This window comes from Schistocerca nitens, chromosome 10 (genome assembly GCF_023898315.1).
Source record: "Schistocerca nitens isolate TAMUIC-IGC-003100 chromosome 10, iqSchNite1.1, whole genome shotgun sequence".
Lineage (NCBI taxonomy): Eukaryota > Metazoa > Arthropoda > Insecta > Orthoptera > Acrididae > Schistocerca > Schistocerca nitens.
In genome coordinates, this window is record NC_064623.1 from 158,692,490 (window position 1) to 158,764,578 (window position 72,089).

Sequence of the window (72,089 nt, forward strand, 5' to 3'; positions counted from 1 at the left end):
CGGTTGCTGATGCAGGTGGTCTATAGAAGCATCCGACTATCATATCTGACCCACCTTTGATACTTAACTTAACCCAGATTATTTCACATTCGCATTCGCTAATAACTTCACTGGATATTATTGAATTCTTTACTGCTATAAATACTCCTCCACCATTGGCGTTTATCCTATCCTTGCGGTATATATTCCATTCCGTGTCTAGGATTTCGTTACTGTTCACTTCCGGTTTTAACCAACTTTCCGTTCCTAATACTATATGCGCACTATTTCCTTCAATAAGCGATACTAATTCAGGAACCTTGCCCTGGATACTCCTGCAGTTTACCAATATTACGTTAACTTTTCCTGTTTTTGGTCTCTGAGGACGGACGTTCTTTATCAACGATGCTGATGTTCTCTCTGGTAAGCCGTCAGGTATTTTATCGTTTCGCCCAAGGGGGGGTCCCTCTAACCTAAAAAACCCGCGTGTGCACGCCACACGTACTCTGCTACCCTAGTAGCTGCTTCCGGTGTGTAGTGCACGCCTGACCTGTCTAGGGGGGCCGTACAGTTCTCCACCCAATAACGGAGGTCGATGAATTTGCAACCATTATAGTCGCAGAGTCGTCTGAGCCTCTGGTTTAGACCCTCCACACGGCTCCAAACCAGAGGACCGCGATCGACTCTGGGCACTATGCTGCAGATATTAAGCTCAGCTTGCACTCCGCGTGCGATGCTGGTTGTCTACAACCCGACCTTTAACAAAGTCGGAAACGTGATGGTACGCATTTCTCCTCCTTACACGAGGCATAACGACAACGTTTCACCAGGCAATGCCGGTCAACTGCTGTTTGTGTATGAGAAATCGGTTGGAAACTTTCCTCGTGTCAGCACGTTGTAGGTGTCAGCACCGGCGGCAATCTTGTGTGAATGGTCTGAAAAGCTAATCATTTGCATATCACAGCATCTTCTTCCTATCGGTTAAATTTCGCGTCTGTAGCACGTCATCTTCGTGGTGTAGCAATTTTAATGGCCAGTAGTGTATTTTACGTATCTAGATCCGAAGCCAGTAAAATAACTACGATGATAAGTTATTTGCCTTACGCCCAGACAAAAGGGTAGTTCAAACAGCGTGGCATTTTATGGGATGGCAATTCAAGAGACTGTAAAACTGTACGTCGTACACGTAGGGGCAGAAGCAGTTCTGTAAGTAAGCCGCACATGATTGGTATCCGTATCAGGTGCATAAAAAGCAATCTGGATAGGTTTGTCAGGTGCACAACGAACGGTGCTTGACCTGTATCCGTAAATACCTTCACGGCCACAAGGATACCGCAAAGAAAACACCGGGCACTGTGCCGTAAATCCTGTCCAACTACGGGAAATGCTGTGTTCTTCATTACGGCCGCGGAGTGGAGCTGGTTAAGGTTCGGCGCGTGGGGATACTGACGCACGCACGGCCTTCACGCCCGTTCCTCTGGCTTGATGGCACCCTTCCAGGCCCTTGTACTTTGCGCTGGTATTTTTATTTCCGCATGCCTATCACTAACATCTTTTACGACCTATTCTTTCTGTGACTCCGTCAGATGCGATACACAGCTTCATCAAGAGAGAGCGGCGCACACCAAGAAGTATCAGCGTGGCATTTCGCACATCGTATCGACAGTCACAGTTGGAAATGAGTAGCGTTACAACGTTTCGCAACATTCAGATTCCGTAGTAGCATTATAAGAAGACTTTGTCAGAGGGCTGGAAGACATAAGTCGAAACAAGGCCGCCGGCCGCTGTGGCCGAGCCGTTCTAGGCGCTTCAGTCTGGAACCGCGCGATCGCTACGGTCGCAGGTTCGAATCCTGCCTCGGGCATGGATGTGTGTGATGTCCTTAGGTTAGTTAGGTTTAAGTAATTCTAAGTTCTAGGGTAGTGATGACCTCACATGTTGTCCCATAGTGCTCAGAGCCATTTGAACCATTTCTTCCAAACAAGGCCCCGGGAACAGACAACATTCCCTTAGAGCTACAGATGGCCTTGGGAGAGCCAACCACAACAAAACTCTTCCATTTGGTGTGTATGACACACGCGAAATACCCTCTCACTTCAACCAGATTATAATAATTCCAATTCAAAAGACAGCAGGTGCTGATAGGGGTGAATTTTACCGAGCTATGAGTTTATTAAGTCACGGATGCAAAATACTTACACGAATTCTTCAGAGCAACATGGAAAAACTGATAGAAGCCGACCTCGGGGAATATCAATTTGGATTTAGGAGAAATGAAGGACCCCGCGAGGCAATACTGGCCGTAGGACTTGTCATAGAGGATAGGTTAAGAAAAGGCGAACCTACGTTTATAGCATTTGTAGACTTTTGACAAAATTGGCTGGAATACTCTCTTGCAAGTTCTAAAGGTGGCAAGGGTAGAATACAGGAAACGAAAGGGTGTTTACAATTTGTACAGAAATCAGCTGGCGGTTGTAAGAATCGAGGTGCAGGAAAGGACTGAGACAGGGTTATAGCTTATCCCAGATATTATTCGATTTGCACATTGAGTGACCATTGCAGGAAACGAAAGAAATATTTGAAGTAGGAATTAAAGTCCAGGGAGAAGAAATAGAAGCATTATAATTCTGCCACAGATAGCATAGGACTTGGAACAGCAACAGAACGAAATGTACAATGTCTGGAAAGGAGGATAAAAGATGAAGATCAACGGAAGCAAAATGAGGATAATTCAATTTAGTCGAATTAAATGAGGTGTTGATGAGGGAATTAGATTAGGAAGTGAGACACTTGCAGTAGTAAATCAGTTTTACTATTTGGGAAGCAAAATAACTGATGATGGTCGAAGTAGAGGGGACATAAAATGTAGACTGGCAATAGCAAGAAAAGCACTAATGAAGAAAAGAAATTTGTCAACGTCGAGTATAGATTCAGGGCTGAGGAAGTCTTCCATGAAAGTATTTTTCTGGAGTGTAGGCATGTATCGAAGTGAAACGTGGACTATGAACAGCTTAGGTTTAAATAAAATAGAAGCTTTCGATATGTGGTTCTACAGAAGTCTTCCATGAAAGTATTTTTCTGGAGTGTAGGCATGTATGGAAGTGAAACGTGGACTATGAACAGCTTAGGTTTAAATAAAATAGAAGCTTTCGATATGTGGTTCTACAGAAGACTGCTGAATGTTAGATGGGTCAATGACGTAACAGATGCCGGAGTGCTGAATTGGGGAGACAAGAAATTTGTGGCACAACTTGAGCAAAAGATGGGATCGGTTGATAGGGCACATTATGGGACATCAAGGTGTACAGTATTAATTCTCTGCGGCTTGACACAGTAAAGTCGTTTAAATATCTGGGCGTCACGTTGCAAAGTGATATGAGGTGGAACAACCATGTTAGAACTGTCGTAGGGAGAATTTTAGGAAAGGGTGGTTCACCTATAAAGGAGACCGCATATAGGACGCTGGTGCGACCTATTGTTGAGTACTGCTCGAGTGTTTGGGATCCGTACCACATCCGATTGAAGGAAGACAGCGAAGCAATTCAGAGACAGACTGCTAGATTTGTTTCCAGTAGGTCTGAAAAACACGGAAGTATTACAGAGATGCTTCGGAAATTCAAATGGGAATCCCCGGAGGGAAGGCGACGTTCTTTTCGAGAAACACTATTAAGAAAATTTAGAGAACCGGCATTTGAAGCTGACTGCCGAACGACTCTACTGCCGCCAACATACATTACACGTAAGGACCACGGAGATAAAATACGAAAAAATTAGGGCTCAAACGGAGGCATATAGATAGTCGTTTTTTCCTCGCTCTACTTGCGACTGGAATAGGAAAGGAAATGGGAATTAGTGGTACAGGCTACCCTCCGCCACGCACCATACGGTGGCTTGCAGAGTATGTATGTAGATGTAGATGAAGATCACCTGTCTAGCACTGAAGTGTGTAAATATCGTAGGGGGAGAGATGAATACAGTAAGCAGACGCAGCAAGATGTAGATTGCAGTAGCTACTTGGAGATGAAAAGTAGCAGGGAGGGCTGCATCAAAACAGTCTTTGCCCTGAAGACGAAAACAACAACATATTGAAGAAACAACATACGAGGTTTGATAAAAAATACGATGATTTATTAGAAACGAAGTAATAAACATACAAAAATTTTGATTCAATCTTCTTCTAAATACTGCCCTTGGCTAGGAATGCACTTAACGTAACGTTGAGTCCATGGCTGGAAACATTTATGGAAGGCTTCTTTTGGAAGGGCGTTCGGCTGCTCTGTCGTGGACCTCCCGGTGTGAGGAATGGTATCGAAACGTCTCCCTTTAAGAACGGTTTTAATTTTTAGGAAGAGCTAGACATCGCATGGCGCTAAATCTGGTGAGTAAGGCTGCTTTTGATAGACGACAACAATTTTTCCGGCCAAAAACTCGCGAATCAAACGGGAGATTTGGCACGACGCATTTTACTGATGCAGAAGGAAGACTTTTTCCCATTTTTCTCTTCTCTTTCGTCGCACATTGTGTCGCAAACGTTGCAGTACGCCCTTGTAAAATTCGGCGTTTACACTTCTTCCCCTTGGAACGAACTTTGATCGTACTATGCCCTCAATTTCGAAAAAAAAAAAAAAAAACTCAATGGCTGGCTCTGAGCACTATGGGACTCAACTGCTGTGGTCATAAGTCCCCTAGAACTTAGAACTACTTAAACCTAACTAACCTAAGGACAGCACACAAGACCCAGCCATCACGAGGCAGAGAAAATCCCTGACCCCGCACGGGAATCGAACCCGGGAACCTGGGCGTGGGAAGCGAGAACGCTACCGCACGACCACGAGATGCGGGCAAAAACTCAATGAGTATGACTTTTTAGAAGGAGGAGATCCCTGGTTTTCTGTTGGAGACTCTGAAGTTTCGTCTCAGACTCATACCCACAAACTCAAGTTTCATCTCCAGTACAGTTTTGGGCATGAAGACCGGATCTGACTGAAAACAATCCTTCATCTCTGCAAACCGACACACGATTAGCCCTCTATTCATCACTCAAAAGCCTGGGAAGGAATTTTGCACTAAATGTTTCATTTGCCAACTGTCGGTTAAAATGCTTTGCAGAGTCCTGTACAAGATAATAATGTCTTCGGTAAGCTCTCTAATAGAACACGTCCTTACTTGTTAGTCAGCGTTCAGAGACACTGGAGAGGTTATCTTTACCGTTTTGCCACTCATCATGGATTTCGAACATCGTGTGAACATTAAGTTGACGCCGCCTGTCTCAACGGATCAAGATAGCGGAAAAACTGCTGTAGCGTCAGCGGCTGCTGCTAAAAAAATTCATTCACCGTATTTTTTGTGTTGTGTCTAGACAAGACAGTCGAGACACAAGGCGAGGAAGCCGAAAGGGCACGCGTCAGCTCACGCAGGCTAGTTTAGGTCTGAAACAGGAGACGTAATGAATGCTACAAAGAAAAGTACGTAGCTGCTGAAATACTTAACATTAATTCATCCTTGTGGTACATCGCTCTTGACGCTACAAGTGAGACTCTTAAGATACATGCAATGTTACAAATGGCGCCTTGCTAGGTCGTAGCCATGGACTTAGCTGAAGGCTATTCTAACTGTCTCTCTGCAAATGAGAGAAAGGCTTCGTCAGTGTAGTCGCTAGCAAAGTCGTCGTACAACTGGGGCGAGTGCTAGTCAGTCTCTCGAGACCTGCCGTGTGGTGGCGCTCGGTCTGCGATCCTGACAGTGGCGACACGCGGGTCCGACATGTACTAATGGAACGCGGCCGATTTAAGCTACCACCTAGCAAGTGTGGTGTCTGGCGGTGACACCACATTTAGAGCGCACCTCGTATATGAGGGAAACAGTTTGTCTAATGGTTTAGATCCCCTGTTGCCCCAGTTAAAAGTGACCATGAAGAAAAGGAAACTACATATTTTCACAGCACAGTATTTGCTTTTCAGTCACTTTTAACAGACGATCTGTAGATTGTTGTTTAAAAACGTATATCGTCTATCTACGTCCAAATGTTTGAGTATTGTATAAAAATATGAAATAAATTGGTCAAGAACCTTTCCAGATTTTTGGAAACAAATTTTCAGTTGTATGATTTATTACAGAATATAGATTATGATGCATTAATTTAACATAACAAAGTAATTTTTTCTTCTTCTTTCGTTTCACCCGACTTTAGGGAGAGTTAAATCAATCCGTTTCTTATGCTTTGTGTCTTTCCATCAGCGCCTTCCGGTTAGCACAATATTGTGTCATTCTTTCTGATTTTGTTTTTCTTTTCTCTTCGGGAATTTGGATGATTTGTTTGGATTTCATTTTGACTTGGAACCTCTCCTTGTCTTTCGACCTTTTTAATTAATTTTTTTTTATTGTAGTTTCTTTCCATGAACCACGGACCTTGTCATTGGTGGGCAGGCTTGCGTGCCTGAGCGATACAGATAGCTGTACTATAGGTGCAACCACAACGGATGGGTATCAGCTGAGAGGCCAGACACACGTGTGGTTCCTGAAGACGGGCAGCAGCCTATTCAGTAGTTACAGGGGCAATGGTCTGGATGATTGACTGAGCTGGTCTTGTAACATTAACCAAATTGGCCTTGCTCTGCTCGAACTGCGAACGGCTGAAAGCAAGGGGAAACTACCGCCGTAATTTTTCCCGAGAGCATGCAGCTTTACTTTATGGTGAAATGATGATGGTGTCCTCTTGGGTAAAATATTCTGGATGTAAAATAGTCCCATATTCGGATACGTGCATGAGGCCTGGAGACACTGGAAGGTTTCAGTTAGATTATATGATGGTGAGACAGAGATTTAGGAATCAGGTTTTAAATTGTAAGACATTTCCAGGGGAAACTGTAGATTAAAACTGAAGGAAGTGCAAAAAGGTGGGAATTTAAGTAGATGGGACCTGCATAAATTGAAACAACAAGAGGTTGTGGAGTTTTAGGGAGAGAATTAGTGAACGGTTGACAAGAATGGGGGAAAGAAATACAGCAGAAGAAGAATGGGTAGCTTTGAGAGATGAAATAGTGAAGGCAGGAGAGGATAAAGTTGGTAAAGAGACGAGGGTTAGTAGAAATCCTTGTGGTAACAAAAGTGATATTGAATTTAATTGATGAAAGGGGAAAATATAAGAAAGCAGTAAATGAATCAGACAGAAAGGAATACAAACATCTCAAAAACGAGATCGACAGGATGTGCAAAATGGCTAAGCACGGATAGATACAGGACAAATGTAAGGATGTAGAGGCTTATCTCACTAGGCGTAAGATAGGTACTGCCTACAGGAAAATTAAAGAGACCTTTGGAGAAAAGAGAGCCACTTGCATGAATATCAAGAGCTCAGATGGGAAACCAGTTCTAAGCAAAGAAGGGAAAGCAGAAAGGTGGAAGGAGTATATAGAGCGATGTACTTGAGAGCAATATCATGAAAATGATAGAGGAAGTAGATGAAGAGTTCGACAAAGCACTGAAAGACCTAAGTTGAGGCAAAGCCTCGGGAGAAGACAGTATTCTATTACAACTACTTACCACCTTGAGAGAGCCAGCTCTGACAGAACTCTACCATACGGTGAGGAAGATGTATGAGACAGGCGAAATACCCTCGGACTTCAAGAAAAATATACCAATTCCAATCCCAAAGGAAGCAAGTGTTGACAGGTGTGAAAATTACCGAAATATCAGTTTAATAAGTCACGGCTGCTAAACACTAACACGAATCTCTACAGATGAATGGAAAAACTGGTAGAAGTCGGTCTCGGGGTAGTTCAGTTTGGAACCGCAGAAATGTTGGAACAGGTGAGGCAGTACTGACCCTACGACATATCTTAGAAGACAGATTAGGCAAAGGCAAACCTACGTTTTTAGCATTTGTAGACGTAAAGAAAGCTTTTGACTATGTTGACTGGAATACTCTATTTAAAATTCTGAAGGTGGCAGGGGTAAAATACAGAGAGCGACAGGCTATTAGAATGTGTACAGAAACCAGATAGCAGTTATAAGAGTCGAGGGGAACGAAAGAGAAGCGGTGGTTGAGAAGGGAGTGAGGTTTGTAGCCTATCACCGATGTCATTCAATCTGTAAACTGAGCGAGCAGTAAAGGAAACTTGGAGAAGAAATTGTGACTCTGTCAGAGACAGCAAAGGACCTGGAAGAGCAGCTGAACGGAACGGACAGTGTCTTGAAAGGAGGATATAAGACGAACATCAACAAAATCAAAACGAGGATAATGGAATGTAGTCGATTTAAATCAGGTGATGCTGGGGGAATCAGATTAGGGAATGAGACACTTAAAGTGTTAAATGAGTTTTGCTTTTTGGGGAGCAAAATAACTGATGATGGTCGAAGTAGAGAGGGTATAAAATGAATTCTGGCAGTGGCAAGGAAAGCGTTTCTGAAGAAGAGAAGTTTGTTAGTATCGAGTATAGATTTAAGTGTCAGTAAGTTTTTTCTGAAAGTATTTGTATGGAGTGTAGCCATGTATGGAAGTGAAACGTGGACGATAAGTAGTTTAGACCAGAAATGCGTAGAAGCTTTCGAAATGTGGTGCCACAGAAGAATGCTGAAGATTAGATGGGTAGATCACGTAACTGACGAGGCGGTACTGAATAGAATTGGGGAGAAGAGGAATTTGTGGCACAACTTGACTAGAAGAAGGAATCGATTCCTAGGACGCGTTCTGAGGCATCAAGGGATCACCAATTTAGTACTGGAGAGAAGCGCGGAGAGTAAAAATCGTAGAGGGAGACCAAGGGATGAATACAGTAAACAGATTCAGGAGGATGTAGGTTACAGTAGTTACTCGGAGATCAAAAAGCTTTCACAGGATAGAGTAGCATGGAGAGCTGCATCAAACTAGTCTCAGGACTGAAGACGACAACAACACAACAACAGTTTCATCTATTGACAATTTGTAGTGTAAGTGGTCAAGATTTTTGTTAATCTATTTGGGTTCACACTGAGAATGTATCCATAAAAATCAATTATTCTTTTCTATGTAATTTGATGATTTTAGCAAAACGTTAGTGACTTGAACTGTACTTGGTTATTACGACAGTGGAGAATATCCGACGGCCAGGAAGACTAATTTTCGATTCAGAGACCTCCGTCAGTCTTCTTCTCATTCATTTGGTTTTCGATTCGATTTGATTTGTAATGGAATGCCAGGACATTGCAGAAGCAAGAGTGAATTTTTTGTAAATAACGCAATTATTCCAGAAGGAGATATTCACTGTGGAGCGGAGTGTGCGCTGATATGAAACTCCCTGGCAGATTAAAACTGTGTGCTGGACCGAGACTCGAACTCGAGACCGTTGCCTTTCGTGAGCTCTACCATCTGAGCTATCCAAGCACGACTCACGTCCCTCCTCACAGCTTCAGTTCTGCCAGTATGTCGTGTCCTACCTTCCAGACTTCACAGAAGCTTTCCTGCGAACCTTCCAGAAGTAGCACTCCTGGAAGAAAGGATATTGCGGAGACATGGCTTAGCCACAGCCTGCGGATTTTCACTCTTATACTATCTCCTGTACTTATATGTGATCGCTCTAAGCTTGTTGACACCAGTGCCTACCAATTTAAATTGTATATTACGGGACTGAGGATGGTCACTCAGTGACCGAAAATCGATTTTGCGGTTAATAAAACAAAAAAAATACGACCAAGGCTGTCTCTCCTTCCAAAAACATTCCCAACTGTCTTTCACACCCACTCTTCTCATCAGGTGCAAGGAAGAACAGAGATTACCAAGGCAAAGAACTTAATTATTTACAACTTCGTTAAAGATGTTATTTAAATCAATTTACATGTTTACGTTAACTTAGTTGAGCAGTGGTAAAAATTGCTGTTTTGAAGAGCGCGCCGCAGCGCGTAGTGTAAAGTAGTTGCCCTCCGTTTCTGGCGGTGGCGCCGCTGTGGCAATCGCAGCTTTGGTGTCTCCCTCTGGTGGGAAAGGGGAAAGGTTGCCTGTTCACGTGCATTTAAGGGGCGCTATGAGCTCTGCAGTCGGTCAGTTGGTCAGCCGGGTCAGTTTGGGGTAGTCAGGGTCTGTCTGTCGTCCGGAGTGCTAGGCCGCCAGTCTGCTCGAGTTTGTTTAGGCATTGGTCATTGGGGGTTGGATCGATCGTTTGGTCGGTCTCGCACTGAGACACAATATGACTTGTCCGTCTTGAGCGTCGGCGCATGCGAGGTCGCCACGTGAGTCCAGTGGGCCACGCCGTATAGCGAGGGGCAGTGGCTTCGCGGCCGACACGAGAACAACAGGAGTCAACTCACGACATCGGTCTGGCCGATGCGAGCTGCGACGCCGTGAGACGGGAGATCGGCGCGCCTTCATGCGTCCGTTGAAGCGGCTGGCAGCGGACGGTTCGGGAGAGCGTGCTACGCCAGGTCTTCGCCAGACATCGCAGTTTATTAGAAGTTTACTGATTCGTGATATGTTGTTTCATTTACTTGTTAAATTCTGTTTGGTTTCTTGGGCAGTCTCTCGTCCCCAGCTTGATCGTCTGTCTCTCGTCCGCATTTGTTAGGCAGTTAGTGTCTGTCTGTCTGTGTGTCGGTCTGCCGTACGTTAATAGCTGCCTCTGTCATGTTTGTCGGATTCAGTGTTAGCGAATTTATTGCTTGAAATGTAATGGCCGAATTCCTGAAATATGTTTCTATCTTGCCTATCATCTTGACAGGCGGTATAAGTGTAATGTAGAGCATGTTTGGCCAACCTTGTATATTTTATGTAAGATTGCATTTCATGGGCTTTTATTTGAATGGTCATTTTAGTATATAAAGTGGCCACACTTCCACCGTAAGACTTTTTTTTTTTTTTTAAAGTCAAGTTGCACCTTTGGTGGCAAGTTACTCTTTTAATGTTAGTGTTTTGTACCATTTCCATCCCTCCTACGGGGTGCATAGTTTATGTGTTTGTGTGAGTTTTTAAAATTTTTAGTTTAAAGTAATAATCTCGTGTGTTGCAGATTTGCACCAGTGTAGTCTTTCAGAGGTTGTTGTGAGCGGTCGTGACTACGGCCGTGTCAAAAGGGAATGGCAAGGTTCTCAGCCCAAAAGCTCATACAGTCAAAAATTTGTTCTTTCTGCCTCTGAATAAATTGTAACTTGATATGTAGAGGGTGCTTTCTGATTATAATTTTAAATCTGTTTAAAAAAAAAAGAAAAAATGAAGAAGAGACTTTTAGGAATAAAATTTCCATTTGTTGAAAGAAATTTGATTTGTTTTCATCAGTTATCCACTGGCAACTACTTCCACGCTCACATAGTGTGATTAAATGGTTAATGTTCTTGATGAATCGCTAGTAAATGAAGTAAATTCTTATGAAAAGGTTTTGAAAGTAAATTCACGGTTCATTAGTGAAAATAAGGTAAGATATTTTCGTGTTGTAATTGAAACTATCATAAACAAATAAAAATATCAACAAAAGTGCATGGAATTATGAAGTGTAGTAAGCATAGTTTCATCTGACCTTTTTCGCTTTCAAATGTGCATATCGATACCCATCGATGTCGGCAGATTTGAAATGCGTGTCAGGCTCGATGAAATCACAAGTGACAGTGGTACAAAATTACTTTCCGTCACACACAACGATGTAGCTTGCGGAATACAGAATGATGTAGGTGCTGTGAATTAGGTTTTTCTCCCGTTCTTACGTAGGACTGAGTAAGACGCTAGAGAGGATTCAAGGAATGGATTCTCCTTCTCATCCGGTTCCACACGTAGGACCGGTCAGGACAACCGCAGCAGGTGTTCCACACATCCTCCAAGTCTTGCACGCACCCATAGGTGCTGTAATTTAGGAGTACCTCGTTGTACCTGAGTATCGAGAAACGCCCAGCTGTTCCGGTGTCACGTGACCAGCAAATTCCATCGCGCCGCCAGTGTTTTATCCGGACCGCCTGCAGGTTTCCATATACAGAAGCGGAGCAGACAAATAAACGACCCAGGCTGACAAACTGCCCGGCACCACAAGGTCGACACTCCGCCAACATTCTACCGCTCTCTTCATTGTAGACGGCAGATAACGAGGCCATTCATCAGCCACGAGGTGGAAACGAGCGGCTCCGAGCAAAGACGTGTAGCGAGTATTCCGCGAGTGTGCACTTCATTAGTATTTATAGCATAAATGCAGTAGGGCGTGGTCGAAGTGCCGACGATACACTAACATTCATTTCATTAGCGTTTAATTACCTGTCGAGAGACTGAGCAGTGTGGTGGCCGAGCCAGTACTCGAATAAAAATTAAAACACCTGCTGTCGTCTCTTTTGCAATTAATTTATTTATGCGGTCAGCCTAGATGTTCCATTACACCATCTTGAAGCCCCTGTGTAAAAAAAACAATGACAACATACTAAAGTTCACATACAAACTAGTAAATATTCGGTATAAAAGTTGAGAGGTCAATAATATTCAAGGGAATAAGTTACAAAAATTTATGAATATTTGCTACGGAAATGGAATGTGCTATTGATGTGCAGTTTTCAGAGAATGCATTGGTGGTAAGGGTCTCGTACCGTTAACCAAACCTAGATTGGAATAATACTTAGAAAGTATAGTTCTTGTGGAATCATACACTTTTTTTACATGAAACAATGACTGGTGACATTAACAAACTAAAAGGAAGGTAAATTAGCATGTCAGTGGTGTTTGTAGCAGGATTCAAGGGCGACTCGTTTGCGAGGTGTTCTATTTTGAAAAGTTTCCACACCGACGTTTATGCGATTCAACCTCCTTAGTTGGAAGGTACGACGTTATTATATTTCCTTGTAGTATTCCTTGAGCGACTGCGACTTGTTAGTTACTGTGGTGTCACCGCCAGACACCACACTTGCTAGGTGGTAGCCTTTAAATCGGCCGCGGTCCGCTAGTATACGTCGGACCCGCGTGTCGCCACTGTCAGTGATTGCAGACCGAGCGCCGCCACACGGCAGATCCAGAGAGACGTCCTAGCACTCGCCCCAGTTGTACAGCCGACTTTGCTAGTGATGGTTCACTGACAATTACGCTCTCATTAGCCGAGACGATAGTTAGCATAGCCTTCAGCTACGTCATTTGCTACGACCTAGCAAGGCGCCATTGTCAATTCCTATTTATATTGTGATGCATGTACAGTCAGACCAATGTTCACCAATTATGGATTAAAGTTAAGTATTCCTGAAGCTACGTACTTTTCTTGATAGTATAATTACTTTACCTGTTCCAGACCTCACGCCAGCCTGCGTGAGCTTAAACGCGTGCCTCTCGGTTTCCTCCAAACCCCGTGAATTGGCTCCTGCCAATTCACAACAGTTACTATGTGCAGTCCGAGTAGTAGGTCATGAGTTGACGATAAGGTTTACCGGTGCAGAAAAAGCTTACATGTTCTGGTGTATGGAGAGTTTAGGGAGAATGCAGTTCGTTCTTGTACGGTGTATGCGGAAAGATATCCCAACAGACGTCAACCATCTCGGGTATTATTTATCAACCTCTTCAACCAGTTACTTGAAAGAGCTGGTGTAGCACGTAGAGAACGTAACAGAGGGAAACCTTTATTTTACAGATCAATTTCGAACACTGTGTGACCATCTTCAGAGCAAATTATTCGAACCTTGTAGGACCATATCATAATAACACAAAATTTTTTGTGAGGTGCAACATGTACAGAGGAGCCTTTGTTGTAAGCGTAGCAATTGGATCGGCAACTGCTAAGGTTAGAATGTTTCTAATGGCTCTGAGCACTACGGGACTTAACATCTGTGGTCATCAGTCCCCTAGAACTACTTAAACCTAAGTAAACTAAGGACATCACACACATCCATGCCCGAGGCAGGATTCGAACGTGCGACCGTAGGAGTCGCGCGGTTCCGGACTGAAGCGCCTAGAACAGCTCGGCCACCGCGGTCGGCTAAGGTTAGAAGATAGGCTCTTCTGTGAACTTAAAAATTATTGTATGCAGTAAAAGTAAAGATATCTGTTGGAAGTAATCGTCACAGTACATGTTACACCGCATAGAAAATGTTGTATTACTATGATATGGGCCTACTAGGTTCAGATAATCTGTTGAGCTACAGACTCATATGTAGATGGTTAAAAGAGTACCTGCATGTTGCAGACAGTAAACTGTGTGTAGTAAAGTCAACATATCGGCTGTCGCGTAACCCTTTCCATGCACACAGACCAGATGAGATACTTCTGATCCACCTTCGCGTAGGACACTGCCCCACGGGGAACAGCTTTTTGGTCTGGCGAGAGGACCCTTCAATTCGTGGCGCTTGAGGAGTACACAACACGGTAAACCACATCTTAATAGTCTGTGCTTTACATTCAGAAAAGAGAGAAACAGCTCACTTACCTACAAATGTACACGGTATTTAACTAACACTCAAACGCATATGTTTCCAAGATAGGAATTGTTCTCGAAAGAACCGATACCATTGATGACCGTGCAGCTTCTCTAGAAGAAATGATAATTAGTTGAAACCCTCAGCTACCGACAGGTGTTATTGATATACCTCGATTGGGACAGCTGAAAATGTATGCCTCGACCGGGGCTCGAAACCGGGATCTCCTGCTTCCATGGCAGACGTTCTATCCAAATGAGCCACCGAGGACACAGATAAATAGCGCGACTGCAGGGACTTTTGCACGCTTCCCTGCAGTCCTCGGTTGCTCGGATGGATAGAGCGTCTGCCATGTAAGCAGGAGATCCCGGGTTCGAGTCCCGGTCGAGGCACACATTTTCAGCTGTCCCAATCGAGGTACGTCACAACACCTGTCGGCAGCTGAGGGTTTCAATTAATTATCATTTAAGCATATGTTTCGTTTATTACAGATTTGCGAAATGCCTAACTTATTCCCGACACTTTTATGGGTAATTTTTACTGTATTATAAGGACGGGTGACACATCCATGTTTTGGTATGTGGAAATGAATCACGTATTACTGCATATCTACTTCAGTTTACCTGTTGTATTTCAAACGGCAGTTTTAGACCACGTAATCCTTTTAACCATATCTTACTGGATGTGAACTAGTGAGATTGTGTGACTGATCAAATGCGATATTGGGAGAGAGCGTGTGCAGTTTTATATCAGATTGCTTCATACTTGTTTTACCACATTTTCGAAGTTTTCACCATGTTTGTTCCTCCCAATTTTCGAAAGAGCGATGATAACCTCGCCATTTAGAGCCCCCTAGACCAGCCAACAAACACACACACACAAACGCCAAGAGAATGTGAGTTACAAGGAATATCAGTACTGCCTGTGAAAATCAAAAGAACATCAAGAAGAATAAGGGGCGTCCGAACCCAAAATCAGGTACAAACAGCAGCGTGAGACCAACAGTAGTTCCCCGTTAGGTAGAGCCCCGAGCAACGAGTACGCACATCACAGGTCGCAGCGCAAGAAGAAGACGACGTGGTCGATCGTCGAAATATTGGGAATACAATGGAATAACTCGCCCCAATATCCGAAGACCCAATGGATCAACACAAGTATGCATACATCATTGGAGACCATGACCACTACTACATACAGTCTGTTTCTTCTCAGAAAGACAGCATCTACCAGCAGGACAATGCAACGTGTTAGACGACTCGCAGTGTACGAGTGTAGTTGCAACAGCACCAGGATGAGTTTAGTGTACTGCCCTGGCCACCAAACTCATCGGATTGAAACCCAATTGGGTATCTGGTGGCCCACCTTGATAAGTCTGTTCGTCTTACGGATCCTCAACTATGAAACCAACCAGCAGAACAACGCAATGTGTCATACAACTCGCAGTGTACAAGTGTGTTTGAAACAGCACCAGGATGAGTTTAGTGTACTGCCCTGGCCACCAAACACATCGGATTGAAACCCTACTGGCAATCTGCTTGACCACCTTGATAGGCCTGTTCGTCTCATGGATACTCAACTATGAAACGTAGCAGCAGGACAATGCAACGTGTCATACGACTCGCAGTTTACAAGTGTGTTTGAAACAGCACCAGGATCAGTTTAGCGAACGGCCCTGGCCACCAAACTCATTGGATTGAAACCCAATTGGGAATCTGCTGGACCACCTTGATAAGTCTGATTGTATTACGGATCCTCAACTATAAAACCTACCAGCAGAACAGTGCAACGTATCATACAACTAGCAGTGTACGAGTGTAGTTGCAACAGCACCAGGATGAGTTTAGTGTACTTCCCAGGCCACCAAACTCCTCGGATTGAAACTCAATTGGGAATTTCTCAACCACCTTGATATGTCTGTTCATCTTACGCATCCCAAAGTATGAAACCTACCAGCAGAACAGTGCAACGTGTCATACAACTCGCATTGTACGAGTGTAGTAACAACAGCACCATGATGAGTTTAGTGTACTGCGATGGCCATCAAACTCCTCGGATTGAAACCCAATTGGGAATCTGCTGGACCACCTTGATAAAGTCTGTTCGTCTGACGCATCTTAAACTATGAAACCTACCAGCAGAACAGTGCAATGTGTCATACAACTCGCAGTGTACGAGTGTAGTTGCAACAGCACCAGGATGAGTTTAGTGTACTTCCCTGGCCACCAAACTCCTCGGATTGAAACCCAATTGGGAATCTGCTGGACCACCTTGATAAAAGAATGAAATTTTCACTCTGCAGCGGAGTGTGCGCTGATATGAAACTTCCTGGCAGATTAAAACTGTGTGCCCGGCCGAGACTCGAACTCGGGACCTTTGTCTCCGCTATATCCCTTCTTTCAGGAGTGCTTGTTCTGCAAGGTTCGCAGGAGAGCTTCTGTAAAGTTTGGAAGGTAGGAGACGAGGTACTGGCAGAAGTAAGGCTGTGAGTACCGGGCGTGAGTCGTGCTTCGGTAGCTCAGATGGTAGAGCACTTGCCCGCGAAAGGCAAAGGTCCCGAGTTCGAGTCTCGGCCGGGCACACAATTTTAATATGCCAGGAAGTTTCATATCAGCGCACACTCCGCTGCAGAGTGAAAATCTCATTCTGGAAACATCCCCCAGGCTGTGGCTAAGCCATGTCTCCGCTATATCCTTTCTTTCAGGAGTGTTAGTTCTGCAAGGTTCGCCGGAGAGCTTCTGTAAAGTTTGGAAGGTAGGAGACGAGATACTGGCAGAAGTAAGGCTGTGAGTACCGGGCGTGAGTCGTGCTGCGGTAGCTCAGATTGTAGAGCACTTGCCCGCGAAAGGCGAAGGTCCCGAGTTCGCGTCTCGGCCAGTCACACAGTTTTAAACTGCCAGGAAGTTTCACCTTGATAAAGTCAATTTGTCTTACGGATCGTCAACTATGAAAACTACCAGCAGAAACAGTGCAACGTGTCATACGGCTCGCAGTGGACGAGTGTAGTTGCAACAGCACCAGGATGAGTTTATTGTATTTCCCTGGCCACCAAACTCCTCGGATTGAGCCGGCCGAAGTGGCCGTGCGGTGTAAGGCGCTGCATTCTGGAACCGCAAGACCGCTACGGTCGCAGGTTCGAATGCTGCCTCAGGCATGGATGTTTGTGATGTCCTTAGGTTAGTTAGGTTTAACTAGTTCTAAGTCCTAGGGGACTAATGACCTCAGAAGTTGAGTCCCATAGTGCTCAGAGCCATTTGAACTCCAAAGATCTTCGGATTCAAACCAAATTGTGAAGCTGCTGGACCACCTTGATAAGTCTGTTCGTCTTACGGATCCTCAACTATGAAAACTACCAGCATCATACAACTCGCAGTGTACGAGTGTAGTTGCAACAGCACCAGGATGAGTTTAGTGTACTGCCCTGGCCTCCAAACTCCTCGGATTGAAACCCAATTCGGAATCTGCTGCACCACCTTGATATGTCTGTTCGTCTTACACATCCTAAACTACGAAACCTACCAGAAGAACAGTGCAATATGTCATACAACTCGCAGTGTACGAGTGTAGTTGCAACAGCACCAGGATGAGTTTAGTGTACTTCCCGAGCCACCAAACGCCTCGGGTTGAAACTCAATTGGGAATTGCTAAACCACCTTGATAAATCTGTTCATCTTACCTATCCCCAACTATGAAAACTACCAGCAGAACAATGCAATGTGTCATACAACTCACAGTGTAGGAGTGTAGTTGCAACAGCACCATGATGAGTTTAGTGTACTTCCCTGGCCACCAGACTCTTCGGATTGAAACCCAATTGTGAAGCTGCTGGACCACCTTGATAAATCTGTTCGTCTTACGGATCCTGAACTATGAAAACTACCAGTAGAACAGTGCAACGTATCATACAACTCGCAGTGTACGAGTGTAGTTGCAACAGCACCAGGATGAGTTTAGTGTACTTCCCTGGCCACCAGACTCCTCGGATTGAAGCCAAATTGTGAAGCTGCTGGACCACCTTGATAAATCTGTTTGACTTACGGATCCTGAACTATGAAAACTACCAGCAGAACAGTGCAACGTATCATACAACTCGCAGTGTACGAGTGTAGTTGCAACAGCACCAGGATGAGTTTAGTGTACTTCCCTGGCCACCAGACTCCTCGGATTGAAACCAAATTGGGAATCTGCTGCACCACCTTGATAAGTCTGTTCGTCTTACACATCCTAAACTACGAAACCTACCAGAAGAACAGTGCAACGTATCATACAACTCGCAGTGTACGAGTGTAGTTGCAACAGCACCAGGATGAGTTTAGTGTACTTCCAAAGTCACCAAACTCCTTTGGTTGAAACTCAATTGGGAATTGCTAAACTTCCTTGATAAATCTGTTCATCTTACCTATCCTCAACTATGAAAGCTACCAGCAGAACTGTGTAATGTGTCATACAACTCGCAGTGTACGAGTGTAGTTGTAACAGCACCATGATGAGTTTAGTGTACTTCCCTGGCCACCAGACTCCTCGGATTGAAACCCAATTGTGAAGCTGCTGGACCACCTTGATAAATCTGTTCGTCTTACGGATCCTGAACTATGAAAACTACCAGCAGAACAGTGCAACGTATCATACAACTCTCAGTGTACGAGTGTAGTTGCAACAGCACCAGGATGAGTTTAGTGTACTTCCCTGGCCACCAGACTCCTCGGATTGAAGCCAAATTGTGAAGCTGCTGGACCACCTTGATAAATCTGTTCGTCTTACTGATCCTGAACTATGAAAACTACCAGCAGAACAGTGCAACGTATCATACAACTGGAAGTGTACGAGTGTAGTTGCAACAGCACCAGGATGAGTTTAGTGTACTTCCCTGGCCACCAGACTCCTCGGATTGAAACCCAATTGGGAATCTGCTGCACCACCTTGATATGTCTGTTCATCTTACACATCCTAAACTACGAAACCTACCAGAAGAACAGTGCAATATGTCGTACAACTCGCAGTGTACGAGTGTAGTTGCAACAGCACCAGGATGAGTTTAGTGTACTGCCTTGGCTACCAAACTCATCGGATTGAAACCCAATTGGAAATCTGCTGGACCACCTCGATAGGTGTGTTCGTCTCACGGGCCCTCAGCTATGAAAACTACCAGCAGAACAGTGCAACGGATCATACAACTCGCAGCGTACGAGTGTAGTTGCAACAGCACCAGGATGTGTTTAGTGTACTTCCGTGGCCACCAAACTCCTCGGATTGAAACCCAATTGGGAATCTGCTGGACCACCTTGATAAAGTCTGCTCGTCTTACGGATCCTCAACTATGAAACCTACCAGCACAAAAAGTGCAGCGTGTCATATAACTCGCAGTGTACGAGTGTAGTTGCAACAGCACTAGGATGAGTTTAGTGTACTGCCCTGGCCACCAAATTCCTCGGATAGAAATCCAATTCGGAATCGTCGGGACCACCTTGATAATTCTGTCGTTTTATGGATCCTCAACTATGAACCTAGCAGCAGGACAATGCAACGTGTCATACGACAAGTTTAGCGTACTGCCCTGGCCACCAAACTCTACGGATTAAAACCCAACTGGGAATCTGCTAGACCACCTCGATAGGTGTGTTCGTCTCACGGGTCCTAAGTTATGAAACCTATCCCATCTGGACGTGGCGCTGCAGTCAGTATGTCTCCACATCTCTGCTGGTATCTTTCAGAGTCTCGTAACAGTCCGCGCGGCAGAAGGCGTTTATTCAGGTATCTGACAGGTGGCCACGTTAATGTGACTGGACAGGACAGTTATGTATGTCACATCGCGTCATGCCGGATATAGTGATTAGTAAACACAAGGTCAGTGTAGCGAGGCTCAATACCATATCAACCAAAACCACTAAAAATAAACATAATTCGGACCTCGAACGGAAAGGTTTAGGTGTTCCTTTTTCCCGCGCGCCATTTGAGAGTGGATTCGTAGAGAAGTAGTATGAAAATGGTTCGATGAACCCTCTGCCAGGCACTTAAGTGTGAATCGCAGAGGAACCATGTAGATGTAGATGTAGATGTAGACATATTACCGTCTTAAGCGTTACAATCGTGCGACTTACAGTGGCAGAGTGTTGAAACCAGCGTTAACCAAATGGAAAAGCCCACCGAGTGAAATGTATGACGTGTAATACATCAGTCGATATTGGAAAGAGAATAAAAGTTGTGGAGGCACCACTTTACAGTGTGCGCTCCTATTATCTACTGTACTTACTTACTCAACATTTTAAATTGGAAATCATTTCGCCGGCCGAAGTGGCCGTGCGGTTAAAGGCGCTGCAGTCTGGAACCGCAGGACCGCTACGGTCGCAGGTTCGAATCCTGCCTCGGGCATGGATGTTTGTCATGTCCTTAGGTTAGTTAGGTTTAACTAGTTCTAAGTTCTAGGGGACTAATGACCTCAGCAGTTGGGTCCCATAATGCTCAGAGCCATTTGGAAATCATTTCAAAAAATGGCTCTGAGCACTATGGGACTTAACATCTGAGGTGATCAGTCCCCTAGAACTTAAAACTACTTAAACCTAACTAACCTAAGGACGTCACACACATCCATGCCCGAGGCAGGATTCGAACCTGCGACCGTAGCGGCCACGCGCTTCCACACTGAAGCGTCTAGAACCGCTCGTCCACACCGGCCAGCGGAAATCATTACACACTTGCACAGTAATGAGAAGGAAAGCACTTATGAGAACCCTTTTAATATTCATTCGTTGTGTAACTAGGGTTCGTTGTGCAAGGGTGTCTCTGGTAGGGACCACATGTTTGTTCGGCTGCAGCTGCTGCGTTCGATCTAGGTCTGGTCACGCTTCGTGGCTGCGTCGGTAGGTGCCCGTCGGTTTATTAGTGCTATTAAGCAGTTTGTCGGCCGGCCTGGTAGCTGACATTCAGCACACCGCACTTATAATTTTAGCGCTTAAGTAATACACATTAATTGGTTTCGGTAATGCTGGCCATGTTACATAGCGCGTGACGCTATCAAGCTCCGAAAAGCAGTGGCTAGGGAACATGTTGTGTTGCCTTAAGAGCCAACACCGTGTTACTAGAGGAGGTCGAAATGCACGCGTTTTAGCTCACGCAGCTGGCGTGAGGAGGGAAGTACTGACGTCAGGTCTGGAACATGACAAGGAATTAGAATCGAGAAAGCGGACGTAATTAGTTTGATACTTGACTTTAATCCATTAATGGTGAACGTCGCTCTTGACGGTACATGAGTCACAATATTATCTGTTCAGAAAGCATAGTAACTGAATATGGCGCCTTGCTACGTCGTAGCAAATGACGTAGCTGAAGGCTATGCTAAACTGTCGTCCCTGCTAATGAGAGCGTATGTAGACACTGAACCATCGCTAGCAAAGTCAGCTGTAGAACTGGGGCGAGTGCTAGGGACTCTCTCTAGACTAGACCTGCCGTGTGGCGGCGCTCGGTCTGCAATCACTGATAGTGGCGACACGCGGGTCCGACGTATACTAACGGACCGCGGCCGATTTAAAGAGGCTACCACCTAGCAAGTGTGGTGTCTGGCGGTGACACCACAGAACACATTTCTTTATTATTTCCGTTTCAAACCAGTTACAGTGCGTGAAAAGAACTTTCGTGAACGCGACCGAATATATTCCAGAAAACAACCAAATTCAGTAAAGTAGTTTAAAGCAACATTTCCAACAAAACATCACAGCGCAAGGGAAAGGATTACTTTTTCGAAACCCTATAACTGTTTCCCATTGCGAACCATAAGTTTGAAATGTGGCTCAAAGGTGCTTGCAACCTTCTTTTGTATTAGTGAAAAAGCGTGTCGACACAAGCGAAAAGAATGCCAAGCATCAGAAGTTTGTGTGTCGTGTAAGATGGGTTAACGATGAAACTTCCTGGCAGATTAAAACTGTGTGCCGGACCGAGACTCGAACTCGGGACCTTTGCCTTTCGCGCGCAAGTGCTCTACCAACTGAGCTACCTAACCACGACTCACGCCCCGTCCTCACAGCTTTACTTCCGCCAGTACCTCGTCTCCTCCCTTCAAAACTTTACAGAAGCTCTCCTGCGAACCTTGCAGGACTAGCACTCCTGAAAGAAAGGATATTGCGGAGACATGGCTTAGCCACAGCCTGGGGGATGTTTCGAGAATGAGAGCACTTTCCCGCGGAAGGCAAAGGTCCCGAGTTCGAGTCTCGGTCCGGCACACAGTTTTAATCTGTCAGGAAATTTTCATCTCGATGAAATTTGAGTGCGATTCGAAGCGTCAAAGGGTACTTATGGATTTTCAGCCCTCCTGTTCCCAAAACTTCTTTGGCGTGATGGTAGGGGAGCTGTAACAATCATACATGTCTGAATAAACAGGCAAAGTGTCCCTTAAGACGACCCCTTGACAGCACCCACCCATTTTTTTGAGAATTTTAGAAACACGTACTGGCAAGGAGACCCTCCACACTGTAAATCACGGATTTTGATGCGCTTGAAATATGTTGTAGAGTCATCTACCTGTGTAGCTGGCTATCCCGTTTCTTAGCGACGGGACTTGCTTTTTGAGTAAATCGATTTTGAAGTTCATTTCGCGCTTTCTATATCCGTAACATTACACACATTCCGAGCAAATCAGCGTAGCGCAGCGGTGAGGGTTGACGACTACCGCGCTTGAGGTACCGTGTTTGAATCCCGCAAGTGTTTTTCTTCTTTTCTTTTCAATATCGACCAAATTTTTCAATTTTATTTCAAAGAATATCAACAAACAGTGTAAGGTGTGCGAAGTTATACAGAAGATATAACCAGTTATTAATTTTTTCCAGTTCTTTTTTTGAGAAAAAACGGCGGAAACAATGTTGTAGACCTAATATTATCTCTCTCCGTTTTTTTTTCCCTTGTAGTTGCAAGTTGGCGGGAAGTGCCGTAGGAAAGTTAGTTTTGTATTACGCACGCTTCGCGTTTTGACTGTAATTGTTTATAAGAAGTATAAACGTCTGGAAAATATGAAATATCGAATAAATGTGTTGATATTGAATACGAACACCTGCGACTTTTATTATTTATATTAATACCCGTCATTAGCAGCACCCACAATCTTTCTGCACTAATCAGTGATATTACAACCTTCAAGACTGCTGTGCTGACAAAATGAAGAAAATGAAATGCACTTGAAAAACCAAGATAAGTGAACGTAATTCCTTTCAAATTTCGTATTGAAAACGATATAGAAATTTCCTGTTCTTTACTTGTTTAAAGGCAACGGCCTTACCGCAGTGGCTACACCGGTTCCCGTGATATCACCGAAGTTAAGCGCTGTCGGGCGTGGTCGGCGCTTGGATGGGTGACCATCCAGTCCGTCATGCGCTGTTGCCATTTTTCGGGGTGCACTCAGCGTCGTGATACCAATTGATGAGCTACTCGACCGAATAGAAGCGGCTTCGGTCAAGAATACCATCATAACGACCGGGAGTGCGGTGTGCTGACCCGACGCCCCTCCTATCCTCATCCTCCGCTGAGGATGACACGGCGGTCGGATAGTCCCGATGAGCCACTTGTCGCCTGTAGACGAAGTGGTTTTTACTTGTTAAAACCGCGCGACTGCTACGGTCGCAGGTTCGAATCCTGCCTCGGGAATGGATGTGTTTGATGTCCTTAGGTTAGTTGGGTTGAAGATGTTCTAAGTTCTACGGGACCGGTGACCTCAGCTGTTAAGTCCCTGGTGCCTGGAGCCATTTGGACCATTTGAACTGGTTTAAGAAGTTCAAGAGAGTTGACGGATCTAGTTTGTTGTAAAAGCAAGGTTTGCGAAGACATTTGATCATTTGATAATCAGTATTTATTATAAAAGTAGGAGTACGATGTCCGTGCCGCCACAACTCAGAAGCTATTCTTGTTAGAATCAATGGCGTATATGGTGTGGTAGCCGTAGTCCCTATCCACGAAAACGGTTCCCGTTTTAACCTGAAGGGCATACTTTTCAAGACATAAGGGCTGGGATGTTTCGCCCTCTAGAAATTTCTAGAATATACCGCAACATTCGAGACTGTTCTAGAACATTCTACAACATTTGAGAATATTCGAGAACATTCCACAACATTCAAGAATGTTCCTGAATGTACCACAATGATCCGGAATGCTACGGAACAGTCTCGAACACTCGGAACATCCCCGATCACTCTCGAATGTTGTGGAGTGTTCTGGAACATAGTGGACCATTCGAAGATTTTCGGTATGTTCTGGAATTCGCCACTGACGGAGGTATACAAAGAAGGACTCGCCATGGGTTGGAACGTCAGTTTCTTATAAATGACGAAAGGAGGAACCTAAAAAATAGTGCAGTGAGTGAGTAAAAACAAACACTGAAGTGTGAGTAGTCAAAGTGATACAGTGGCTGAATATAGCTAGAAAATAGTGAAAAGTGTGTGAAATGTTCGTAGTCTATTTGTTAAAAAGAAGTGGATTTGATTAATATTTTAGACAATAGGCAGAGGCAAAAGGGGAGAAGATCTTGCCAGTTCTGAAGCAAAACGGTGAAAAAAAGGCGAGAAAACAAAATAGATGAAGAGCGCTAAGCACTTCCAACGAACGACAATGAGTGCCGAGAGAAGCAGAGAAACAGAAGGACGAAATGAACAGCTTGAAGAATCAAGAATTGTGTTTTACAATCTTATAATAAAAGACTACGATTCAAGCCAGCCGTGAGAATATCACCCTACGAGAATCACGGACGAGGACAAGTAAACAGTACAGCCTAACAAATGAAGCATTCCATTACGGCCCGACGAAAGAATATAAAAAACACAAACACGCCGTAAACGAAAAAATGGATCACATCTGCCAATTGTGCAACCCGAAAAAATTCATTAGAGAAACACCAGGACTCTGATGTAGGAATGGAAAAATTCGACTACCACCAATGGAAGCTCCTCCGCAGGGATTTTTACATTACATGACCGGGAAATCTCTACAATAAAAACACTTTCTTCAAAATATAACAGTGTAAAACGCCTGTTTCCAAATTGCTTCCCATGATGTCACTCCGAGCAACAATAACAGAGATAAAATGGATTATGTTTTCAGTAAAACTATCTTACCTTTTATACTTTAAAGTTTATCCTTTTAATCCAAGAACCACACAATTTCAAGCCACCTCCCTGAGCGAAGCCAGATAGCCAGCTAGTATTTAACATACTGAGAGGTGATAGCATAGAGCGAGGATCATACGAATAGGTAAGGAATCTAATCTGCGGTCTTTTTAATTGTAGCTAGTATACATTCGTTATCACAGGAGCTCTTGCTCCGATCTGACGGGCGGACGTCCTCTAACAAACATGTGTCCTAGAATAGCTCGATGCTCCCACGAGATAATCAGATAATAGCGACCGGTTCGCTTATTAACACGGTGAGCGGCTACCTGGCACTTGGGAAGTTAGCACGTTTAATTAGCAGTTTCCTCCGGTGCTAAACACTTGCTGGTCCTAAAAAACATAAAAAGCAAAGGTCGTTGGCGGAAACGTGACGGTGTCACTACAGGCAGCGTCGATAGATCTTACTTACCGGTGAAACAAACTTCCTGGCGGTTATTGTACACAAACCTGAGCGCGTTACTCGATTGCACTCACAAGAAGTCCATATTTCAGTACCGTAGCTCTGTCTTGACATGGGAGATTTATATGGGGAGCGTTACAGTAGGGTAAAACCTTAGAGGTACAAGTGTTTCAAGAGAAGTGTGGACGGAGATTTATCGTGAGTGGAAAATAATAATAATAATAATAATAATAACAATGGAGGCCCGGGAAAAGAATAGGCCTCCGGTATGTTCTGCCAGTCGTAAAAAGCGACGAAAAGAACAAACCACTAATAGGGCTAACCCCCCTTCTAGTTTGATTAGTTGCTTCAGGACAGAACTAATGAAGCCTCGGACAAGCGCTGTCATTGTCGGGGACGGCGCTTGAACCCTATGCCCATCCACAATGGTAACGACACTGCTAGCCACACAGCAAATGATTTAAATCCAAGTAGAGGTGTTTCGCAGGATATGCTTACTGCAACCACCCTAGAAGGATGAGATGGTCAGATGAAGCTAATCGACACCTCATGTTCTGTTATTACCAATCAACAAACTTAGGAACCAACACAACTGGATACAGATCACAAGTATACACAACGTTTATTACCAGATACCCAGAATTAAAATTTTTAACAGAACAACAGCTAGCTGATCAGATCCGTGTAATAATCAAAAATAACAGGATTGCCCGTGAGAATTAGAAAACATCAAAAAACAAGTACAACAAATACTGGAACAAAGTAATATGCAATCAGAAGAAGAAGAAAATACAGTAATGGACTCAAACATCCCAGAGCAAACAAACAAAGAACAACACGCATCAATTAAACAATCAGAGGAAAACGAAATCTTAAGACAGCCACCAGAACAAGCTCAAATAGAACACGAAGTGACACACATGTTAGATATAGAAGAAAAATTTCAGCTGACATATATAGAATACAAAGACACAAATACAGACATTAGACCATTCTTGCATAGACCACCAAATAACCCACAAGTCGAAACAACAATAACAGCTATCAACACAATCATACACAACAAAATAAATGAAAATACAACTATGGACGAGTTACAATTACTGGTTTATATAGGCGCACTCACTACACTAAATATATACACTGGGCAGAGATCAGAACCAACCAACATACAGAAGAAACGCACAAACCAGCATGGCAACACAGGCTACAGATTAGAATACAAAAACTGAGAAAAGACATTGGACAGCTAACACAATTTATAAGAAATGAAATATCAGACAAAAAACGAAAAAGGTTATGTAAAATCTCACAACAAGAAGCGATACAGCAATTAGATGAAAAGAAGCAGAAATTACGAGCATTGGCCAAACGACTTAGAAGATACAAAAAAAGTGAAAATAGAAGGAAACAAAACCAAACATTCAACACAAACCAAAAGAAATTTTACCAGACAATAGATAACACACACATTAAAATACACAATCCATCAAACACAACAGACATGGAACACTTCTGGAGCAACATATGGTACAACATAAAAGACATGCATGGTGGATACAAGCAGAAACAGACACATACAAGATGATACCACAAATTCCTGAAGTGATAATTTTGGAACATGAAGTCACCCGAGCAATTAATTCTACGCACAATTGGAAAGCCCCTGGAAAAGATGAAATAGCAAATTTCTGGCTAAAGAAGTTCACCTCAACACATTCACATCTAACTAAATCATTTAACAGTTACATTGCACACCCATACACAGTCCCTGATACACTTACACAAGGAATAACTTACCTGAAACCTAAAGATCAAGCAGACACAGCAAACCCAGCAAAATGTCGCCCATAACATGCCTACCAACAATATACAAAATATTAACTTCAGTCATTACACAAAAATTAATGACACATACAACACAGAACAAAATTATAAATGAAGAACAGGAAGGCTGTTGCAAAGGAGCATGAGGATGTAAAGAGCAACTTATAATAGATGCAGAGGTGACATATCAAGCTAAAACTAAACTAAGGTCGCTACACTACGTATACATTGATTACCGAAAAGCTTTTGATAGTGTGCCCCACTCATGGTTACTACAAATATTCGAAATATACAAAGTAGATCCTAAATTGATACAGTTCCTAAACACAGTAATGACAAATTGGAAAACCACACTTAATATCCAAACAGAATTGACAGCAAGAAACAAAACAAAAGCTATAAATACCTATGCTATACCAATATTGACCTACTCATTTGGAGTAGTGAAATGGAGTAACACAGACCTAGAAGCACTCAATACACCTACACGATCACAATGCCACAAATATAGAATACATAACATACATTCAGCAACAGAAAGATTCAAATTAAGCAGAAAGGAAGGAGGAAGGGGATTTATCGAAATAAAAAACCTACATTATGGACAGGTAGACAATTTAAGAAAATTCTTTATAGAACGAGCAGAAACTAGCAAAATACACAAAGCAATCACTCATATAAATACATCGGCTACACCATTGCAATTTCATAACCACTTCTACAACCCTTTAGATCACATAACATCAACAGATACAAAGAAAGTAAATTGGAAAAAGAAAACACTACATGGCAAGCACCCGTATCATCTAACACAGCCACACATCGATCAAGACGCATCCAACACATGGCTAAGAAAAGGAAATATATACAATGAGATGGAAGGATTCATGATTGCAATACAGGATCAAACAATAAACACCAGATGTTACAGCAAGCGTATTATTGAAGATCCCAATACCACAACAGATAAATGCAGACTTTGCAAACAACAAATAGAAACAGCAGAACATATCACAAGCGGATGTACAATACTAGCAAATACAGAATACACCAGAAGACATGACAATGTAGCAAAAATAATACATCAACAACTTGCCATACAACACAAACTAATAAAACAACACGTTCCCACATACAAGTATGCACCACAAAATGTACTGGAGAATGATGAATACAAATTATACTGGAACAGAACCATTATAACAGATAAAACAACACCACATAACAAACCTGACTTCATACTCACCAATAAAAAGAAGAAATTAACACAACTAATCGAAATATCCATACCCAATACAACAAATATACAGAAGAAAACAGGAGAAAAAATTGAAAAATACATCCAACTGGCTGAGGAAGTCAAGGACATGTGGCATCAGGATAAAGTTGACATTATACCAGTTATACTATCAACAACGGAAGTCACACCACACAATATCCACCAGTACATCAACGCAATACAGCTACATCCAAACGTATATATACAGCTACAGAAATCTGTAATTATTGATACATGTTCAATTACCCAAAAGTTGCTAAATGCAATATAACATATACCATACAGTTAAAAGGAAGTCACGCTTGATCAAGGTCCGCGTCACTTTCCATTTTTAACCAGACATAACGTCTGAGAAAGGAAAGAAATAATAAATAAATAGTAGATGCAGTTCCTTAAGGATCATGTTTAGGTCCACTATTGTTTCTCTTACATGTGTACGACCTTCCATTTAATACATACAAAGCAGAGCTAGTTGCATTTAGTCGATGATGAGAGTAATATAAGAGAACTAGTACTAAAGGAGAAAGTGTAAAGAAAGTAGCTAAAGGAATTACTAAGTGACTTAGTAAAAACTGATTCAGTCTTAATTAGAAAATTATAGCATATTCGGCTGGAGCCATAAACGCACATAAGCAACAGAATTTTGAGTGGATATTGTCAACAATTTAAATTCAAAACAAGAAAAATATGGTTGTTGACCTGTCCAAAAAGCGAATTTCTGCCGTTCCCCGATTGCTGTCGTTGACCATACAGCGGAGAAACGAATCGGTGAGTTGAACAGTTTTTCTTATTTTCTTTCATAACATGTTATGGAAATACGTTTTGTTTCACGTACGTTAATGGAATAAAGCTGTTATTGCACAAAGCCGTGAAATAAGCACAAAATACAACAACATTCATCTTCATCACACTCCGGAAGCCACCAAATGGTGAGTTGCGGAAGGTTCCGCTTGTGCCACTACCCTGTTCCATTCGCGAATGGCGCCTGTTAAGACTGACTGTCGGTAAGCTTCCATATTCGCTGTAATTTTTCGAATTTTCTCTTCGTAGCCATTACGCCAGATGTACCGGGTTATCAAATTTAATAAACCACGGAATAATGTAGATAGAGAGGTAAAAATTGACACACATGCTTGGAATGACATGGGGTCAGTGTTATTAATTATTTTTATTTTTATTCTTGTATTTGTAGCACCGATGATGGCTGTTAATCAGTCGAAATCGATACGCAAAATTAAATAAAGAAAACATGATCTTGCGACTGGTTGCTGCTTATTTGGTAAATTGTATGGTCTACGGTCGCTGCACGACTTGGAAACCATATGGAGCCCCCCATTCGTACTTGGTTCTGCTATTTAAGAAGCCTTCGAGTCAGTCACATATCTGTGAATTTATTTCATATGTTCGCACCCCTGGTTAACAGCTTGCAATGGGGCACCGTGTAAAACGCTTTCTGGGAATCTAGAAATATGGAATCTGCCAGTTGCCCTTCATCCAGACATCGCAGTATACCAGGTGAGAAAGGGACCAACTGAGTTTCGAACGAGCGACGTTTTCTAAACCCATGATGATTCGTTGACATAAGCTTCTCCGTCTCAAGAAGGTTTATTTTATACGAACTGAGACTATGTTCAGGCATTCAGCTGCAGACAAAATTTTGTGGGTCCGTTCTCTTAACCTTCTTATATACTGGAGTAACATGCGCTTTTTTTTTTTTTTTCTAGTCAGTTGGGACCTTGTGCTGGGCGAGAGATTCGACATAAATGGAAGCTAGGTAAGGCGACACTGCCGTACAGTACTCTTAGTAAAATCGAACTGGGATTCCACAACGCCCCTCTTGTAACGTCTGCTAATGGAGTTCTTTGAGCACCTCTGTAACGCTCTCGCGCCCTCAATTCGTTGTATCTTCCCGATATCTTTATTCAGACATACCTGTTAAGGAACCCATACTGACGAAAAATACTGACGAATCGGTCGAACAAGTGCCTGATAAGTCATTCCTCTCAAAGATGGGTTACATTTCCTTAAGATTCTCAGTCTGGCTTCTGCTTTCCCTACTAATTCTTTGATGTGGTCATTCCACTTAAAGTAGTTACAGATATTTTACGGAAAATACTTTCAAGGCAACAGTTTAATGATAAGGGCGTATTAACTACAGGGTGATCCATCGTGACCGGGCCAAATATCTCACGAAACAAGCGTCAAACGAAAAAACTACAAAGAACGAAACGGTGCCGATCGTTTGCATTCTCTGTTTCACTTATCGAAAGTCGCCCTACCTCGATATACTTCCTTCCGACATCCCTTCACTCTGTACTTGCTGATACGTGCTAGGCAGTGTAAAGCAGCGTTGATGAAACCACCACCTAATATCTACCACACAGAGACCGCGTAACTCGAAAATCAGTTCCTGAAAGCTCATCTTTTAAAAAAAAATTGGCGTTCGGAGGATGCAGTCTACTTGCTGAAAGCATTTATAATTGGACTGAATCTGCTTGTTATTCATATGGAAACACATGAAATGGCTATTGTTGTGACTTGGCCAGACAGCCAAGCCACTGTGAGGTAGCCGAAAGGCACGCTTAAAGCTCACGCAGGATGGCGTGAGGTCTGGAACATGACAAAGAAATTAGAACTTAGAAAAAACGGACGCAGATGGTGAAATAACTTTAATCCATAATGGGTGAAGATCGGTCTGAATGTACATGCATCCCAAGATAAATAACAAATGATAATGGCGCCTTGCTAGTTCGTAGCAAATGACGTAGCTGAAGGCTATGCTAACTATCGTCTCGGCAAATGAGAGCGTAATTTGTCAGTGAACCTTTGCTAGCAAAGTCGGCTGTACAACTGGGGCGAGTGCTAGGACGTCTCTCTAGACCTGCCGTGTGGCGGCGCTCGGTCTGCAATCACTGATAGTGGCGACACGCGGGTCCGACGTATACTAACGGACCGTGGCCGATTTAAAGGCATGTGTGGTGTCTGGCGGTGACACCACAGCTATCAAGTCCATATTTAATATGGTAATGCACTATCATTCAAAGTTCACTGTGTGTACGACATAGTCCCACTCGAAAAGCAGCCAGAATTTCTGCAAGTCCGACCCGACTAATTTTCACGTTCTACCAGGTACCGACTTACAACTATTCGCGAGTTAAACATTAGGTCGTTTCAGTGGTCTTCTCCGAAAGAAGTATTCGCCAGAGTATTCCGTACAGAGCAAGAAACAAGCCACGCGGGATTGTTACTACGATCAAAAAATTCATACGCTCATGACTCTCAAACTATTTAATTTAGAAACACTAAACTTTTATTAAAATATTTGTAACTCCAGTCGCTTGAGTCACGAGGTATTCGAAGCCCAATTAACTCACTATTTCTTCATTTTTCAGAGTATTTTTACGGAGCTATCTAACGTGGTGTTATACGTAGACCGATCTCGAGCTGTATCTACTCACTGCCCACTCCACTATATTCGCGCGGCAACAGCTTCATTCTGATAGGCTGTTGATCTAAACGACCAATCAGAATGTTTCTTCCAGATCATTCTCGCGGCAAAACTTGCCTTATCCAATCAAAAATCTGATAGTAATTAACGTTACTAAAACTTCAATTTCTAGCATATTTTAATCAAAATAAGGGACGTACGAATTATTCTCCAAATTGATAAATGAACTTACTCCGTCCCTAACCGTCATTCTGGCATCCTGTATACAAAAGCAAGCTCATACCGACATACGTGATATGAATCATGGTTGCACCGTAACTTTTCCACGCTCTATTTGTACAAGGTTTTATGAAAAACGACATATTAAGTTGTAGCGTATGTCCCACATACACTCTCTCAGTCACTCTCCCGCACTCACACAGCAAAATATAATCAAATAATAATTTTGTTCAAATTTTGTAATGCGTAATGCCCAGTTGCTACACTTTCGGAAATAAAATTCTAATTAAATGATTTTCACGCACTGGTAACTTTGCAATGGCTTCAAATCATAATACAAGTCAATCTGTATTTGTTACTCTAGTTCAATTCTTTTATCTTGGCGGCTCGCGCATGCTCGCCCAGAGGCGGGAAATTGCTGCGTTGGCAGTTGCAAACGGCGCACGCGCCAAGAGAAGAATCGCCATAGTATAGTGTAGTTCGCAAACTTACGTTTAGGGGGGGAGCGCGCAACCTACATCCTTCATCCTACATCCTTCATCCTACATCCTTCTGTATCTGCTTAGTGTATTCATCTCTTGGTCTCCGATTTTTACCCTCCACGCTGCTGTCCAATACTAAATTTGTGATCCCTTGATGCCTCAGAACACGTCTTACCAACCGATCCCTTCTTCTAGTCAAGTTGTGCCACAAAATTCTCTTCTCCCCAATCCTATTCAATACCTCCTCATTAGTTGTATGATCTACCCATCTAATCTTCAGCATTCGTCTGTAGCACCACATTTCGAAAGCTTCTATTCCCTTCTTGTCCAAAATAGTTATCGTCCATGTTTCACTTCCATACATGGCTACACTCCATACAAATACTTTCAGAAACGACTTCCTGACACTTAAATCTATACTCGATGTTAACAAATTTCTCTTCTTTAGAAACGCTTTCCTTGCCATTGCCAGTCTACATTTTATATCCTCTCTACTTCGACCATCATCAGTTATTTTGCTCCCCAAATAGCAAAACTCATTTACTACTTTAAGTGTCTCAATTCCTAATCTAATTCCCCACAGCATCATCCGATTTAATTCGGCTACATTCCATTAACCTCGTTTTGCTTTTGTTGATGTTCATCTTATATCCTCCTTTCGAGACACTATCCATTCAGTTCAGCTGCTCTTCCAAGTCCTTTAGTGTGTCTGACACAATTACAATGTCATTGGCGAACCTCAAAGTTTTTATTTCTTCTCCAAGGATTTTAATTCGTACTCTGAATTTTTCTTTTGTTTCCTTTACTGCTTGCTCAATATACAGATTGAATAGCATCGGGGAGAGGCTACAACCCTGTCTCACTCCCTTCCCAGCCACTGCTTCCCTTTCATGTCCCTCGACTCTTATAACTGCCATCTGGTTTCTGTACAAATTGTAAATAGCCCTTCGCTCCCTGTATTTTACCCCTGCCACCTTCAGAATTTGAAAGAGAGTATTCCAGTCAACATTGTCAAAAGCTTTCTCTAAGTCTACAAATGCTAGAAACGTAGGTTTGCCTTACCTTAATCTAGCTTCTAAGATAAGTCGTAGTGTCAGTATTGCCTCACGTTTTCCGCTATTTCTACGGAATGCGAACTGATCTTCCCCGAGGTCCACTTCTACCAGTTTTTCATTCGTCTGTGGTAGAGCACGAGAAAGTGATACTCCTCCTTATGAACACCAGTTTAATTTCTTTTTGAGACAGTGTTTTTGGTTGGGGTGAGTCATATTAGCATCTAGACCAAGGCTACGTTTCTAGCCCGCGTGTCGTAATTCGCTGCAAGCGCGCGTGTTGAGCACCCACTCCCTCCCGTGTTCCAGCAGCGCGGCAGCGCCCGATGGGTATCGCATTCCTCAGCCTCGACGGCGCAAGGTGATCCTGGACATTAGGCTGCGCTCGCCCGCCTGCTGCAAGGTAGCTGGACCGCTGTCGCCGGCCTGCTTCCCCACCCACCACAAGACATCCCAGACGGCCTTCAGACGGCAAGGCCGGAACCTGGTCTGACGTCACCGGAAGCGAAAAGACCCCAACCGGCCCCCCTGCTGCTTCCATGTCAGGTGCTCGGGTGTACGGGTCTTCAGTATGAGGTTGCTCACCAGCTGTTAGCCCCAAGAAAATAATCCTACGCATTAATATGTTGCCGCTGATGAAAGGTCTGTCTCACACTGACCAGGAAAGTACTTGGGCTCGAACAAACAGATCTGTATGAACGTTCGGTTACAGGAGCATTATGTACCTCTGAATGTGCTGGTGTGTGTCGTTTTTCTGCAAAACTCTGCAGTCATGCTCTAGATATCACTGTAGATGTAATTGTAGACGCCATACGCAATGCAGCAATCTTAACTATAAATGTGAATGCGGAATGTCAATAAAATGCTCCGAACTATACGAATGACTGCAATAGGCACAGTGAAGAAATGCAAGTTGATCGCATGGCGTATTTGCACATTCTATAATATTAGTGTTGAACGCAACGTCAATGACACTTTTGTAGTTGTTCACTGGTTCACCAATATCGTAGCCAGCGTTCTGCCACGCGTAACGAAGCATTGGTCTGTAGACTCCCGCAGATAACTGATTGTACATGACAGAATGCATATTCGTGATAAAGAATCTGTTGTGCAATTTCGGCTGCATGTTACTGGAACGTAGTTTAACGAAGTCTGTTATTCTCTTGGCATATACTTTATATTGCGTGAAGAAATACACATCCAGAGGTTGTGCATATTTTGTAGTTTTAGGCGGAATGATTTTTAAATCTACATGTTTTCCGCCAGATGCTTCCAGTAGTACTCGTTCATCCTTATGTCCAGACCAGGAGTCACAAAGTACTAATGACTTTCTCGACAAATGTGGAGTCAAAACTGACAGAAAAAACGTCTTCAGGTGTTGTTTCGTCATCTTCCCACTCACACTTGCATCGACGACGACATTTGGAGGGCACCGCTTTTCTATTTCCCTTGACACGCGGGTCCAAACTTTCCACTGGATTCTTGGAAGCAAATATAGAGTTTGTCTGCGAATCGTCCGTCCATTGATATAGCAACATCGATCGTGTAACTATGTGTTGGACAGTTAAGTGATTGCAACATCGCGACAGTGTTTCTCTCCCCTTTCATGGATAGTGTTCTGTCACAAGAAAGTTCATAGTTGAACTGACTCTGATCACAGTTCCATACAGAACTAATATCGATGTTTTCTCTCGTGATATGCTCACTGACGTCAGCAACAAACGTTTGAGCTCTTCTTCGTCTTCCTTATCTTTTCGTGCTTGGGGCGTAGTGATATGGCGTGATGTTATCCTAAACTCCTTTTTCAAATTAGTAATAAATCCTAGTAAAGCTGTAAAGTTTGTACACCCGAGACTTCTGGCTACGTCCAATGCCAAATGTTGCAAATGCCAATAATGAACGGCGGAACCGCATTCTCGCGCTTCATCGAATTTCGCCATTACACGCTCCTTGATGGTCTTGAACAGCAGTGTACGATTTCCTTTGAAAACTGTATTTCCTTCTCTTTTCTTTGCCACGTAATCCAGTATGTTTTTAATATTGCTTTTAGACTTCAGTCTAGGGTATCTTTTCAGAAGCTTGTCGTGTGTGTCGAAACCTCTTACGTAATAATCATCGTACATGATCTCCAGTGTGTTCTCATCATGCGCCGTAATGACACTTGCAACTTTAACCTTCTTCTTGGGAGACGGTTGGTATTCACTGTCACTGCTCCCATCGCCTCTTCCCGCACTTGCCGTAGCACTGCCGTCTGCAATGAGTTGTTCGTCATTATCATCCCGATCATCATCATTATGTCTTAGTGTTACAACAGTATCTGTTTCTAACTAATGCTCATATTTCTGCACCATAATAGATACCAGAAAACATGTGAATGATTCGTCTTCTACACCAATACCATCTTCACGAAGAATGGTTCTTCGTAACTTCATCTCAACCAATCGCAATACATTAGCAGGATTGATTACCAATCGACGAGCCATCTGACGCTTGAATACACAAATAATGTCACAAAACGCGACTTCAGAGGCACACTGCACCGTCCCTACTGGTCCCGACTGGCGTACCGGCAGGCCAGTGTGCAATGCGGCGTGGCATACGCAGAGGCCTCTAACGGACGACTGCAGAGTTTTGCAGATGCGGGAGTATCACTAGTGCAATAAGAGACCTTCACATTATTTCTCACACGATTTCAGTGTATTTGTGTTTGTTCGAGCCCAAATACTTTCCTGGTGAGACTGGAATCTACGTTCTCAGTTTGTCGCGAGCGACCACTGCATCTGAGCAAGCGTCTAAGCCTCACTCAGACATTCACTGCCACCGTTGTTTCTGAACTTTACTATACAGACTGAAAAAAGTGGCGGTATAGGCTAAAATAAGGAATATGCATTCTAAAATGCGTACATTAAGAGCTGTGAGCATTTGCACATAATCGCTAGTGAGAGGCATATCTCTTGTACTGAACAAGCGCTCGTAGTTCTTATGGTATACATTTTAGAGCCTATGTTTTCTAGTCAATTTTGTTTTGTTTTGGTCGATACTTTCTTTATTGAGTCATCAGTCTTCTGACTGGTTGCCACCCCCCCCGCCCCCCGCCCCCTTCTAACAGCCGTGTACCGCAAGTCTCTAGAGGAACGGAAGGTTCCAAATCATTGGAAAAGAGCACAGGTAGTCCCAGTCTTCAGGAAGGGTCGTCGAGCAGATGCGCAAAACTATAGACCGATATCTCTGACGTGATCTGTTGTAGAATTTTAGAACATGTTTTTTGCTCGCGTATCGCGTCGTTTCTGGAAACCCAGAGTCTACTCTGCAGGAATCAACATGGATTCCGGAAACAGCGATCGTGTGAGACCCAACTCGCTTTATTTGTTCATGAGACCCAGAAAATATTAGATACAGGCTCCCAGGTAGATGCTATTTTCCTTGACTTCCGGAAGGCGTTCGATACAGTTCCGCACTGTCACCTGATAAACAAAGTAAGAGCTTATGGAATATCAGACCAGCTGTGTGGCTGGATTGAAGAGTTTTTAGTAAACAGAACACAGCATGTTGTTCTCAATGGAGAGACGTCTACAGACGTTAAAGTAACCTCTGGCGTGCCACAGGGCAGTGTTATGGGACCACTGCTTTTCACAATATATATATATATATATATATATATATATATATATATATATATATATATATATATATATATATAAATGACCTAATAGATAGTGCCGGAAGTTCCATGCGGCTTTTCGCGGATGATGCTGTAGTATACAGAGAAGTTGCAGCATTAGAAAACTGTAGCGAAATGAAGGAAGATCTGCAGTGGATAGGCGCTTGGTGCAGGGAGTGGCAAGTGACCCTTAACATAGACAAATGTAGTGTATTGCGAATACATAGAAAGAAGGATCCTCTATTCTATTATTATATGATAGCAGAACAAACACTGGTAGCAGTTACTTCTGTAAAATATCTGGGAGTATGCGGGCGGAACGATTTGAAGTGGAATGATCACCTAAAATTAGCTGTTGATAAGGCGGGTGCCAGGTTGAGTTTCATTGGGATAGTCCTTAGAAAATGTAGTCCATCAACAAAGGAGGTGGCTTACAAAACACTCGTTCGACTTATTGCTCATCAGTGTGGGATCCGTACCAGATCGGATTGACGGAGGAGATAGAGAAGATCGAAAGAAGAGCGGCGCGTTTCATCACAGGGTTATTTGGTAAGCGTGATAGCGTTACGGAGATGTTTAGCAAACTCAAGTGGCAGACTCTGCAAGAGAGGCGCTCTGCATCGCGGTGTAGCTTGCTGTCCAGGTTCCGAGAGGGTGCGTTCCCCTACTTATACCTCCCGAGGAGATCACGAATGCAATATTAGAGAGATTCGAGCGCGCACGGAGGCTTTCCGGCAGTCTTTCTTCCCGCGAACCATACGCGACTGGAACAGGAAAGGGAGGTAATGACAGTGGCACGTAAAGTGCCCTCCGCCACAGACCGTTAGGTGGCTTGCGGAGTATAAATGTAGATGTAGATGTAGATGTAGCCAGACAATAATTCCACTCCTACGTTAAACTCATCGTCAGAAAGTAGCACTTACATCCTATGTCGCCAATTATTTGCTGGATGCACTCTGATCTCTGTCTTCTTGTACAATTTTGGCTCTCTACAGCTCCGTCTGGTACCAAAGAAGTTATTTCCTGATGTCTTAACAGATGTCATATCGTACGCCTCCATCCTTCTTTCAGTTTTAGTTTCCACATGTTCTTTTCTTCACGGATTCTGCAGAGACCCCGCTGATTCTTTATCTTATGAGTCCACCTAATTTTCAACATTTTTTTCTGTAGGGGGATATTTCAGACGCATCGGCCCTCTTCTGTTCTGGTTTTCCCACTGTCAGTCATTCAGTACCATGCAGTGCTGTCTTCCAAACGTACATTCTTAGAAATTTCTTCCTGAGTTTGCCGAAACATATTTGTACTTCCTCCTTTCATCGATCGACTGAAGTATTTATTCTTTTACCCATGGTTTCTTACCTTCTTTGTACCTATATTTTTCTTTTCAACTTCTGTGATGGACCTTTTTATAGATGTCCACTCCTCTTCAGCTGTCCTGGTTACTGAACTATTCCTTATTGCTGTATCTATAGCTTTACAGAACTTGAACCGTATCAAGTCAATCCTTAGTACTTCTGTTTCCCACTGCCTTGCATATTGATTCTACCTGACTAATGTCTTAAACTTCAGCCTACTCTTCATCGCTACTGTATTGCGATCTGAGTCTATATCTGCTCCTGAGAAGGCATTACAATCCTGTATCTGATTTCGGAATCTCTGTCTCACCATGACGGAATGTAACTGTAATCTTCTCGCACCACCCGGCCTTTTCCAATTATACCTTCACCTCTTGTGATTCCTGAACAGACTGTTCGCTATCACTAGCTGCAATTTATTACAGAACTCAGTTAATCTTTTTCCTCTCTCATTCCCTGCCCCAAGCCCATAGTCTGTTGTAGCCTTTTCTTCTACTCTTTCCCCTACAACTGCATTCCAGTACACCATGACAATTACGTTTTCATCTCCCTTTGGGTACTGTATTAGGCTTTCAGAACGCTCGTATACTTTCTCCATCACTTGGCCTTGCGATGTCGGTATCTATACCTAACTTTCGTTGTTAGTTTGCTGTCGATTCTGAGAAGAGCAACGCTATCACTGAACAGTTCACAGTTCTGTCCTCCCTTTCTATTCATAACGACTCCTACTCCTGTTATACCATTTTCTGCTGCTGTTGATATTACGCTATACTCGTCTGACCAGAAATCCTTGTCTTCTTTCCACTTCACTTCACTGACCCCTACTATATCTAGATTGACTCTTTGCATTTACGTTTTCATATTTTCTAGTTTCCCTTCTATGTTCAAGCTTCTGACATTCCACACCCCGACTCGTAGAACATTATCCGTTTGTTGATGATTCAGTCTTTGTGGTGTGCGTACTATAAGACCTTCAGCACACACACCATCAGATTATTTGACTCGTCGCTCTAACAAAGTAGGCGAGTGTCTGAAATATGTCTCGTGGTCTTATCGTGGCGTGTTTATCTTCTGCCATTAGGTCAGACGATAGAAATGCCACTTGCACTCTTAGAGTAGCAGACTGACGGTGACCAACTTTAAACAGAACTTGATTAATTTTCACACACATTTATTAAAATAATAACAAGCATAAAAATAACTTGACTTGATTCTGGATGCTATTTACAATTGACAATCTGAAGTTCCTTTGGTATTGGTACGTTAATGGTATTCTCATGTATATCTCGACAAAAGTGTCTATACATTTATCTTCCTGGCTAAGTACAAGAATATGGTAATCTTATTAGGCGCAGACTGAAACTTGACTATAGACTGGTACAGATAAATGTAGACTCGTACAGACTGGTTCAGACTAATGCAGACCAGTACAGACTGGTGCAGACAAATGCAGACTGGTAATCAGAGATCTGTACACTCGTTATAATGCCTTGCACGTTCATGTATCACTGCGCGAGTGTGATCCGCGAGGAGAAAAGGTTCTATGTTAGCAGCAATCTCATTGGCTGCGTTTCATATTAATATGCGGAGGAGCGGAAGCAGAATTGGGTCCGTCTCTGTGGCAGCGCCATCTCGTAGTGCGGAGACAGACGAGCGCTGCACCTGCGCTGTTGTGCTTAGCGGGGCGCGCTCTAGAGGGAAAGTTGTATATGCGCTGACTACGCGGAACTATGTACACAACATTCTCTCATGGTCACCTCCCCTGTGGCAGTCGCCTCCCGGAGATCCGAATGGAGCACTATCCCGCAATCTTTTACCAATGGAGGGATCATCATGACACTTTTTCAGTTATGGGTCAAAGTGCCATGTGGATACAGTTACGTGTCTATAATGACATGGTTTCAATTGCCTTCCGCATCCTTATGCCGTTGGTCATTGCGGATTCATCCGTCTTTGGTGGCAGTTTCCCATCCAAAAAGACAAGAGAGTGCCCTGAACCCCTTGTCCGCTCCTCCGCCCTCTTTGACAAGGCCGCTGGCAGAGTGAGGGTGACGTCTTATGCCGGAAGTCTTCGACCGCAAATGCTAATTATAAATCAAAATTTAAGCTTCAGCGGGATTTGAACGCAGGACCTGGGATGGTCTGATTACTAATAAAAGACGCTATCCTCCTTTTTAATCTCCTTTTTTTGTTATTGGTCGTTGTATTTGTTTGAGGCGGACGTCCAGTCACGCTTGTTCAAGTTCAAAAATGGTTCAAATGGCTCTGAGCACTATGGGACTCAACTGCTGAGGTCATTAGTCACCTAGAACTTAGAACTAGTTAAACCTAACTAACCTAAGGACATCACAAACATCCATGCCCGAGGCAGGATTCGAACCTGCGACCGTAGCGGTCTTGCGGTTCCAGACTGCAGCGCCTTTAACCGCACGGCCACTTCGGCTGGCTTGTTCAAGTTCATCGTTGATCCATGCACTCAGGCTTTTATTGCAGAGGGCAGCTAACCCTCTGACCGAACACGCTTAGCTACTGTGCCGGCAAACTCCTAGACCACAACTGCGCTTCTGGGTAAACACCTGGTTGATATCTGAGCCGCGTATCGTCTCGTGCTACAGCTTTTGTTTAGATTGCATTGTTTTCCTTTGCTTCCCCTGACATGTTTGTTTGATATGCTGTCTGTCATTAAGTGGCTGCTTGGTTGTCTTTTCTCTCTGCTATCGATATCTGCGTTTTCTTCCGGGAAACTGCTATGGAGGAACTCCGGTCTTTGACCGGTTGTAACCTCGTGTGGTGGCACGGAAGTAGGGGCGTTGCGTGCAGAGAGAGTGTGGTGGACACGGGAGGACAGTGTGGCTCTGCAGCGCGGACCAGGCGTGGTCGGTTGTACCGAGTCGCCACGTGATGTATGTCGGTTGTGTGTAACGAGCGGGTCGAGTTGATGGAAGAGCTAATCGCGGGTTAGTTGTATACAGAATCGCCCCACGACTAGTTGTTGTTCATTTCACCTTGGTTGGACGTTAACAAGCTTCTTTCAGTCCTCCGTTTCAACACTGGAGTTTAGAAGGAGGCACCTAACATCAAAGAGGGAGCACTACCCGTCAACGTGGCAGAGAAGACGTGAACTCCGGTGACAGAGCGTGCTGTCGCGTGACCGTGGCGTGTTGGGTACAGTGGCGACGCGTGCGCGGTCAGATGTGTGGATCCTTGCCATCGGAGGTCGTGTACTGCCTGTTCGAGCATAATTCCAAGTTAAGTTAGTGGAAGGTTTAATCATTAAGTAACAAGTTTGCGTAACCAGTGTCTCTTCTGCCTTGTGGCCTCCGGCTACCGGGTTTCCTGTCCCTGGCACCGGTGTAATTGAAGACAGTAATTTCTCCTCCTCCTCTCGTTACTGCCCGATGGGAGGTGTAGTTTTGGCAGTTTAATTGTTTCGCTATTCTGTAGTGTGTTAAGAGTAAAATCTAGCTTCTTGTTGGTTGATCATGTGGTCGCTCATTCAGGACTGTGTGGTGTAATTTTTCCTTGCACGAGGTTAGCTCTAATTCTGTCAGCAAGTTAAGCCATCTTATAACGAGTTTTCGCTGGCTAAAAGTCGGTGCAGTGACCAGCCTGAGAGTGGCAAATGTGTTTACGGCCGTATTTAAATTGGTCAGTATTCTGCCTAGCCTGAGCATCCCTGAGTTGGTGATTTGTGGCCGCCTTACACGGGTCCGTCATATCTGTTATGTTGTAATGACATTCCAGGACAGTTTTGTTTAAAACTTCTTTAAATTCCTCCATTCCTTTATTGCCAGTAATCGTGTGTTTGCTGAGACCTTTGATTTTTTTTAATGGCGGTGATAGCTTCACTACCTCACCATACCTTATTAACAAAGTTGTGTATTTACTTTATTAGACTGTTTACTAATGTTCTTTAAATTTTTTTAAACTGTTGTATTGCTATAAATTACTTTGATTGGCGTTAGCGGCGTGTTTTGAAAGGCTGTCATTGCCATACTGCTAGCTTTTGTTTTTTTAAAAAAGAAATTTTTAAACTGTTGCGTTGCTGTAAATTACTTGATTGCCGTTAGCGGCGTGTTTAAAAGGCTGTTTATTGCCGTACTGCTAGTTTTTATAAGATATGAATAAAACATTTGTGTGTGAAAATCTCAACTCGACAGTAAACTACTAGAAATTTGGCCCCATTTCCCAACTTGTGGTGCGGCTTGTAGTAACCGTAACCACTGTGTGTGTGTCAATATCCTTAGCCGCAGTCTGGATGGATTCCAGACAGTAGGTATACCTAAGGGCAAAACATGCAGTACTTGAAGAAGTCGCCTGGGTTTATGCCCGGAACACTGAGCAGAAAAGCGGGAACAAGCCGGCTGAACACACCGTTAATGAGTGACGCTGAGAGGTCATTTCCTTGAGGACAGTCGCCCTGGTCCCTTATGTCGTTCTTGCTGCGTCACGAGCCGCACGTGGAAGCGTTCTCTCAGTATTTCCGAGCAACGGGCAGCAGGCTACGTGCCAACTACCGAGCTCGACATCCTGGAAAACAGGAAGCCCAAATTTATCCACTTGCGACACATCGAAACTCCTTGTGTTCTACCCTTGATAACTTCCGAATGTTGCCGACTGTATTCCGGTCGACACTGGAAAAGGTAGAATAACTTCCGTCCATTTAGCTGGGCATATTCGTCAATAGCCACCGATATTTCGACAGCTGAACAGTCTGTCATTTTCGGAGCACAAATGAAACGCAAAATCCCCAGGATTGGCGAAGTCTTACAGAAGCTCGAAATTTAGTGCGAACTTCAATGCGAGTTTATATTAGAACAGATAAGCCCTCGGACACAAATATTAAGTCAAAATTGACCAGGCTTCGACGCTACTATGAGCGTCGTCTTCATAATTAAACTGTTCTAAAACATATTAGGCATATAATTGTGGTGTCACCGCTAGACACCACACTTACTAGGTGGTAACTTAAATCGGCCGCGGTCCTGTAGTACATGTCGGACCCGCGTGTCGCCACTGTGTAATCGCAAACCTAGCGCCACCACATGGCAGGTCACAAGACACGGACTAGACCTCGCCCCAGTTGTACGGACGACATAGCTTGCGACCAGACGTACGAAGCTTTCCTCTCATTTGCCGAGAGACAGATAGAATAGCCTTCAGCTTAGTCCATAGCTACTACCTAGCAAGGCGCCATTTGTATCAGTGCTTATAGCTTACTAATATTCAAGAGAGATGTATTCCAACAAGAGAATAAAGTTAAGTATTATAAAACTACGTACTTTTCTTTAGTGCATTAATAAGTCTCCTGTTCCAGTACTTCAAGCCCGTCTGCGTTAGTTTAGCGTGCACCTAGCTACCTCATTGTGTCTATGCTGTATGAACTAGACACAACAATAATACATTAATAAAATTAAAGTTTGTACTGACTGGAAAGAGATGTAGTGCTTACAAGTCACATTTTAAAAAATCTAAGCCGGAAAGGCGACGTCATTAATAGTTGTAAATAAGATGGCGAGCCGCTAAGGGCTGCTCGTACTTGAGTGAACAAGGGTTGCAACAAGACTGAAGTGCCCACGTTAGAAAGTGTGGGCAAGTAAACATTGTGTTGCTACGAGCGCCATCTAGTAGTCGCAGAAACAACTAGGCTACTGTACATTCAAAATTAGACACATGATGTTGTGGCTTGGCAAGACAGCCAAGCCACTATGAGGAAGCCGAAAGGCACGCATTTAAGCTCACGCAGGCTGGCGTGAGGTCTGGAACAGGACAAGGTAATTGTACTATCAAAAAAAGTACGTAGCTGCTGGAATACTTAACTTTAATCCATAATTGTGAACATCACTCTTGACGGTACATGTTTTACAGCATCAATAGTAACTGGTAATGGCGCCTTGCTAGGTCGTAGCAAATGACGTAGCTGAAGGCTGTGCTAACTATCGTCTCGGCAAATGAGAGCGTATTTGTCAGTGAACCATCGCTAGCAAAGTCGGTTGTACAACTGGGGCGAGTGCTAGGAAGTCTCTCTAGACCTGCCGTGTGGCGGCGCTCGGTCTGCAATCACTGATAGTGGCGACACGCGGGTCCGACGTATACTAACGGACCGCGGCCGATTTAAAGGCTACCACCTAGCAAGTGTGGTGTCTGGCGGTGACACCACACATGAAATTGTGATGCAGCTGAGACAGGCATAACGTAAGCACTAATAAGAATAGGATGAAGTTACATATTTATCTGCTTTAATCAGAGATACATTTTGTAGCGTAAAATAGCGTCAGATGAAGAAACCTTCGGTAATGACCACATAATCTCCAGGAAATCTCAAGACGTGGCCTTCCAGAGCCCCAACCTAAATGCACGTGACGTGTGGCTGTATGGACATCTGAAAGATCAGGGATGTTTCCAGACTCTTCCTGATCTGAAGGACAGCGTATGACGACATATCGCTCTGATTACACTGGATATGCGGCGAGCGACTGCCGACTATGCCGTGTCACGGATGCATCACTTTGCTGAGCTGGGAGACCTCACTTAACAAATACTGTACCTCGCAACCATATCCTAACATACGAGTGAGAACCAACGTTATCATGTTTTTGATTGTTCCTCCCCTTTTCCTGCACCCACGCCACATTCTGACTGCTTACAGTTTCATATTTTCGCCTGGTGGAGAAACGTGAAACTCATTAATGAACATGCTTACGATGTTTCAGCCTCCTGCGATGTATACAGCCCGCACTGCAGCCTTCGGAACACAGTCAGTTTAATTATAACCAACTGTAACTAACACATGTCTGGAAGACTTTTCCATTGTTTGGCACGTCGAACAATTCAACAGAGTACCGAGAATACAGCAGCACTGAAAACACGTTTTCCATCTCCACTCTTAAGTCCTCGCAAATCTATGCTACTGTCATGTAGTTCAACACGGAACAAGCAGCGAAAAACTCCTGACGACTCGAACTACCTCTCAATGTTCGCGTGAGACTGTTCTTCCATTCAGTGGGTTGATCACGTTACTCCTCCCTGTTCTCAGGTAGGCTCGTTGCCACCAGCTTAGACGACGCTACTTTCAACATGCTTTTTTTACTTCATCTGTTTCTTAGTCACCGATATCCTCGTCACATATCGCATACCTACCATATGTTACAACCGCAATAGCAGATCAGATACATCTAGCATGTTGCTTGCACCTTTCAATAACACTAAATTTCCTTCTCCACTGTGGAACAGACATCCCTGTAACCTGAATCTTATCCAAAACCACCCTGCATTCATTAGTTGGTTGCAGCTTAACCCTGCTCCTTTCCTTAAAAAAGCTACACGCGAGTGGTCTTTCAGGTCATAATGACCCGACGGCTATTTCACGCTACTCATTAATTCCAGAATGAGATTTTCACTCTGCAGCGGTGTGTGCGCTGATATGAAACTTCCGGGCAGATTAAAACTGTGTGCCCGACCGAGACTCGAACTCGGGACCTTTGCCTTTCGCGGGCAAGTGCTCTACCAACTGAGCTACCGAAGCACGACTCACGCCCGGTACTCACAGCTTTACTCATTAATTATTCAAAGTTATTGTAACTTTAGATTCATGTTGTATTTGCTAATATACAGTTACATTTGTCCCGTGCTTACTAAGCATCGAAATGATTTCCACCTACTCTTCCCATGGCAGTTTTATGAGTGCTGTTTTATCATGTTCTTTGTGCAGACGATCAGACTTACCATCATCATCATCATCAACATTTAAGACTGAGTATGCCTTTCAGGTACAGTCTGGAGCATAGCCCCTTATAAAATTCCTCCACGATCCCCTATTCAGTGCTAACATTGGTGCCTCTTCTGATGTTAAACCTATTACTTCAAAATCATTCTTTGCCGAATCCAGGTACCTTCTCCTTGGTCTACACCGACTCCTCCTACCCTCTACAGCTGAACCCATGAGTCTCTTGGGTAACCTTGCTTCTCCCATGCGTGTAACATGACCCCACCATCTAAACCTGTTCGCCCTGACTGCTACATCTACAGAGTTCATTCCCAATTTTTCTTTGATTTCCTCATTGTGGACACCCTCCTGCCATTGTTCCCATCTACTAGTACCTGCAATCATCCTAGCTACTTTCATATCCGTAACCTCAACCTTGTTGATAAGGTAACCTGAATCCATCCAGCTTTCGCTCCCATACAACAAAGTTGGTCGAAAGACTGAACGGTGCACAGATAACTTAGTCTTGGTACTGACTTCCATCTTGCAGAAGAGAGTAGATCGTAGCTGAGCGCTCACTGCATTAGCTTTGCTACACCTCGCTTCCAGTTTTTCACTATGTTGCCATCCTTTGAGAATATGCATCCTAAGTACTTGAAACCGTCCACCTGTTCTAACTTTGTTCCTCCTATTTGGCACTCAATCCGTTTATATTTCTTTCCCACTGACATTACTTTAGTTTTGGAGATGCTAATCTTCATACCATAGTCCTTACATTTCTGATCTAGCTCTGAAATATTACTTTGCAAACTTTCAATCGAATCTGCCATCACAAGTAAGTCATCCGCATATGCAACACTGCTTATTTTGTGTTCACATATCTTAATCTCACCCAGCCAGTCTATTGTTTTCAACATATGATCCATAAATAATATGAACAACAGTGGAGACAGGTGACAGCCTTGTCTTACCCCTGAAACTACTCTGAACCATGAACTCAATTTACCGTCAACTCTAACTGCTGCCTGACGATCCATGTAAAGACCTTTAATTGCTTGCAAAAGTTTGCCTCCTATTCCATAATCTCTTAGAACAAACAATAACTTCCTCCTAGGAACCCGGTCATATGCCTTTTCTAGATCTATAAAGCACAGATACAATTCCCTGTTCCACTCATAACAGTTCTCCATTATTTGCCGTAAGCTAAAGATCTGGTCCTGACAACCTCTAAGAGGCCTAAACCCACACTGATTTTCATTCAATTGGTCCTCAACTAATACTCGCACTTTCCTTTCAACGATACTTGAGAAGATTTTACCCACAACGCTGATTAAAGAGATACCTCGGTAGTTGTTACCATCTTTTCTGTTTCCGTGTTTAAAGATTGGTGTGATTACTGCTTTTGTCCAGTCTGATGGAACCTGTCCCCAGGCCATTTCAATTATCCTGTGTAGCCATTTAAGACCTGACATTCCACTGTATTTGATGAGTTCCGACTTAATTTCATCCACCCCAGCTGCTTTATTGCACTGCAGTCTATTGACCATTTTCTCCATTTCCTCAAATGTGATCCTATTTCCATCATCATTCCTATCCCATTCTACCTCGAAATCTGAAACATTACTGATCGTATTTTCACCTACATTGAGCAACTCTTCAAAATATTCCCTCCATTTGCCCAAGGCATCCACAGGATTCACCAGCAGTTTTCTTGACCTGTCCAAAATACTTGTCATTTCCTTCTTACCTCCCTTTCGAAGACAGCTAATTACACTCCAGAATGGTTTTCCAGCAGCTTGATCCGTAGTCTCCTACCTGTTTCCAAAGTCTTCCCAAGATTTCTTCTAGGATGCTGCAATTATCTGTAAGATGCTACATTATCTTCTCTACGACTTTACTACAGGAATGATGGCTCTACCTGATTTTTGATACCATAGACTCTTAATTCACCATAAGCTTTATACACACTTACCAGTAGTAACAAACTAATATAGGCTTCGAGTAAAATTTGATGTAATTCTTCTCAGTTGCCACCATAATTTTTTTAACCTTCAATATTAGTCATTGCCAACGGCCTTCATGCAGTGGTAACACCGGTTCCCGTCAGATCACCGAAGTTAAGCTCTGTCAGGCAGGACTAGCACTTGGAAGGGTGACCATCCGGTCTGCCGAGCGCTGTTGGCAAGTGGGCTGCACTCGGCCCTTGTGAGGCAAACTGAGGAGCTACTTGATTGAGAAGTAGCGGCTCCGGTCTCGAAAACTGTGCTGACCACATGTACGTCCATATCCGCATCCAGTGACGCCTGTAGTCTGAGGATGACACGGCGGCCGGTCGGTACAGTTGAGGTTTACAAGGTCTGTTCGGACGTAGTTAAGTTTTAATGTTAGTCACTTCTGCCACAATTCTATCAATATTATTCTTCATAAGAGCTTGAAAATAGGATTCATATCACTCTGGATACAGGATTTCTTGTTAGCCGAGGAGTCAGTTTTATGATGTTTGCACCGGCTGTTCTTTCAGTTCGTGGCAAACGTTTTAGTTCCACATGAGAGAGCAGGATTTCGAGCGAAATCTAAGCGGAAACGTCCACCTCTGTTTAAAAGGTCACTTGCTAATTAAATCTCAACTGCTTCCTTAATAACAAAATCAAATGGCTCTGAGCACTATGGGACATAACTGCTGAGGTCATCAGTCCCCTAGAACTTAGAACTACTTAAACCTAACCAACCTAAGGACATCACAACCATCCATGCCCGAGACAGAATTCGAACCTGCGACCGTAGCTGTCGCGCGGTTCCAGACTGTAGCGGCTAGAACCGCTCGGCCACTCCGGCGGGCCCTTAATAACACTATCACAATAGCTGTAAGTTCACGCCAATCCATCCCCCATAGGATGGTGGGTGTCGAGGCAGTGTTCTCCGTACTGGTATGTAGTAGACCAAGGTGGTTTGCTGTAATGAATAAAGAATACATTGAAGTTTTTATTTTTATTTTTTATCGAAAAATATTAATGTCTTCACTGTGTAACTCGCATTTTTCCGACGTAGCTCTGATAGGAGGTAGATCGAAGGTTCTCGGTGTAACTCCGTTTGTAGTTATCTGGAACATGAAACCAACATATCACCCTGATCCTTACAGATGTAATTTAGTTCATCGTAAGCAAGCGAAAAAAAATAGACGTAATAATAGATATTTTTAAAAAATGACCATTTTTACCCCTCTTGTTTGGCAGAAAAATTCTAAATATGAACATAAAAAAATCGGCTACGAAACCTGAAGTGAACTGAGTTTGCTTCAAGGGAGACCATAAGTAATTAAAATCGTATGAAAACTGTGGGTGACGACAGTCATGCTGAAAGACATGGTTTTGTGAAAAAGCGACAAAGCCTGAAACTTACGGGATATCGTCGAAGCCTGGTCCATAATAACCGTCACACCGGGTAGTCAATGGCCGCTTTCTGCTACTTTGACCTGCTAAGCCCTCAAATATAACCTACTTCACACATAGAATAGGTGCATGACCCTGCCACAAACTGACAAAGGAGATACGACGCTCCGTGACCAAGCTGTCGGCGGACAGAGAACCTGTATAGGGTGAGAGTGGCATACCGGACGATACGGCGGCCATTTTTCTGTCAAACTGCGGGTGGTACTTTTGAATGGTCAGTAGTGGAGTATACACTCGCCGAATCAAAAGCACAAGACATAATGGCGAAATCATTCGTTAAATGCCTTTCGTTAGAGCTATAATATACTCATAGTAGCCTACTACGTACAGCTCAGGAAATTTTTATAAAGTGGCTGTAAAAATTATTCGTTACTTGCATTTATCTCATTTAAAGTTCGTTTACTAGACATATTGCAATGAAAGTAACGCAAATAAAATAAATATAGTGTATAGCATTTGTTTTGTATCGGAAGTGCATAACGCTAAAGATTTAACGTACCTGTATTACGTCAGATGAATGAAAGTCGTAAGCATTTGTTTACTTGTGACATGCAAAAAGTGTGAGACGTATTAGTACTTCTTGTCACGTCTTCAAACTTCTTGCATGTCACAAGTAAACAACTGTTTACGACTTTCTTTGAATACCTCTCGTAGATAACAAACGAAAAAGATTATAAAAATCAGGTAATCTTAAATGTTGGTTGGTTGGTTGGTTCTTTCGGGGAAGGAGACCAGACAGCGAGGTCATCGGTCTCATCGGATTAGGGAAGGACGGGGAAGGAAGTCGGCCGTGCCCTGTGAAAGGAACCATCCCGGCATTTGCCTGGAGCGATTTAGGGAAATCACGGAAAACCTAAATCAGGATGGCCGGACGCGGGATTGAACCGTCGTCCTCCCGAACGCGAGTCCAGTGTCTAACCACTGCGCCACCTCGCTCGGTAATCTTAAATGTAGCTTACTGTAATAATGACCAAATATAACAAGAAAACTACCGTATCCCTTCTACCCCACAGTAAGTAGGCCTATTAAAAGCTGTCTCGAAGAGTACCTACAATTATTTACTACGAATAATGTTTCAGCAACCACGACAACTGCGGAAAACGTGCTGACAACTTGCCCGCAGCACAATCTGGCATCGTTTACGAACGTCTGCAGAACGAATTACAGATGTCAAAAACAATACTGTACAGTTACTAACGTGTTTACTTCAAACATGTAGGGCTACCGACTTCATCACAAAACGCTTCATTATTTCAACTCGTATTTAATATCGCAACCGCTAATTACGTACTAAAAACGATATACAACTAAATCGAGGACGCATGTACAACGCATAACAAATCTCTCAATAATTCGGATACCTTTTAATCGTTTCCAAAAGTCCTCTGAACTTCAATTCAACTCAAAAGCACGGCGAACATAGGAAGCGCGAGAGACGTTTGGCAGAAAAATGGCGCCAAATCTAATCAACCAATCACGGGCAATTTCACGTATGGCCACTCTCTCTCTCTAGAGGCTCTCTATCGGCCGATATTATCGGGCGATCTCTGGTGACGAGTCTGACGTCCGGCGGCGGCGCCGCTGCGAACGCAGTCTAAAGATAACGACGTAATCTGACAAGGGAAGATGCTGTGGAGGAGGCAATGGAGGTACGGAATAACAGCACCGAGGAAAGACAATACAGAACAAGAAGGCGACTGGAGGTGGAGAAGCGGCGTTAGAAGAAGGAGAGGAATAAGAGCTGTACCTTCCTTTCAGTGCTACTCGCACACAAATACACTACTGGCCATTACAATTGCTACACCAACAAGAAATACAGATGATAAACGGGTATTCATTCGACACATATATATTACTAGAGCTGACATGTGATTACATTTTCACGCAATTTGGGTGCATAGATCCTGAGAAATCAGTACCCAGATCAACCACCTCTGGCCGTAATAACGGCCTTGATACGCCTGGGCATTGAGTCAAACAGAGCTTGGATGGCGTGTCCAGGTACAGCTGCCCATACAGCTTCAACACTGTACCACAAAAGTAGTGACTGGCGTATTGTGACGAGCCAGTTGCTCGGCCACCATTGACCAGACATTTTCAATTGGTGAGAGATCTGGAGAATGTGCTAGTCAGGGCAGCAGTCGAACATTTTCTGTATCCAGAAAGGCCCGTACAGGACCTGCAACATGTGGTCGTGCATTATCCTGTTGAAATGTAGGGTTTCGCAGGGATCTAATGAAGGGTAGAGCCGCGGGTCGTAACGCATCTGAAATGTAACGTCCATTGTTCAAAGTGCCGTCACTGCGAAAAGGAGGTGACCGAGATGTGTAACCAATGTCACCCCATACCATCACCCCTGGTGATACGGCATTATGGCGATGACGAATACACGTTTCCAATGAGCATTTACCGCGATGTCGCCAAACATGGATGCAACCATCATGATGCTGTAAACAGAACCTGGATTCATCCGAAAAAACGACGTTTTGCTATTCGTGCACCCAGGTTCGTCGTTGAGTTCACCAACAAATGGTTCAAATGGCTCCAAGCACTATCGGACAACATCTATGGTCATCAGTCCACTAGGACTCAGAACTACTTAAACGTAACTATCTTAAGGATATCACACACATCCATGTCCAAGGCAGGACTCGAACTTGCGACCGTAGCAGTCGCGCGGTTACAGACTGAAGCGCCTAGAATCGCTGGGCCACCCCAGCCGCCAGTACACCATCTCAGGCGCTCCTATCTGTGATGCAGCGTCAAGGGTAACCGCAGCCATGGTCTCCGAGCTGATAGTCCATGCTGCTGCAAACGTCGTCGAACTGTTCGTGCAGACGGTTGTTGTCTTCCAGACGTTCCCCTTCTGTTGGACTCAGGGACCGAAACGTGGCTGCACGATCCGTTACAGCCATGTGGATAAGATGCCTGTCATCTCGACTGCTAGTGATACGAGGCCGTTGGTATCCAGCATGGTGATCCGTATTACCCTCCTGAACCCACCGATTCCATATTCTGATAACAGTCATTGGATCTCGACCAACGCGAGCAGCAATGTCGTGATACGAGAAACCGCAATCGCGATAGGCTACAATCTGACCTTTATCAAAGTCGGAAACGTGATGGTACGCATTTCTTCTCCTTACGCGAGGCATCACAACAACGCTTCACCAGGCAACGCCGGTCAACTGTTTTCGTGTATGGGAAATCGGTTGGAAACTTTCCTCATGTCAGCACGTTCTAGGTGTCGCCACCAGCTCCAACCGTGTGTGAATGCTCTGAAAAGCTAATCATTTGCATATCACAGCATCTTCTTCCTGTAGGTTAAATTTCGAGTCTGTAGCACGTCATCTTCGTGGTGTAGCAATTTTAATGGCCAGTGGTGTAGGTGCAGCCTGGGAGAGAAAGGAACGCGTGTGCTGGTTAGCGCGCTCTCCGCTACCCGGCATGCGTCACGTGGATGGCGCGTCCGTGACTCGTGGAGGCCGGGCTGGCCGCCAACCAATGGCGTTGCAGGGACCTTGCAGTCACGCCCGGCTCGGCCTCCGCGGCGCGTGCTTGAGAGGCGAGCAACAGCTAAGGGGCTCCTCAACTGCCCAGTGGGGATCCCTGGGAATCCACCCGTCCCAGTAACCAACGGTGAGAGTGACGTTGTGGGGACGATTACACTGATGAGCCGAGACATTAGACCATTGCGAGGATGTATGCTGGCTGCTGCCGCTAAGGACACGTGACGCGATAACCACTTGCATGAATATCAAGAGCTCAGATGGAAACCCAGTTGTAAGCAAAGAAGGGAAAGCAGAAAGTTGGAAGGAGTATATAGAGGGTGTATACAGGGCGATGTACTTGAGGACAATATTGTGGAAATGGAAGTGGAAGTAGATGAAGATGAAATGGGAGATACGATACTGCGTGAAGAGTCTGACAGAGCACTGAAAGACCTGAGTCGAAACAAGGCCCCGGGAGTAGACAACATTCCATTAGAACTAGTGACAGCCTTGGGAGAGCCAGCCCTGACAGAACTCTCCCATCTGGTGAGCAAGATGTATGAGACAGGTGAAATTTCCTCAGACTTCAAGAAGAATATAATAATTCCAATCGCAAAGAAAGCAGGTGTTAACAGATGTGAAAATTACCGAACTATCAGTTTAATAAGTCACAGCTGCAAAATACTGACGCGAATTCTTTGCAGACGAATGGAAAAACTTGTAGAAGCCGACCTCGGGGAAGGTTTGGATTCCGTAGAAATGTTGGAACACGAGAGGCAATACTGACCCTACGACTTACTTTAGAAGAAAGATTAAGGAAAGGCAAACCTACGTTTCTAGCATTTGTAGAGACAGCTTTAGACAATGTTGACTGGAATACTCTCTTTCAAATTCTGCAGGTGGCAGGGGTAACATACAGGGAGCGAAGGGCTATTTATAATTTGTACAGAAACCAAATGGCAGTTATAAGAGTGGAGGGACATGAAAGTGGTTGGGAAGGGAGTGAGACAGGGTTGAAGCCTCTCCCCGATGCTATTCAATCGGTATATTGAGCAAGCAGTAAAGGAAAGGAGTAGGTATTAAAATCCAGGGAGAAGAAATAAAAACTTTGAGGTTAGCCGATGACATTGTAATTCTGTCAGAGACACCAAAGGACTTGGAAGAGCAGTTGAACGGAATGGACAGTGTCTTGAAAGGAGGATATAAGATGAACATCCACAAAAGCAAAACAAGGATAATGGAATGTAGTCGAATTAAGTCGGGTGATGCTGTGGGTATTAGATTAGGAAATGACACACTTAAAGTAATAAAGGAGTTTTGCTATTTGGGGACCAAAATAACTGATGATGGCCGAAGTAGAGAGGATATAAAATGTAGACTGGCAATGGCAAGGAAAACGTTCCTGAAAAAGAGAAATTTGTTAACATCGAGTATTGATTTAAGGGTCAGGAAGTCGTATCTGGAAGTATTTGTATGGGGTGTAGCCATGTATGGAAGTGAAACGTGGACGATAAATAATTTGGACAAGAGAATAGAAGCGTTCGACATGTGGTGCTACAGAAGAATGCTGAAGATTAGATGGGTCGATCACATAACTAATGAGGAGGTATTGAATGGAATTGGGGAGGAGTTTGTGGCACAACTTGTCTAGAAGAAGGGATCGGTTGGTAGGACATGTTCTGAGGCATCAAGGGATCACCAATTTAGTACTGGAGGGCAGGGTGGAGGGTAAAAATAGTAGAGGGAGACCAAGAGATGAATACACAAAGCAGATTCAGAAGGATGTAGGTTGCAGTAGTTACAGGGAGATAAAGAGGCTTGGACAGGATAGAGTAGCATGGAGAGCTGCATCAAACCAGTCTTACGACTGAAGACCACAACAACAACAACATTCAACATGAGCGGAGAAGAGACGAATGGGAAACAGGGGACGCAAATACGGAAATCCACCGACTCGATAGACTTTGACAAAAGCCAGATTGTTGTGGCCCAGTGCCTGGGATCGAGCGTCTCTGAAACGGCAAAGCTGATCTGCTGTTCTAGGGATCAGGGCTTCCAGCTCTCCAAAGCAGGACAGGCGGCGATTTGTGGCCTAGCAGCAGGCCCAGCACACTGGAGATGGCTAGTTCGCCAACGAACGCGTGCAAAGGAACGGTTCACCAATGTGAACGAAAGGACCGAGGAACGAATTCCAAGGAACGATCGGTTCATAGTTCACTACGGTCGCGGCGGTCTACTTATAGTTCCCGGGAACGAGGAACGATCTGTTAATAGTTCACTAGTTCACTTCGGTTGCTGCGGTCACTTCGGCAGTTCTCGTTCCAGCCTCGGTCGCGTGCTCGTCTCAGTCTCGGTCTCCCTCGGCCGCACTCGTCGTTGTTCGCATGATCACCCGTCTCAGTTCCACTGCCGACTGCTCCTAGTCAGTTCAGTATCCAGTTGTTCGTTTCGTTTAATGTGCTCTCCTACTTTACATGTGTTCTAAACTGTTCTTGCACTTGGTTCTGGCTATGCAGCGTCCATGACCGGTAATCAAAAAGTATTTTATAGTAACGTAAATTACATAAAAATTACGTTGTATGTAATAGGTACGTCTTTTCAGGTAACAAAAGGGCATATCAGCTCACTTCATTATATCGATGAACGGCAGAAGACATACAAGGCAAGTTTTTTGTTATTTATGTATTTTTTGGTTTCATCAACAAGATTTAGCAGCTAACTTTCAATAATTTGCTTAATTTTTAGTGTAAGATAAGTCATATATAACGATTTTCGTGTATCTTTCATATATAAAACATTAGATTTAGAAAGGCTCTAATTATTTTTAAGTTTGGTTGTTTCCAATTTGCATTACCTGCTAGTTTGGTTTCTTTGAAAAGAAAAAATAATGGGGAGGTGGGTCATTTTGGCTCAGTAGGAAAAGCGGTGGCTCTCCATTTGAAAAGACATAGATTGCCATAAAATCGTATTTACTCATTATCTCAAAAACATTTGTTCAGAAGGAGCTTTCAAACCAAAAACTTTATTACTGCGAAATTAATTGTTATTATTATTATTAATAGTATTAGTGCTGCATTAACTTTAATAATGCAACATAAAAACCTAATTTTTACTAAGCGTGTGACGCAAGTATGAGAAAACCACATTTTATGCTTCCATAAAGTCTCTACTTCGTCTACGAACTGAGAGACAACGTGAATTATATGGAGGGTGTAAACGATTATTGTTTACGACGTAGCATAGCTATGTAGTGGAAGTCGAAACGAAACCACATTTTATGCTACCATAAAGTCTCTGCCGGCCGAAGTGGTCGTGCGGTTAAAGGCGCTGCAGTCTGGAACCGCAAGACCGCTACGGTCGCAAGTTCGAATCCTGCCTCGGGCATGGATGTTTGTGATGTCCTTAGGTTAGTTAGGTTTAACTAGTTCTAAGTTCTAGGGGACTAATGACCTCAGCAGTTGAGTCCCATAGTGCTCAGAGCCATTTGAACCATAAAGTCTCTACTTCGTCTACGAACTGAGAGACAACGTGAATTATATGGAGGGTGTAAACGATTATTGTTTACGACGTAGCATAGCTATGTAGTGGAAGTCGAAACGAAACCACATTTTATGCTTCCATAAAGTCTCTACTTCGTCTACGAACTGAGAGACAACGTGAATTATATGGAGGGTGTAGACGATTATTGTTTACGACGTAGCATAGCTATGTAGTGGAAGTCGAAACGAAGAATTTTATACAAGACACTTGTGGTCTATTAAGTTGGGAAACTGCCACCAACAGGTTTACAGGACTACATGAGATATAGCCCACGCGCATCGCACGAGATTTTCATGTTCTCTTCTCCAGCTCTCTACACATCGCCATCGATTGTTTTGCAATTGTTGCTTGCATTAGCTTGTTATTTCTTCACTGCCTAATTATTGCATATTTGTCTGTTTGTTGTATCTGCTCGTAACAGGCAACACATCGTCCGTAATTGGCGAGCAGTCTGTACTCGGGGCCGGTTTTCCGTGCGCCACCCTATATTATTTCCCTGCGATCAGCCACACAAGGCTACAGTTGGCTAAACGAGAGGTTCTGCAGAATCACAAAAATTACTTCTAAAAGTGCGTAAGAATTCTGTAATGAATAAAAACTATACTCCAGGGGGGAGGCAAGTGCCCCCTCTTGGTGCCCTCCATCCTTCAGTCACCTACACTACTGGTTTTCAGTTTTTCATAAGAACCATATACCAAGCACAAATGAACGGTGAACGAGTAAAAATGAACGGTTCCCAAAAAAGAACGATCAGCAGTGAACTAGTTCCCGAGGATGAACGAGTTTGCCCATGTCTACAGCACACCGCTCAGCGCACACTGTTGACCACAGTGCTGCGCAGGGGAGCATACCTACGTGTTCCCAACAACATCGTCAATTACGATTACAGTGCGCACAGAATCATCCAGGGTGGGCCGCGGAGGACTGGAATCACGTCGCCTGGTCGGATGAATCCCGCTTAAGGGGCTCCGGAAAGGCTCAAAATCATGAAAAGTTCAATTTTTACTTTTTTGCGTTTTCTGAATCTGCAGACTATTACCTTTTAATAGATATATAATTTATTCAATTCCGAAGACTACAACTATTTTTAAATTTTTTTTTGAAATATGTGTTGTGGCTAACCTGTGATGGTTCAATATATATCGCTGGTGTGATTGTCGATTGTTTCATGTTTATTTACTCTGTCGTTATCTCGAAAATATTCGTAATTAATTCTGTTTCTTGAGTCTCTGTTTTGTTGAAGTTTAATAATGAGTAAAAGTAAAGTTATTAGAAATCCTCTGAAGGCTTTTAAGAAAAGGAGAAATGTTGGAAAGCCAAAGGTATGTGTTATTACTGTAAACAATAAAGACGATGAAAATCCCCAACATAGCTTGTGTCCCAAAGAAGAAGGCAGTTGGTGTAAATATAACAAAGGATTGCTAACTGGTGAAGTGTACATTCATAAGCATAGTCTGCCTCATGCAATAATGGAGGTGATAAAACCTATTTTCAGAGACTTAGCAGCACCTGAACTGCTGAAAAAGTGTATTCACGGAAAAACTCAAAACCCCAATGAAAGTGTAAATAGTGTTACATGGTCGAGAATCCCCAAGACTGTATTTGTTGGAATAGAAACACTTCACTTTGGTGTGTATGATGCTGTTGCGACTTTCAATGATGGCAACATTGTAAGGTGCAAGGTGTTTAGAAATATGGGAATGAAGATAGGTTCTAACATGGTACGAGCGATGCTTGCTTTAGACAAGGAACGCCTTCGGGCTGCAGACAGGGCTGTAAAGAGTCTAGAAATACAAGCAAGAGTAAACAGGAGGAGGAACAAGAGGAAGCTGGAGGAGGAGTTTGCAGAGGATGAAGATAATCCATCCTATGGACCTGGAATGCACTAAAAAGTTAATCCAATCTTTGTCGCTCGATTCCCAAAACTTTTATTTTCTCATACTAATTACATGTTTTCTAAGGATCTTCCAAACATATTTGTTTCAAACTTTCAGTAAATGTTACACAGTACCTTCTGCATAATTTAACACAGCCTTTTTCCAAAAAACTGTATATTTTTGAATATATAAATAAAAAATTGCAAAAAAATGTGAATTTTCATTACAACTGAAAAAAATCATCTTTAATAACTGAACTAAAATTTTGTAAAATCCCTATGTTAAGTTGTAGCCCATATTCCAATAAATAATCTGTAAAAAGTTCAACTTCCTACCTCAAATACTTTGTGAGGAAAGATGTAATTCATAAGCGTTATTTTAACATTGCAAGTATAGGGCGTTCCGGAGCCCCTTAAACCAGGTCCAGATACGCCGTCTTCCAGGCAAACGCCTGCTCGAAACACGCAGCGCGCCACGGACGCAGACCGGTGGGAATTGTACTTATTAGGGACCGCCTGTAGCAGATTACGCTTCGTGATTTCCTTGACAGCGATAGCATCTGCTGGCACGAGAACTACCTGTCTCGCAAGGCCAGAATCCTGCTGGAGTGATTTGAGGAGCATGATAGTGAACTCACGTTGACGTCGTGGCCACCAATTTCGTCTTATCTGAATCCCATAAATCCAATTCATCGTGCACAAACCGAGCGCCCGTAAATTACAGGGAATGTGTGTGACCTGAGCGTGGGCATCTGGTGCCACAAACCTCTGGAACCCTATCAAGTACTTGTCGAACCCGTGGTACGCAGAATCATTGCTGGATTGGTTTCCAGAAGTGGACCAACAACCTTTTAAGTACATGGTCAAAATACACCACTGGCCATTAAAATTGCTACACCACGAAGAAGACGTGCTACAGACGCGAAATTTAACAGACGGGAAGAAGATGCTGTGATATGCAAATGATTAGCTTTTCGGAGCATTCACACAAGATTGGCGCCGGTGGAGACACCTACAACGTGCTGACATGAGGAAAGTTTCCAACCGATTTCTAATACACGAACACCAGTTGACCGGCGTTGCCTGGTGAAACGTTGTTGTGATGCCTCGTATAAGGAGGAGAAATGCGTACCATCACGTTTCCGACTTTCACAAAGGTCGGATTGTAGCCTATCGCGATTGCGGTTTATAGTATCGCAATATTGCTTCTCGCGTTGGTCGAGATCCAGTGACTGTTAGCAGAATATGGAATCGGTGGGGTCAGGAGGGTAATACGGAACGCCGTGCTGGATCCCAACGGCCTCGTATCACTAGCAGTCGAGATGACAGGCATCTTATCCACATGGCTGTAACGGATCGTGCAGCCACGTCTGGATCACTGATTCAACATATGGGGACGTTTGCAAGACAACAACCATCTGCACGAACAGTTCGACGACGTTTGCAGCAGCATGGACTATCAGCTCGGAGCCCATGGCTGCAGTTACCCTTGACGCTGCACAGACAGGAGCGCCTGCGATGGTGTACTCAACGACGAACCTGTGTGCACGATTGGCAAAACATTATTTTTTCGGATGAATCCAGGTTCTGTTTACAGCATCATGATGGTCGCATCCGTGTTTGCCGACATCGCGGTAAATGCACATTGGAAGCGTGTATTCGTAATCGCCATACTGGCGTATCACCCGGCGTGGTGGTATGGGGTGCCATTGGCTACACGTCTCGGTCACCTCTCGTTCGCATTGGCGGGACTTTGAACAGTGGACGTTACATTTCAGATGTGTTACGACCCGCGGGTTTACCCTTCATTCGATCCCGGCGAAACCTACGTTTCAGCAAGGTAATGCACGACCACATGTTGTAGGTCCTGTACAGGCCTTTCTGGATACAGAAAATGTTCAACTGCTGCCCTGGCCAGCACATTCTCCATATCTCTCACCAATCGAAAACGTCTGGTCAATGGTGGCCGAGCAACTGGCTCGTCACAATACGCGTAACTACTCTTGATGAACTGTGGCATCGTGTTGAAGCTGCATGGGCAGCTGTACCTGTACACGCCATCCAAGCTCTGTTTCACTCAATGCCCAGGCGTATCAAGGTGGTTGTTATGGGTACTGATTTCTCAGGATCTATGCATCCAAACTGCGTGATAATGAAATTACATGTCAGTTCTAGTATAATATATTTGTCCAATGAATACCCGTTTATCATCTGCATTTCTGCTTGGTGTGGTAATTTTAATGGCCAGTAGTGTATTTTGGCTCATCAGTGTATTTGTTCCTCTCTGCTACTAGCCATGTTTTTTTTTTATGGCTTCTACTCTATTATATAAAGACAAGTCGTCGTTTAACTTTGTTACTAAAACTTTCGAAATGTTCTTAATCGATGTATTGCAGTTTTTTACGCGATACTGTATCCAACATTCAGAAGGAGATAGGTTGTATGATTTAATATTTATAATTTTCAAATATGTACAATAAGTAGGCAATATAAAACTTGATTGATTTAGTTCAAATATTTACACAGTACTCTGATGAACACTTCGAAGAATTTTGTTACGTCGATGTACACGTTTTCTATGCGGATCAACTGCGAGAAAGAAATTGTTGTGCTGTGCTGAGAAAAGGTGCGGTTTCGTTTTCTTTCTTGCAGTCGGTCTTAACTCAATACGGGAACGTTATATTTATGGCTCACCAATTTTCGATTAGAATGTTACTACGGATTATAATGTTGTTACGGAACTTTCCTGTAGCCCTACCCAATCGCAGACTAAAACTTTATCAAATACTGTCTGAGTATATCATACTCACAGCAGGACAGGTCTCAGATGTACTCCATTTATTTTAAGCGACTTCATTTGCCAGTGAAGCTTTCGTTTGTGCCCTACGTGTTTTGGCTCGAGAACAGATGTAATTCTATTCGAAAATAGTAATTAATATGAACCCTCATGCACTTTTCTTTTGGGTCCCCAGACTTCTGACTGGTTTGATGCGACCCACCACGAATTCTTCCCCTGTGCTAACCTCTTCATCTCAGAGTAGAACTTGCAACCTACGTCCTCAATTATTTGCGGATGTATTCCAGTCTCTGACTTCCTCTACAGTTTTTGCCCTCTTCAGTTCTCTCTAGTACCATGGAAGTCATTCCCTGATGTCTTAACACATGTCCAATCATCCTGTCGCTTCTCCATGCCGGTTTTTTCCACATATCACTTTCCTCTCAGATTTTGCGCAGAACCTCCTCATTCCTTGTCCTACCATTCCACCTAATTTTCAACATTCGTTTATGGCACAATATCTAAAATGTTTCGATTCTCTTTTGTTCCAGTTTTCCCACACTGCATGTTTTCCTACCGTACAATGCTGCACTCCAAACATACATTCGTGGAAATTTCTTCCTCAAATTAAGGCTTATGTTTGATTCTAGTAGACTTCTTTTAGGCAGGAAATCCCTTTTTGCCAGTATTAGACTGATTTTGATGTCCTCCTTGCTCGTTCGTCACCGGTTATTTTGCTGCCTGGGTAGCAAAATTCCTTAACTTCATCTACTTCCTGACCATCAATCATGAATTAAGTTTCTCGCTGATCTCATTACTTTCGTGTTTCTCCTCAGTACATATTCTGTAACCATGAGACCGTTCATTTCATTCAGCCGATCATGTAATTCTTCTTCACTTTCACTCTGTTTAGCAATGTCATCAGCTCACGCCCATACACATTCAAAATTGTTTTAACAATATACTCGTTTTGATATTCTGCACTTATACAGGGTGCTCCGAAAATATTCGTTGAAATTAATACAGGAGGTAGAGAGTATCAAAACAAATATATTTAGTAATGGTACATACGGGTCCTGATGACAGTTCCTGATGCTGACGATTTACACAAAAGATTGTTTAGCATTTTAATTACGACAGTGGCATTCACAGGAATAGCAGGAATGAGCGACCATTGGCCTGTATGCACGCAGTACCCTCTTAGCTCACTGATAGTCTTCCCCTTTCGAAGATTCAGGCAGCGACGGCAATTCTAGCGACGAGATTTTCTTCTGTTTCCACAACAGTTTCATACATCAGCCGTTTTGTATGCCCCCAGATGAAGAAATCTAGAAGAAACGTGAGGCCAGGTGACCAAAAGGCGATCCATCGATATCAGATGATTCCTCACAGCAGTTCTGAAAGGGGTTGGCACCCCATCACCCTTTGTCTAAAACTTGACAATGCCGCTCTGGCTCCAGTATATTAGGACATGTTTTTATAAAACAGGTATGCCTATTCATACTTAAAGCGCACAAATGCACATGTATGTCAATATTACTTTTTAGTATGGTCTATTTTATCATTTTAAGGTTTAGAAAACCTGCTAGTGTAGTTATGATTTTTCCCATATTTTGCTGCAGATCTGAAGATGGTCATTATAGACCGAAACCGGCAGTCTGATGAAAAAAAAAAAACAATTCGTGACCATAGACGTAAAGTAAGGAACATTTAGGCACAATGGAAGAATGTATGGTCCAATCAACCAATCACCTAGCATTTTTACCAAAGAGAATCGCCAAACAGCGGTTCGTTTTGAACAGTTATTTTATTTCGGGGAACCAGTTTCGGCATCTCAGTAATGCCATCTTCAGGCCCCATGTGCAGTTCATATACAGACGTAGCTATACTAGCATAGTGGAGCCATCAATATGTAGGAACCGTGAACTCGGTTGCAAGCTCCGAACGACTGGTATTTAGATCGTAAATGCCGTTAATTCTCCCTGTCTGTGGCAGGCTGAGAAGGGAGTTTGCTTAATTTTACAGCAGGGATTACTTTTATTCAATTTTATATAAGCCTGCTGTGGGGAAGGATGTTATGCACACTTTTTCTCTCTCGGCAGCCTAACCTACCCTGACCATTCTGCCCACTTTAGAATTGATGTTTAGGCGCATCAAAGATCAGAATACAATCATATCGATTAAATTTGAAGTCGCAACGGATAACGCAATTGTAATTTTGGGGATGGTCAGAGAAACTACATCCTGCACGAATCTAGTCTTGCGCCAATAATTTTAGTAAAGGGGCAGCATGATTGATGTGATTCTCTTTTCTTAGGTATGGTTTAAATGAGCAAGCCGAGAACGGAAATTACTTCGAAAAACAAAGTTAATTTTATTTTAACCAACATTAGACAAATTTACGAAGTTACTTCTTAACAATCTTTTGAATGCACATTTCACAAATTCTGCTTTGAATTTTCATTTAACTATGGACAAAGTGTGGTAGCAGACAAACCAGAGATGTAGTGGGTCTCAGAATCTTCTACCAACTTGCACTCACTATGCACATAGATTATTTCCCCTTTGAATTACAAGCCGTGTTGCCTTTGATTTGGATCGTCCTGTGGGTGGAAGGAAAATCTTGGAGAGCACGTGGTCACTACTACTATGCCGATACAAGCACATGCACTAAGTTATCACTGAAATGCAAATATCGTAACTATTTCTCTATGCAGATTTTCTATGTACATTGGCTGGCATCGAGCAGGACTCGTGGCTGGTATCTCCAGCGCGAAGTGCTTGAATACGAAACGATTCATCTTAGAAAAGCTACACTCGTCACTAAATTTTCAATAAGTTGTTAAACATCGACACACGCTAGCAGAAATGTTCAGCAATCGCAAAAAACTGTCTACAACTCCCTCTATTAGCTTTCTCGGCGGTTGCAGTTTCAAACTATGCACCACGTGGTGGGTCGTAGCGGAAATGTCGAACGGAGAAGATTATTCTTATATCGGATAAATTGAACAAAAATCAATGAATGGTTCTTAATTGATCAATCACGAAAAAGCCTCTGATAAATAAATTGTTAACATTAAACACATTTAAACATTCAAATACCTTTGTCCTGATTTCGACGCAGCCAGCGTTCTGAAGGAACGTCTGGTCGCTCACCTGTCTTCCAAAAAACTCCCCGTAACCGTTGCGCGGTTCTTTCTCCCGAGCAGCGCGAGGTGGCGGGGGAGGCCCATGACCAACCTCTGGTAAGAAAACGTTTTGTTTAGACTTTCGCACTTCTGATCGAACCATCCTGTTCCTGCTCTTTGCCTTCCACTGACTGTGTTAAAGTTGGTAGAAGATTCTGAGACCCACTACATCTCTGGTTCGTCTGCTACCACGCTCAAAACATTCACACCTGACCACGTACTTTAAGGAGAGGTGGGGAAATGTAAATAGGGACACAGGACGTGCATATTGTAATGAGGATAAAAGACTTTGATCCATAATTGTTTCTACATGCATGTAATTTAGAGCTGAGATTATTTCACTGTTCATTAATTATGTAAAGTAATTGAATTTACGCTGGGAATGTCTATCAGCTGATAGCAATATAACACTGATTTTAACTATGCAACGAAACCTATTGTGACGTTACACGGTACTCGAGTGTTTCCTCCGAAGAGTCGACAACAGCTCACCGAAAACGCCGGCCGCATACTAACACCGAATCGCTATTGATGAGGGCGAGGTTGTGTACCTCGTGGGGTTTGCATGTGCGCAAATGTGCGAACTGTCGACACTGAAATAGGCTTCAGGAGTAAACAAAGCCTCGATGGCTACAGAGCCTCGGCAGGAAGTAAGAGGTGCAGTGTCCCCTGCTGTAAAAACCACTGTGAGGCCTGCACGTGTTGGGAAAATCTTCAGCAGCTAGAGCTGCCGCGCACTGAAGACGGAAAGGATGAAGCTGGTGGTCATGTAACACATTCAGCACTAGGCTGTGTATGACACGTGCACTACGGCGTGTCCTGTAGACAGTGTCTTCAAACATGTCACGGAATCTGGTCTTCTGTTCCGCGAGTTCTTACTGTACGATTCTGACTTGTATCACCCGTACCTGCAGGGCAGTTGCTTCTTCACGTACCAGGCGATACAGACGTCCGAATGTCTGGTGCTGTGGGGCCCCTTCGGTTGAGGAAGCGCTGCCGATACCCACCCACGGCAACCCTTCCATGTCCATTCACACACCTGTATACCAGATGTGTGTCAACCGTTTCAGAATACGTAAACCGCTCCATGTTCACTGATGGCGTCGATGCTTGCGAAGGAACCGGTGTGTTTCCAAGCAGAATTCAGTGCCAACCATCCGCTCACAGAGTAGAACGTAATGTCAGCACATACTCTCAACCAGCGACACGGAGACAACGCCCCACGCCAGCACCACTAAAGAAATGTTCCTTAACATTACAAGTTGACTTCAGAGACCATATGTTACCAATCTAAATACACACACATCAAAAAAGGTTTTGCATCACCTAGGTTCCGAGAGTTCCGCAACCTGTACAGAAACTTGGAAGAGATAAACATAAATATCATCTTCGCCTTTTTTATTCCTCATGAAAACTAGACATTGCATGTTGTACCACCATGCAGCGAGACCTTCAGGTGTGGTGGTCCAGATTGCTTTACACACCGCCGGCCGTGTTGGCCGAGCGGTTCTAGGCGATGCAGTCAGGGACAGCGCTACTACGGTCGCAGGTTCGAATCCGGTCTCGGGCATGGATGTGTGTGGTGTCCTTAGGTTTAAGTAATTCTAGGGGACTGATGACCTCACATGTTAAGTCCTATAGTGCTCAGTGACGTTTGAACCATTTTAGCTTTACACACTGGGTACGTCTAACACCAATGCCTGTATTCGTCGTGACATACTGTCCACAAGTTCATCAACGCACTGTTGCTCCAGATTGTCCCACTCCTCAACGGCGATTCGGCAGAGTGATTGGTGGGTTGGACGTGGAGGAGATACAGGAGACAGGAACTGTCGATGACATGCCTCGCTCAGGCCGCCCAAGGGCTACTACTGCCGTGGATGACCGCTACCTACGGATTATGGCTCGGAGGAACTCTGACAGCAACGCCACCATGTTGAATAAAGCTTCTCGTGCAGCCACGGGACATCGTGTTGCGACTCAAACTGTGTGCGATAGGCTGCATGATGCACAACTTCACTTCCGACGTCCATGGCGAGGTCCATCTTTGCAACCACGGCACCATGCAGCGCGGTACAGATGGGGCCAACAACATGCCGAATTGACCGCTCAGGACTGGCGTCACGTTCTCTTCAACGATGAGAGTCGCATATGCATTCAACCAGACAATCGTCGGAGACGTGTTTGGAGGCAACGCGGTCAGACTTCTTCCCGGTCAGACTTCTTAAGTAATAGAACCCAGTAGTTGTCCTAGATGGTGAGTGTTCATCGGAGGTGAGGGTATCATCTGGAGTGACCCAGGGAAGTGTGGTAGGTCCGCTGTTGTTTTCTATCTACTTGAATGATCTTTTGGATAGGGTGGATAGCAATGTGCGGCTGTTTGCTGATGATGCTGTGGTGTACGGGAAGGTGTCATCGTTGAGTGACTGTAGGAGGATACAAGATGACTTGGACAGGATTTGTGATTGGTGTAAAGAATAGCAGCTAACTCTAAAGATAGATAATTGTAAATTAATGCAGATGAATAGGAAAAACAATCCCGTAATGTTTGAATACTCCATTAGTAGTGTAGCGCTTGACACAGTAACGTTGATTAAATATTTGGGCGTAACATTGCAGAGCGATATGAAGTGGGACAAGTATGTAATGGCAGTTGTGGGGAAGGCGGATAGTCGTCTTCGGTTCATTGGTAGAATTTTGTGAAGATGTGGTTCATCTGTAAAGGAGACCGCTTATATTAATACGACCTATTCTCGAGCACTGCTCGAGTGTTTGGGATCCCTATCAGGTCGGATTGAGGAAGGACATAGAAGCAATTCAGAGGCGGGCTGCTATATTTCTTATTGGTAGGTTTGATCATCATGCGAGTGTTACGGAAATGCTTCAGGAACTCGGGTGGGAGTCTCTAGAGAAAAGGAGGCGTTCTTCTCGTGAATCGCTACTGAGGAAATTTAGAAAACCAGCATTTGAAGCTGACTGCAGTACAATTTTACTGCCGCAAACTTACATTTCGCGGAAAGACCACAAAGATAAGATAAGAGAGATTAGGGCTCGTACAGAGGCATATAGGCAGTCATTTTTCCCTCGTTCTGTTTGGGAGTGTAACAGGGAGAGAAGATGCTAGTTGTGGTACGAGGTACCCTCCGCCACGCACCGTGTGGTGGATTGCGGAGTATGTATGTAGATGTAGATGTAGGCTGAAGGGCATAGACACACTGTCCAGCCACTGCAGCAAGGTGGAGGTTCCCTGCTGCTTTGGGGTGGCATTATGTGGGGCCGACGTACGCCGTTTATGTAGATGGTAGGCGCCTAAACGGCTGTACGATACGTGAATGTGATCCTCCGAGCAATAGTGCAACCATAACAGCAGCATATTGGCGAGGCATTCGTCTTCATGGGTGACAATTCGCGCCCCCATCGGGCACATCTTGCGTATGATTTCCTTGGGGATAAACGACATAGCTCAACTAGAGCGGCCAGCATATTCTACAGACATGAACCCTATCGAATATGCGTGGGATGGATTGAAAAGTGCTGTTTATGACACACTCACTCTTGATATACATTGGTACTACAATTGTGAATCACACCATAAATATTTTTGAGGGAAAGAAATTTCTGACATGAGTTACTTTTGTGTTGGCAGAAGAGCAAACACCATGTTACTAGAGCAGGCCGAAATGCACGCGTTTTAGCTCATGCAGCCTGGCGTGAGGATGGAAGAACTACACTCCTGGAAATTGAAATAAGAACACCGTGAATTCATTGTCCCAGGAAGGGGAAACTTTATTGACACATTCCTGGGGTCAGATACATCACATGATCACACTGACAGAACCACAGGCACATAGACACAGGCAACAGAGCATGCACAATGTCGGCACTAGTACAGTGTATATCCACCTTTCGCAGCAATGCAGGCTGCTATTCTCCCATGGAGACGATCGTAGAGATGCTGGATGTAGTCCTGTGGAACGGCTTGCCATGCCATTTCCACCTGGCGCCTCAGTTGGACCAGCGTTCGTGCTGGACGTGCAGACCGCGTGAGACGACGCTTCATCCAGTCCCAAACATGCTCAATGGGGGACAGATACGGAGATCTTGCTGGCCAGGGTAGTTGACTTACACCTTCTAGAGCACGTTGGGTGGCACGGGATACATGCGGACGTGCATTGTCCTTTTGGAACAGCAAGTTCCCTTGCCGGTCTAGGAATGGTAGAACGATGGGTTCGATGACGGTTTGGATGTACCGTGCACTATTCAGTGTCCCCTCGACGATCACCAGTGGTGTACGGCCAGTGTAGGAGATCGCTCCCCACACCATGATGCCGGGTGTTGGCCCTGTGTGCCTCGGTCGTATGCAGTCCTGATTGTGGCGCTCACCTGCACGGCGCCAAACACGCATACGACCATCATTGGCACCGAGGCAGAAGCGACTCTCATCGCTGAAGACGACACGTCTCCATTCGTCCCTCCATTCACGCCTGTCGCGACACCACTGGAGGCGGGCTGCACGATGTTGGGGCGTGAGCGGAAGACGGCCTAACGGTGTGCGGGACCGTAGCCCAGCTTCATGGAGACGGTTGCGAATTGTCCTCGCCGATACCCCAGGAGCAACAGTGTCCCTAATTTGCTGGGAAGTGGCGGTGCGGTCCCCTACGGCACTGCGTAGGATCCTACGGTCTTGGCGTGCATCCGTGCGTCGCTGCGGTCCGGTCCCAGGTCGACGGGCACGTGCACCTTCCGCCGACCACTGGCGACAACATCGATGTACTGTGGAGACCTCACGCCCCACGTGTTGAGCAATTCGGCGGTACGTCCACCCGGCCTCCCGCATGCCCACTATACGCCCTCGCTCAAAGTCCGTCAACTGCACATACGGTTCACGTCCACGCTGTCGCGGCATGCTACCAGTGTTAAAGACTGCGATGGAGCTCCGTATGCCACGGCAAACTGGCTGACACTGACGGCGGCGGTGCACAAATGCTGCGCAGCTAGCGCCATTCGACGGCCAACACCGCGGTTCCAGGTGTGTCCGCTGTGCCGTGCGTGTGATCATTGCTTGTACAGCCCTCTCGCAGTGTCCGGAGCAAGTATGGTGGGTCTGACACACCGGTGTCAATGTGTTCTTTTTTCCATTTCCAGGAGTGTATACTGACGTGAGGTCCGGAACATTACAAGGAATGAGAATTCAGAAAGCGGACATAATTAGTTTGATACTTAACTTTAATCCATTAATGATGAACGTCGCTCTTGACGGTACATGATTCACAATATTATCTGTTCAGAATACATTCTTGAAGTAATAATAGTAACAGAATATGGCTCCTTGCTAGGTCGTAGCAAATGACGTAGCTGAAGGCTATGCTAAACTGCCGTCTCTGTAAATGAGAGCGTATGTAGACAGTTAACCATCGCTAGCAAAGTCGGCTGTACAACTGGGGCGAGTGCTAGGAAGTCTAGACTAGACCTGCCTAGACCTGCCGTGTGGCGGTGCGCGGTCTGCAATCACTGATAGTGGCGACACGCGGGTCCGACGTATACTAACGGACCGCGGCCGATTTAAAGGCTACCACCTAGCAAGTGTGGTGTCTGGCGGTGACACCACAGTTACAGACCATAAAACGCGTGCTTGGACGCACTGAACAGATCGTGCTGTTAATGTCAAAACCGTAATTCACAAGCCTGTTTCTCAGTCCACTATGCAGTACTTCGTGCTCGGGCATTAAGCTGGTGCAGTGGGGCGGGGCGACAGATAAGCGCTGCGGGCGCATGTTTAAAATCTAAGCATCCAGAAGGCCACAACGGCGCACTATCGGAATTACGACCCAAATTTTAGCGGGGGTGAGGAGGGTCGATTTCTGGGGCTAATATGTCGCAAGGGTACTTTTTCTCCCAAGAATGTGAGGTCATGTTGTTTATGTTCCCTTGCGAGATATTGGATAATGCATAGGCTCGTAGCGTTCTACATAAGTTTACTAAACACAACAGATACACGTAACAGATATTTCAGTCATCAATAATGTATTCTCCTTCACTATTTACAACAGTCTGGCAACGCTGGGGTAGCTTTTCGGAAATGAGTACTACGGGACTTAACATCTGTGGTCATCAGTCCCCTAGAACTTAGAACTACTGAAACCTAAGCAACCAAAAGACATCACACACAGCCATGCCCGAGGCAGGACTCGAACCTGCGACCGTAGCGGTCACGCGTTTCCAGACTGAAGCGCCTAGAACCGCACGGCCATACCGGCCGGCGGTAGCTTTTCGATTTGGCGACTGTAGCAGTCATGTGGTTTTGATGTAAGTCTGTAGGCTTCAGTGGCCGCTGTCACTAAAGTTAAAATATTCTGGGCTGTTACACCGCGTCATATTTCCTCTAAAACAATCGCCGTTTCTGCCCCTCTGTTCGGATCTTGTTCAGGATCTTCCGGTGTTCTAGCAATAGTGGATACCGGAAAATCCTCAGGAAGATCCCAGCAGAGGGGTCGAAACTCCGATTATTTTAGAGGAAATATGACGCGGCCTAACAACCCAGTAGATGGTAACTATATGTGGTATTGAGGCGAAGAACTCGTAGAGGAAGAAGATGCTGTGATATGCAAATTATTAGCTTTTCAGAGCATTCACACAAGGTTGGCGCCGGTAGCGACACATACAACGTGCTGACATGAGGAAAGTTTCCAACCGATTTCTCATACACAAACAGCAGTTGACCGGCGTTGCCTGGTGGAACGTTGTTGTGATGCCTCGTGTAAGGAGGAGAAATGCGTACCATCACGTTTCCGTCTTTGATAAAGGTCGGATTGTAGCCTATCGCGATTGCGGTTTATCGTATCGCGACATTGCTACTCGCGTTGGTCGAGATACAATGACTGATAGCAGAATAT